This window comes from Gavia stellata, chromosome 14 (assembly GCF_030936135.1).
Source record: "Gavia stellata isolate bGavSte3 chromosome 14, bGavSte3.hap2, whole genome shotgun sequence".
In the NCBI taxonomy this organism is placed as follows: domain Eukaryota; kingdom Metazoa; phylum Chordata; class Aves; order Gaviiformes; family Gaviidae; genus Gavia; species Gavia stellata.
In genome coordinates, this window is record NC_082607.1 from 21,931,400 (window position 1) to 22,003,488 (window position 72,089).

Here is a 72,089-nt window from a genome sequence, read left to right on the forward strand (position 1 = left end):
CCGACGCGCCGGCACGGCAGGGGGGTTAGGCAGCCCACCCAGCGGGGAAAAGCCCCCCGCGGCAGCGCTCAAAGGACCTCCAGCCTCCCCAGTTCCTTTCCCGCTGGGCAGGAAGGACGTCGGGTTTCATAAAACCCGGGGAACAAGTTCTCAGCTTTGAAGTGGAGCAAAAGGCAGCTCCGACACCCCCTCGCCCAAGCACAGCCTGTCCTCTCTATTTATTGATTTTAACTCTGGCTTCTGACATTTAAACAGGATCCTACGTGGAGTCACGGCGCCGGGCTCCCCTCCGAGCATCTCCCGAGCACAGGCACATTCCCTGTAATTAGGCTGGGGACCTCATTGCCCAGCTCCAGAGCCTTGGTCTGAAACGTGGGGTGGGCTAGGACTTCGTCGGGAAAAGGTCACAGCTGCTTGCTGGTACGTGAAATAACTCATGTAAAGGAAGCGCTTGGCTTGGAAAAAATTCAGCTTGAGTTAGGGAGAGTTATAACCAGGTAAAGCCAAGTGCCAGGAGCCGACAGGAGCAGCCCCATGGGCTCCCATGAGATGCTGCCTCCCCCTGCCCTCCCGCTGCCTGCGTGCCGAGCCAGAGCCCTGCCCAGCCCGGCAGGATGGGGCCCAAAAGGAGCTAAAAATGCCCAGCTGCCCCGAAATTTCTTAGTAACAGAAACAACATGGAAAAGGCAGATTTCAGCCCCCTGCAGTCAATGGGCTCGGTTGCTCCCCCAGCTCAGGGCACAGGCGCGAAGTCCTCGCCCCATCAATTACGCAGGCGATGCTATTCCTGCCTCTGAGTATTTCAGTAGGAGCGGTGAAGGCTTCCTGGCTTTCCCTGGGCGCGGGACGGCGTTTGCAGGCAGCATCGCTGCAGGCCACGGCCACTGCAGGCACCGGGTTTGCCGGCAACCGGGGTCTCATCCCAACCTTTGGTCTGAGCCGTACGCACCTGGATTTTGGGTGCGTGGAGGTATTTTTCCCCCTCTGGGCATTGCGTTTTCTCCTTTGGCACCGCTGCCCAGGGCTGTGTCTCAGTAGGGGGGAATTTTCCCAGGGTAATTTCCAGGAGCGCGAACACCCAGCCGGAGCGGAGAGCCGCTAAATATACTGGGAACCTGGCTGCTCCGTCCTCTGGGCTGGGGTTTCAACCAGGAAGGACCTCTATTCCAAAAGGATCTCCCTCTGCCGTGGGGACTTTACCCCAGAGCTGTGCCGTGCCTCTCCCCGCAGCGATGCTGGATGTCGCTTGGCTGAGAAACATCGTCCCCGCAGGACTCCCATGGCTGAATTTATGACAGAAAGACACTTGGCAGAAGGAGTGAGAAAGTAGAAAGCTAGCAGTGGGGAAAGACCCTCCAAATACTTTAAAACTGCCAAATTTGAAGGGATTGGGGAGGTCTTGGTGGGAGTTCCTGGGAGCAGAGCAGCAGTTTCCCTGGCATGTGCCAAAGGATGATGTACGGCACGGACAGAACCATGATGATGGCATGGACAGAAGCAGGGTGCACAGCACGGGTCACAGAATCACAGAGTCATTAAGGTTGGAAAAGACCTGTAAGATCATCAAGTCCAACCACCAACCCAACCCCACCATGCCCACTAAACCATGTCCCGCAGTGCCACGTCCACACGTTCCTTGAACACCTCCAGTGATGGTGACTCCACCACCTCCCTGGGCAGCCTCTGCCAGTGCTCCACCGCTCTCTCAGGAAAGAAATTTTTCCTAATATCCAGCCTGAACATCCCCTGGCGCAACTTGAGGCCATTTCCTCTTGTCCTATCACTTGTCACTTGGGAGAAGAGACCAACACCCACCTCACCACAACCCCCTTTCAGGCAGTTGTAGAGAGCGATGAGGTCTCCCGTCATCCTCCTCTTCTCCAGACTGAACAACCCCAGCTCCCTCAGCCGCTCCTCATCAGACTGTGCTCCAGACCCCTCACCAGCTCCGTCGCCCTTCTCTGGACACGCTCCAGCACCTCAGTGTCCTTCTTGTAGTGAGGGGCCCAGAACTGAACACAGGATTCGAGGTACGGCCTCACCAGCGCCCCAGGGACACATCACCCCGTGCTCAGCCAGGACTGAGCTGCGGGTCCCGCACGCCACAGGGAGCCCTGGCACCGGTGCCGGCCGGCTGCCCACCGTGGACCCTGCCTCCCACTGCCGATGGAGAGCCGCGGGGGATTTACACTTCGCAGCGCGGAGACTGTTTGCATCCAATCTAGCTTTATTTACCACCTGGGCGTCCCCAAGCAGGGCAAGGGCGGCGGGACGGGTGGGGAGGATGAGACGTGGGACTGCACCTGCACCTTCCCATCCAGTTTTGAGCTATTTCCTTTTTTTTTATTATTTTTTTTCTCCTGAAAGGTCAGCTCACTTGTCAGAGCTAGAAGTCACGATCTTCTTCCCTGATATCAGTGTAATCATGTTTGATGAGTCACTTATTTAACGGGAAGAGGCTGCTGGTTGCTATAGGGATGGCAGCAGAGGGGAGAGGATCCCTTCATTACCCTAATCACTGCTTGTGATGGAGAAAACACAACCCCAAACAATTCCAGGCCGAACTCCCCTTCAGAGTAACTTTTCCACAGTTGGATGTGCCAGGCTCTTTCCCCAGCCATGGGGCTGCAGGGCTGCCTGGGCAGGACCCTGAGAGTGGGACAACCTCGAGTCTGGGGACATCACAGGGCTGGGAGGTGGAGGGGACGAGGGAGGGATACGGGTGACCGTGATGCTCGACGTCGGGCTTGGGTACCACGGGGAAACTGGGAGCTGCAGGGACTGCAATGGCTTTGGGGTGATGGAAGGAGACACCCATGAGCTCCCCGCCACTGGCTCGTTAAATACCCATCCCTCCTTAAGCTGTTTCTCTATATCCTAGAAAAAACTGTGGCTCCTGGGAATGCCAGGGCTGATCCCTCTGCAACGCGGCCAGTGCCCTGATTTGCAACGGTGAGACGCTGGCAGCACCGGGGGAGCTGCGGCTGTTTGTCACCTTTAGAAATGAGGCCACTGGGTCACCGAGGCCAGCCGCCGAGGTCGCCGGGACCCATCTCCTCCCGGCTCGGTGTTTGCCAGCCTTTCTCCCTGCTGGGTTTCATCGCTGTGGGGCATCCCTGTCCCGCAGTCGGACACCTCCCAGGGGCGCCCGCTCGGTCCCTCCACCCTTTCCATCACCTTCTTCTCTCTCGTGCCAGACTGGGGGATTTATTCCCCGATCCGGTCCCAGAGGAGGCTTCCGGCCACTTCGACAGGGGATGGGGGGGGGAATTCTGCCAGGTCCATCCCTGCAGAGCCCCACCACCATCAGTAACCCCCCAGCATCTGCACGATGCTCGGCAGAGGCGCCGCTCTCCCCCCGGGACACTCCCTGCTTTCCCAGCTCTTCATTAGGGAACCGCTAATTACCACCACAGTGTTCATCGATGCCGTTTCACCGCAACGCTCTCGTTTTGTGTAAACGGGCTATATTTAGCTCTGCTACTCCTGCCGGGGATGCAGCTTGCCCGCTCACACTTTTTCCCTCTGGATCAGGAGAATTTGGTGCCTCTTGACGGTGGGGAGGAGAGAGGGGAGAAACCTCCAGCCTTCAGCCGTGCTCTCCAAAAAGGTTCGTACTTGTTCTCTCCCGCAGGAGCGGGGTTTGACGAGCTCCTTAAGGGGCTCCCAGCAGCGCTGGGTTTCAGAAAGGAGTATCCTTTCCCCTTCACAAATCCCACCATGAAAAATAAAAGGTGGGAAAAATAAAAGGAGGATGGCACCGGGGGAGACCCGAACCTCCCGGGCACCAGCCCGCCTGTCACCTCTTTGGTGGGCAGCGCTCAAGGCGTTGCAGAAGAGCACATTTTTGGGTGCTCTGATGCCATGGTTGCGTCAACAGTGCTGGGGAAGGCTCTCTCCCACCGTCTCTGTGCTCTCCAAGCAGCTGTGGCCCCACCGAGCCCGACCCCGCAAGCTCCCCAAGAGTTTTGGGAGTTATTCATGCTGGCAACGCTGTGGCCTTGGAGGGGGAATTACCGGGCCACAGCCCCCTCTGCTCCATCGGCCGCTTGGCACAAGCCTTGTGGGTCCCACGGCTTTCCTCCATGCAAGAAAACCTCTAACACAACTGGAGCAGCTCCGGGAACGGGGACATTTCAGGGAGTGGCTGTCACTGGAGGAGATGCAATGGGGAAAAACCACATTTGGTAAAGCAATGGCCCCACAGGCGCAGCGATGCGGCTCTGCGCTTCGAGCACTCCAGCCCAGTCTGCCCAACCCATCTCACTCCCGGGTGCAATGCGGGAACCAGCGCAGGCACCCACATTTTGCTGTTGTCCTCGGAACGTTGGTCCATGGGGCTCTGGCTCCGGCTTTGGGCAGAGACCCCAAACCCTGCACAGCCGCTGCGGGGGCTTGCTGGGGCCCCCACCCTCACCGGGTCCCGCCGTGCCACTTCCCAAGCGGCAGCTCTCAGCATCTCTGTTTGTTTGCAAACAGGCTGATGGGGACGGCGGCATGTGCTGAGCTGCAGCATGACTCACGGGTGGCTCGGCGGCTCGGGGACCTGGTGATGCTGCTGGTGCGATACGGCTGCCAGCGTCTGGGAGCAGGGATGGATGCTGCTCCACTTCGTCCGAGGCTCAGCGGGGACCTGGGTCCGACCGTCCCTGCCCGCGATGCCCAGCCTGGGCACGACCGCCTCGCATGGGGGGACACCCATCCCACCGGCACCAAGTGATGGGGGTACGAGGGGCAAACCTGGGACATCCCCTTTGCTGGGGAGACACCCCATTCCTCCCACACTTGCTGCCTCTGACCCAGCAGATACAACCTGGAGGTATTAAGGAGGCAGGAAGAGACTCAGCCGGCGTCACAGCAGTGCAGCAGCCTGGAGCCCACGATTTATTTATTTCCAGGCACAGTTTACGCGGGTGAAAACTGCTGCAGAGATGACAGTGGAGAGCAAGGGCTGGGGGTGAGCTGCAGAGCCGCCTGCGGGCAGCAGCGCCGGGCACCCCGCAGCACCCAGCACCCAGTGCCGGCAGCCCCAGTGGGGTTTGTCCTCGTGAAACCCACACGGGTGGCCCCGTGCCGGAGCAGCTACCTGCTGTCCCAGCTGCAGAAACCAGCGTCAAGGTCATTTTTATGTTTTATGCGCTATATGTACCTTGGTGCTACACACAACCCCCTGCAACGTTTTCAGACGCCTCGGGGAGGAGGATGCAGGTGAATCCCCTTAACTCAGCCCAGTGCGGTCCCACTCCTGCATCCCTGCTCCTCCTCTGCAGACCCCGCTGTCCCCAGGGCCAGGGGCTGCTGTGGCTGAAACTGTGCCGCAGAGCCCCAAACTCTGTCTTTTGGGAAGGGATAGGCACTTCCCCGTCTGCTTGACGGGGTGTCTGTCCCCAGATCTGCCTCCTTGGGTGCCTGAGTCCCCCAAATCCTGCCCTGTTGGGTCCCTGTGTCCCAAATCCTGCCTCGTTGAGTCTCTGCCCCGCCAAATCGCACCTTGTCGAGTCCCAACCCCCCAGATCCTGCCTCAGCGAGTCCCTCACCCTCAAATCCTGCCCCACTGGGTCTCTGCACCCCACGGTCCATGACCCCAGAGGGGACAGCCATGGCCACATCCTCCTCTGTCCCTGTGGGGCAGGGGAGATGCTGGATGGCCACGCAACTAAATGATCATTAAAGCCCCGTGCATAATTAAATCTGATCCAAAATCCCTGAGTTTGGGATCATCTGTGGCCGGGTGGCTGTTGCAGCGAGGAAAAAAATCCCTCTGCTTTCCCCATCGGGTGTTTCTTGAGACACACAAGAGGCAAAATAGCTTCTTTAAATAGCCGAGCACAGGAGGCAGCTCGCAGAGGTGGAAGCAGGAGGCAGCCGCGCTCCCGCGGCTGGAGCTGCGGCTCTGAAGGTCGGCCCCGCACGCAGCCTGTGCCGGCTTCACGCCGGGACACCGCAGGCGAGCGAGCAGAGGGCTATTTTTAGCTGCTTGGCTTTTTAAGAAAACAAAACCCCATCCAGGAAAAACACCGCTGATACATTGGGAAAAATAAACCCAGCCCTGATCCCGGTCCTTGGGAGCAGCCCGTGCTCTCCGGGGAGCATCCCCGCATCCTCCTGCGCTCGCAGGTGCTGCGCTGGGGTTGGGGACCAGACCCCCAGCCCTGGCGCATTGCAAATTCAGAGAAATACGGGGGATTTAGCCCCAAGGCACAGAGTGTTTGGATTGCCTGTCTCTGTTTAACTGGAAACAGGGAGGTGAACGCTCTGACGAGGGTCAGAGCTGCTACTCGGTGCACAGTCCGGGTGCTAGATGGATGCTGCGGCATTACCTGGTGCCTCAGCCAAAACCCTGAGTGAGTGCAGAAGGGGAGGGGACGCGGATGGCAGTGAGCGTTTGTTTGCGGAGCAGCCGTGAAAGGTGGGGCCAAGGCTGCCCTGCGAACCCAGGACTCGGCAGGAGCCCCACCACGGCAGCCTGGCTCAGCCCTTTGGGGCTGTTTCGGATTTGGAGCCGTGCCTCGCAGGCTGGACACGCACCCGGCAGCTCGGGCACGTCCCCGTGCTGGTCTGGCAGCCACGGCAGAGGCACCCCAAGGCATCCCAAGGAGCCCTGTCCTCCCTGCCGCTGCATTTACACGACCAGACAAAACCAGGGGCATATATTTTCCCCCGAATTACAGTATTTTCATCCTCGAAACCTTTCAAGGCGAGTGTGACCCTGGCACCCATGGCAGCACATGGAGTGTGACACAGTCCGGTGCCAAGTCCTCACCTTCCCCGTGTCCTGCAGTGGGATGGGTGCTGGCCCCCGGCCCCTGCTGCCCAGCCACGGGGGACGGGAGGGAGCACCTTGGGAGAAACGTCCCCAAAACGGGGTGTTTTGGCTACCCCAGATGCCCCGGCAAGGGACAAAACCCCGGCAGGAGAGCAGGGCTGTGTCTCGGCAGTGCAACCCGCTCAGCAGGATAAATAAAAGCGAGTTAATACACAACAAGAGCCGGCTGGACATCCCCCAGCCAGACCATCCAGCTCATCCCTCCGTCTCCTGCTCCTGTCTCACCGGCAGCTCTGCAGAGGCTGCCGACGGCTTTTGTGAGAGCCCTGAGTGACGCTGCAGCGAGGGCAACAGGAGAAAAAGAAAATGCCCAGCTTCTCCCAGCACCCGAGGAAGAGGCGATGCCGCTTGAGCAGCGCCGGGGAAGGCAGGAGCTGACGGTGCTGACTCGGGGAGCGTTGGCTGCCGAGGGGGCGAGCGGCACTTTGGATCCATCAAAGATGTACAAGTCGAAGGAAAACCTTCCTAAACACTTCCTGCCAGGCTTGGTGGAAAATCAGGGTGGAAACGGATGGGATGAAACCCAAAGCAAGACGGCGTTAATCATCCCTAAACCTACAGCGGAGAGGTGGAGGAGGGGTCTGCGGGCCAGGAGAGCGGCTGCTCGGTGATTTTGGGGCATCCCAGCCACTTGCACGAGCGCTTGGAGGAGAACCGGCTCCCTCCCCGCAAGATTCGCCAGCCTGGCATGTTATTATTTTCAGTGCCGAGATATAATTAGTGCCACTTCTTCAGGAGCTGTCACTCACCGTCACGCAACATTTGCTTTTCTTAGGAATATGACTAACTGGCAAATGATTAAACACGCTCGGGGAAGGCGGAGGGGGAAGTGAATTATTTTTTTCCTCCCTGAGAAGAAAAAAACCAACCAACTTCAGGAGCCACTTTGCAGTCCCAAAGAGCGGAATAAACTTTGGCAGCGCTCGAGGAGGGATGCGTGAGCCACCCACCAGTCACGCCGGGCGGCCCGCGGCTCTTCCCAGCGCGAGGATGCTCGGAGCCACGGCCGGAGTGGCGGGAGACACCGGGATGCTCGTAACCACGGCTGCTCTGCAGGGGTGCGACCACAACAGAAAGTCCATCCACCTTCCTGCCAACCCCCTATTTTTCCCCTTCCCATTTCCCCCGTCGCTCGCACCTACAGACGGTGCGGCAGAGGATGCTCTCAGTTGCCCTCCCTCCCAGCAGAGCCCTCTTAACACAGCGGCTTTCTCGAAGCTCGTCTCCTCGCCAGCGTTGCTTCGAGGAAGGATGCCTCACCCGGGGACCGAAGGCAGCACCGCTCTAATTCCTACCCTTTAGCTGCAACCCGCGGCCCGTGCTGCAGCCGAAAGCCGAGCTGCGGCCTCCAGAAAGCCCGAAATTGGATCCTGCTCTTTCAGATGGGTTATTTCAGAGAGGTTTTATGTTTTGTTGGAAGTTATTTTTAGAAGAAGATAATGCAGTTGCCAGCTCTCACGGGAATCCTTCCGTCCCCGAGTCATTGCTGTCGAAGCACTTGGCTCAAACTGTAGAGGAACAGCGTGGAGAAACTGTTTTTCCCAAATCCAGTAACCTCCTCCTGTTGGGAGATGAATGGGAAACTTTGGCAAAACCAAAGCTTGGCCTTTCTGCAGGGTCTGAGGCTAAAGAAACTCAGAGGCCCCAAAAATTCAAACCTAGGTTTATCCTCAGTTTTATACCAGCCATGGGAAACCGAGCAAGTAAGGGTAACATCTCCATTCAACTCTTTGCATAACCGCACCTTAGGGCTATGTTGATGAAAATATTTCCGTTTGGCTCTGTCTGGTGGCTTCACGCAGCCTTTAATGCCCCTTCCTGGCCTGGAGACTTGCTCTCTGATCCCCACGTTTCGGGGGACACCCCGAGCGCCTGGCGGGAGGCTTTGAAGGGTGCCAGCGAGCGCCCTCGGCACAGGGGCACGGAGATGTCAGGGCCATTCCCCCATCCGCGTTGGCAGCAGGTACCAGCGTGGTTTGGCTCTTTCATGCTGAAGTGATGGTGAAGAATTTCAAAGGAATAAACTGGATTCTTTCCAAACTCGTGGCCTTTCGCTTGGAGAAATATTGTGACTCAAAATCTGAAAATGAACAGTTTAACATCAAAAAAAAAAAAAAAAAGAGAACTTGGAAAGGATTGGCAAGAATAACACTTTCTCCTCATGACCACCACGGGATGCAGTTCGCTGCGCCCTTGCCAGGGAGGAGCTGAGGGTTTGCTGGTGCGAGGGTGGAAGCAAAGGGACCCGGTGGAGTTTCGTAACAGAGCAAACTTTTGGCACTGATGTATTTTACTTCGGCTTGTCCAGGTGACAGGGAAGGGGGGCCTACAGGTGTGGCTCGGACTTGAAAAACACATGGCAACTTGATGGTGCCCCAATTACAGCCAGACATCCACCCACATGGGTTGCATCGCCCAGGGACCGTCCGTGACACAGAGACGTGCTGCTGAGATGAGACTTCCCACCTGCAACAGCCCCCCGAACACGCGGAGTCCCCCCGGCCTGCAAAGACACTGCTGCCGACCTGGTGCTTCCAAAATATTGAGCGTATTTCAAGTTGCCCATCTCTAAGAGAAAAAGGAACACCAGACTCAAATTGTAGGGAACGCAAACGAGTCAAGACAGGGAGATCTCGCAAGGTCCGAAATCTGGGCTGACACCGACGTGGGGCTCCTGGGCAAATACATCTTTCCTGCTGGCTTTGACCGGGGTCTATCACACAAAGACCTCGGAGATACCAACCCCCTGCTCCCAGCTGCCTCTGGGCACAGACGGCCCCGCACAGCAGAGCTTCCAGATGTGGTTTCCCCCTCCTTCAGGCCATCCCTTCCCTCCCACCGTTTCTTCACGGCACAGTCCCTGCTTTCTGCTTGATGGCGCTGCGGTGACTCGTTGCAGGAGATGCAGGCTGCTTCTCACGGAAGGAAACAAATGCACTGACAGGAGTGCTCATTAGGATAGCTGGAGTCACCATCACTGGAGGCGTTCAAAAGACGTGTAGATGTGGCACTGCGGGACGTGGTTTAGTGGGCATGGTGGGGTTGGGGTGATGGTTGGACTTGATGATTTTACAGGTCTTTTCCAACCTTAATGATTCTGTGATTCTGTGAAAAGCGCCTGCTATTTTCTTTTGTGTCTATACCTAGGGACAGACAGAAGAAATAGCTTCAGCTGCATTTGACCTTATCTTCACCCATGGCCATGGCGTGGTGGTCAGTAGCAGTTTGACGTTCACTCTAGCTGGCCAGCTGGAGCTCCTGTTAGCTTGTCCCTTCTAAGTCGAGGCCTTAAAGCCAAGAAAAAGTCTCTTTCCACCTCTATATTCCTCACATAATATACTTTGTTAAAGCAGCTACACTCCAGATAAAAACCCAACCTGAAAAGAAAATAAACTCTGGCTAGATCCGGGGAATTTCCCAACTCCAAATGCAGCGCTCAGCCCCGTCCTTGCCCTTCTCCCCTTCCTTTGCAGGCATTCTCTTGTACACTGCCTGTGACTTGGAAATCACCAGGGAAGACCCAGCTGGGACTATCTGAATTTTTTTACAGAAATTGCAGTGTAACCTGTGCCTCCACAGCACGCCCCGGCTTTGGTGCAGCTCCCTGAGGCTGGATCCAGGTGCAGATGACGTTTCTCAGCAGCGTGGCATCAAAGGCGTTTTGCCCTCAATAAATCTGGGCCAACGTATCTAGAGTAATACTTTGGGGGCTCTGATATTTTAAGGCCTCCATAAATCCTTTGCCCTTCAGGTCCAACTCCTTCTCTTGAGGTTTCTAAGCTACCCTCTATTTCAAGGCCCCTGTGCTTCATTCCCCGTCCAAGCTGACGCTGGCTCAGGGGTCCAGTCCCTTTCATGCCACATGGGTCTCAGAGAGCATCTGTTCCTACGCCCATCATCTCCCACGTCCCAGATCCACCTCCCCAGACAAACATACCCTGGCACGGCACGAGGTGCCCTGAGGAAGGGACAGGTTACTGACCACAGCTGCTGGAAACTCTTCGTTTTCATCCAGAATTGGCATGTTCTGCACCAAGGCAGCGCAGCAGCCTCATCGTCTCCCTGGCTGGAGGCCCCTGGCAGCTCACTCTTCATTCATCTCCTTTGGAAGGCAGCTAACACACCAGCATCTGAAGGGCATTCAGCAATTCTGCTGCTCCCTCCATCACCCCTTTCTTGCTGGGGACCACAGCAGGAAATGGGGCTGGCCATCTCTCACCTCCTAAATGTCATGGTCCACCTCTCCCAGAACCACACAATCACAGAATCACTAAGGTTGGAAAAGACCTGTAAGATCATCACATCCAACCACCAACCCAACCCCCCCATGCCCACTAAACCATGTCCCACAGTGCCACGTCCACACGTTCCTTGAACACCTCCAGTGATGGTGACTCCACCACCTCCCTGGGCAGCCTCTGCCAGTGCTTCACCACTCTCTCAGTAAAGACATTTTTCCTAATATCCAGCCTGAACCTCCCCAGGCGCAACTTGAGGCCATTTCCTCTTGTTCTATCGCTAGTTACATGGGAGAAGAGACCAACACCCACCTCTCTGCAACCTCCTTTCAGGCAGTTGTAGAGAGCGATGAGGTCTCCCCTCAGCCTCCTCTTCTCCAGACTTGGCTCAGCTGATCTTGTTACATGTTCTTTTCAAGAAAAAGCTTTGCAGGAGGTAACCAATTCTTCTACAACAAGGTCCTAAGGTCAGATTTTCATAATCTTATGCAGCTTTTAGTAGTTTCTGGACAAAAATCCAGAAGACGATACTGTTTCTGATAAAGATGAAGGAGGAAAACAATGAAGTACATTGCTGAAGTGCTGCTAACCGCTGCAGTGGTTTGTGTTTGTTATTTGTATTAAGGAGCTTTTAAAACAACTGACAACCGCTAACCGTGCTCATTGTTAGCACCCCAAACGACACGCTGCCCCCGCATAATTCGTCCTTTCTTCTCAGGGCTTTCTCTCTCCTGCCAGGTGCAGTGCAGAAACGTTGCACACTCTGCGGCGGGTTCATCCCCGTAACCGCCCGAGCAGGGAGGCAGGAGCTCGGGCTGCCCCGGGACCTGCGGCGACGCTCTGCAGTCCATGCCACCAGGTCTAACGCTGCTACAGACTGTTGTACACACAGCCTCTAGCAGCGAGATCCTCGCCCCGGCCCGGGGCTGCGTGGTTCTGCTTTGACGCCAAAGAAGTTTCCCACAGCCAGCACGCATCCTCCCCAAACGCGTGCTGCCACGAAGGCGAGTTAGTTAAAACCAGCAGCCAGATGGTAGAAAGGATCAAACCATTTTCCTTTGCAAAGCATCGTCTTCAGAAGAAAAGGCCAAGATGACCCTCACGCTGTCCCACCGATACCGCTTCAATTTTAACCTTACGTGCTCCGGACTGTCACTTACAGACTCCTAACCCCATGCGGCTGCTGCTTTCAGGAGCCAAGCAAAGCAGGCTGGCTGGGTAGGTGGAAGCAAATTCTGTAGCTAGACCTGATTTTGCAGGAGCGGGAAGGAAGCAGACAGAAGTAGCCCGAAGGTTAATTAGTGCAACAACAGCAAACGCTAGCAGGACTTTACATGTCGAGAATTAATTATGTTTCAGGGGATTGTTTGCTTTTGATGAATGCCGAGGACTACAATGGGAAGGTTTTACTTGTCTCAGGGGCCTTTGTTAGTCTATTTTCTTTCTTGTACCAATCAAATATGATTTGTTTTAAACATATCCTAAACTGAGCTGGCATGGTGACTTTAAAAGCTCCTGCTGGTAACTAGAACATGCCAAGCACAAACACTAATTCATAAACAACCTCTGTTTCTGAAGTCTTCAGGGCAGAGCCTCTCCACGAACAAACTGGAGGATCTGCCAAACTGGAACAGCCACACAGGCTGCATTTTGCTGCTGCTGCTGGTCAGCAGAGACAAATAACGACCGTGGGATGGTCTTCACCCTCACTCCAGCGCCAGGTTCTGGAGAAGACCTGAAGTGACAAGACCAGCTCCCAAATCCTAGTATCAATCCTGCCTTACTGGTACTCAAAGCTAAACCCACATTGCTTTCAGACGTTCTGATTTTGGTTGTTTGCCCTCAACAAAATTAGTTCTGGGTAATACTCTTTCTAAAGTGACTGAAAGTCACATTCACGTTCACTGCAGTTAAAATTAGCTCCGTTTATTTGTTGTCCTGCTGGGTCACACATTAGCAAGGACCAGACAGTATTCTGGATTTAAAATGTGTTTTTACAGAGCAGCTGTCATTTTCCAATCTCATTTGCTTCTATTGCGTCCTGACCTAGTCCCATGAACTCCTACTCACGGGAGCAGCCTTTGATCAAATTTTCCCCTTATAGAAGTGAACTCCACAGAAAGACACAGAAATGAAGACCTGTCCGGAAACAAACTTGAAAAGCTCCAAGCATATGGTACTATTTTTGCTTTTAAACATCTCCGTTCCAGATCAGTCAGATAATATTTGCAACAGTCTTATGGAGTCCGACAGCAAGGGATGAAAGAATCACAGAATCACTAAGGTTGGAAAAGACCTGTAAGATCATCAAGTCCAACCAAAGAGGGAGAAGGAAAAAGGAAATCACAGGGAAAGGCAACGGCAGAGCTACAGGAGATGATGAAGAGATTAAGGAATACCAGCAGTGGGATGGCTGTCAGGGGAAAAGGCCCTGGGTAACCTCTCCTCGGTTTACCAGCACATCAGTTATAATCTGCGACACCAAATTATTAATTTGTCTTGGTTTAAACTGCTCGTGCACGGGTTCTATGCATGCAAGTACAGCAGGGTCAGAATCCCCCAGCCAGCCAGCACGGAGGGAGAAGCTAAGGAGAGCCAGCACCTTAACCAATTACTTTTCTTTCTGCCTGGGACTGAAATTCAAGGAAAAGCATTTGGGCCATGTGCATTTGATCATACATGACCTTTATTGGAGACAGGTGGGGTCATTTATTATACAGAAGTAATATCACACCATTCTCTTCCAATTAATTCCTTTTAGTCTCCTTATAAATCTGTAGCAAAAGTGCACTTTTAACAGTTTTTAATCTATAGTATATATCTTTCAATATTATCTCTCAGTCAGGTATTTTATTTGTAAAAATGTATCGCCAGATATACAAAATACATGTCTAATGTACTACATTAATTTTTGTATTTACTGTTTAGATTATTTTTAACTCAGTGCTCTTTTTTTTTTTCATTTTTTGCAAGACTTAGTGATGACAGGCTTCTGGTAGCGCCACCACGAGAGGACTCACAGCTTGTGTGTGAACACGGGGAGAAGACTCTTAGCCAGGAACAATTTTCACACAATAGAAACAAGATGACAAGAACGTTTGCTTGAATATGTCTCTTAAAATGACAGTACTCTGTATAATAAAAAAGAATTAAAAAACCCAATGTCCATATTTTATCTTCTGGAAGAGGAGATGTGCCAGGAGAATGGAACCTGTACCCAGTTGGAATACAATGGCAATGATCACTTTGCATTTTGAAGACAGGAGTTAATCGCTAACATTACATTTCTGGTCATGATAAGAAGAAACAGATACATACAGCCACCACAAGAAACTGTTTGTGAAATGCTGTTTTCCTGAGGACAATATTTTGGTAAAATATTTTATATATCCTGTACAAGCCACAGAATTGCATAAGTTACATGTCCTCAAAAACAACAATCACTGGTGTACACCATGAATGGCTGTGCTGGGAACAACCACACAGAGGACAGCTCTTGTGTTACCTAACAAGATGAAGAAAGGAAAATACTCATTTCCACTGGTAGTTTAGAGCCAGCTGCGACAAGCTTTGGCACGGCAACAGGACTTTTCGAAAAGAAAATTACAGAAGATTTTCTGAGATTTCTTACAAACTTCCTTAAGTCTTTTCTTTCTAGTTATCCTTGAGATTATAATATATACACACGTAACGGATAATTACTTAATTTCAGTCTTCAAAAGACTAACAATTTCCCCTGTTAAGCAAGGCCTATAGAGGTAAAACAATCAGAAGCATTTTTCGGGGGGTGTTATGATTCCCAGATCGATGCAAACATTACCAGCAGATGATGAGGAACACTTAGCAAGGTAATGTCTGGGGTGGTTGGTGTGTTTTCCTTCTTACTTGTTCATTATCTTGAAGACTAAGAACAACTGGATTAGTTACATAAACAATGCTTCCCTTGGTTAACCCTTCACAATTAGTGCTGTTTCTGTGTATTAGCATAGATTCAAAATGCTAGTTGCATCAGTTTATCATGTATTGAATGAAATGTTGAACAGATCCTGTTTCAGAATGAGGGCACTTTTGGTTTACGCAACAGCTGTAACTTCAACCTTTCTACAGCAACTGGTTGCCAGACATATTCTTCAGAAGGTAACTGCTTTTCTGCTCCCCCTAAATCTGCAGCAACGTGGCTTTGAGTCAAAACTTCTGCTTCAAAAGAAAAAACACACAATAGACTAGGCTGAATGTGGACAACGTTCTACACCTTCTGCAGAAGAAACAGAACAGTAAAAATAAAACTATAAAAAGAAGCAGCGCTGTTAGTGTTATCTAAAACCAAGATAATGCATAATGGGGAAATTTACAATGCTGCAGAGAGAGTTTTTTGTCTGTTTTTTTTTATAAAAATTACAGACTTGACATTTCCAATATGTCTTAGCTTTGTACTGCTTCTCAAGTCTGAGTCACCAAAAATATCCAGCAACCAGCTGCTGTTCATATCCTAAAATATGCCTTCAGCTGACACTGAATATTGAAATCATTCTGCTAAAATACAGAAAAACGATGATGGCAGAAACCAAGGTATAGCCTCAGGCCAACATTAAATGGTAAAAATTCTACAATGCTACTTTTAAATCTCTTCTTCAGTTCATGAACAAATAAGCAGCCAGGTTTCAAGTAGAGGTAACACAGATTTTGGAAGATAGCACGTAAAAAAAAGCCCAGAAAGAAAACTGGAACAAAAGCTCTTCTTGTTACGGCAGTCAGCACTAATCCTCCACGAAATGGCAGGGAGAAACCTTTATCCGCCCCGCTGGATCTGTCCTGGTCCTACAGCAACAATGAGGAACTGCTTCTGCTGTCACAAATATGTTCCATTTGGACATATCTTGATCCCTTTTTTCTTTTATTTGTATTCATGTATCTTTTGTCTTAGTCTCTTGACTGGTAGAAGAGGATATATCCAGATTCTGAGTTTTTGGAAATGTCTGATGTTAACCCATAGAATTCTTCGATGGCCTGGGCATCAATTTTCTGAAAATTAATCAGAGTTATAATTAGCCTCAGTCAAAACACCACCCTAAGAATCCCTTTCCCAGACAAAGCATTATTTTCAGTTCTCGGGGGTGACGCTGGAAAGCCACGCAGTAGCAATACAACAATATTTCAGTGTCATTGAATCCAACCAAATACAACAAAACATTTTTTCCACTTATTACCTTATTCACTATTGAAAAAAAAGGAAATCAAGACAAAATAATAAACCTCTCGGAGAAGGTGCACTCTTAAGCTGGACTATAAACAAAAAGGGATCCATGAAATTGTATCCTTAAAAGAGTACATGTCATTTTTATATTTGCTTTCTCATTCAGACTGGTGTTACCTTTCCTGACTCCAGGTTTGTAATGTCAACAGAAAAAAAAAAAAAAAAAAGCAAGTCACTCATCAGCAAAGAAGATTTTTGTACAGTTGGGAGTACATAAGGACCGTCTTGAGCAGACTTAACATTCAGCTAAAATAACTCCAGATTTTAAAGTTCTTGTGGCCCTCTTATGTAGGGAAGTCCTCCAAGTGCTACTGGTAATTATACCATGAAATCTGTGGATCTCATCTGATTATGATCTTCTGGTCTTATGAGATCTTTCTTTCCTTAGGATTTGCTGGTACAATGCCTACTGGAATATTATCACAAGGTTTGTGTTTTAAGAGAAATAAATTATTTGCCATATTTATAGGATTAAATGGTCTGCTTATATTTGAAGTTGTGAACTATGTGCAGAAAAGCAGGTTTTCATTTTACACTCCAACCAGCAAGGCCTGCAGGGCATTTTTAAAGGGCTTTTAAAGATGCAAGTTCTACAGTCTTGATCCCGCTCCTGAGAACGATTGGCTTCACATTACCGAATTTGATTCTGCAGTCAGCGGAGAGCAAGCACAGAGACCAAAATACTGCAATAAAATACTCCCAATGACTTGTGTTACTCAGCACTCCGCTGTGTTTCAGTATTTTAAAATACCTTTAGGACTCTGGATCCACAGAGATGAGAGGCTGAAGTAGCCTGAATTTTTGTCGTGGAGGACCAAAAGGAGACTAGCCTAAAGTTTCCCTTTATTCCCCAAGGAATAAAGTTGAGGAAGCAAAGGAATGTTCAGAATACAAGAAGCTCTGGCTTGAACACCTGCTTTGATCGTGAGAGGGAGACCAATTTGTGCTTACTTTCTAAAAGAAAAGGGACCATGCTATGACTCCATCAAGGAGCCTCCTCAGCTACAGAATCCCTCTGGCAGTGTGCTAAATCGTTGCTCACTGAACAGGCATGAGCATCACCAGCAAACACAAAAGCATTGGTTTCTCTAAGTGGCACTGCCAAACCACCTGCAAGTTCAGGCCATCCTTTTCCCAGCCTTTTTGAAGCACAAGAAACACAGACATAGTCAGTAAGTTTCCAGAAGATTCATCAACTGCAGAACAGAGCTGCAGAAATTCTCCCTTGAAGAGTTTTGTTAAACACTTTCTGTTTTTTTAAAAAAAAAAATAGGGCGGGGGGGGGAAACCCCGAACAGATGCTTTGTCTTTCTCTCTTCTCCATTCAAGGACTTCAGAGCTGAAATACTGTACTGAGGGCTTTTGCATTTTCACACAATTTATTAACATAATGTCTACTACAAACTGTTAGATACACATTTTAACAGAAAAATAGCAAAAGAACATTCTTCAGCCCTTGTAATATATTTAGCAGACAACTCAAACACGGTTTATTTTAAGTGCCAACTAACTTGCCATGCAATCAAGTTTATTTCCACTACTCATTTTGAATGCAACTCAAACATTTGATATAGATTAATTCATCCTACAGATATTTTTAGTTTTATCACAGCAAAACCGACTTCCTTTTTTAATTCCACTATCCACAGAAAACACAGTGGAACTGGAAGAGGATATATAGACTCTATTCTTCCCATCCTAGTTGACCACATATATTGTGGACAGCGAGGTTTTAGCCAGTTGCAGCTTTACAGTAACAACCAGTTGATGATTTCACAACTGCTTTTAGGATTCTGCAGCCTCACTTGGCATTAAGATGAGTTTTCCTGTTAACCGAGCTTAAATATCCTTTGCTCATTTCCAGACATCTATTCTGGTTCCCCAAACCAAATCCTTTTCCTGCAGACCATTCATAACATTCAACTGAATGTTGCAAATCTCTGAACAAATATTTAAGCGAAGATATACAATCGTTCTCCCCCTTCTCGCAATTTGGAGAACTCCCTGGATGGACACTTTTCCCTCTCTGTTTCAGATAAACATTGTCACTGTGATGTATCACTTAGCTGCTCTAATGACAACATGTCAAATTAGCCAGAGATCATTTAGCCATGTTTCTCAATTAATTTTGCTTGGCGCAGTATCCCATTTGGACTGATTTGCCTCCTGGATTTGATGCAGTTGCTTTTCAGATGCAATGTAGTATGTTTGATTATCATCTATCTTCAATTTAATTGAAAGTTGGCCTTCCAACCAAATCCAAATAGATAAATAAATATGACTTCACCACTTCTGACATTTAGTGGGTAATAAGGATAAACTACTTCCTATTGACAGTTCAGAGCTATTAATTCATATCACTTGCCAAAAATGCAACAAAGCTTTTTAGCTGTATTTAAGGGGAAAAAGCTTTCTCCTGTGTTCTCTTTCAGTTGCAATATCTGTATACAAGTACATGGGCTTTGGATTCATCTTCTGAAGTCCGCTAACACCTGTTTTGTTATGTAGCCAGTACACACCTAGAATGTTAAGTCTCCAAAGCTTAGAAAAAAAAGATTAAAAAAATCATCTTCCATGTTCTTAGAGTCTCTGAAGAGCAGAAGACTCCTGCGGTTAGCCCTAAAACCAGAAACTTAAGCAGAACTCACGCTTTAGGGGATTTGGGGTTTTTTTGCCATTCCGTTTTTGAGGACGACCTCTGTAATGTCATATATAGCAATGTATTTCCTGTGCTGTCACCTTAAGGCCAATCACAAACAGTTTGAAAATAGTACTTGGTCAAGTTCAGAGTAGATTATTTAAATCTCTTTAGGCAGCAGACGGAACTGACAAAGGCAGTTGTGGCTTTACTTCACTTTTTCAGCGCATAGCCTACAGCACTAGTAAGGAACTAATTCTCAAGAGCTGATGACTAAGCAGGAAGAGAGAGAACAGATGAGTAAAACTGCAACTACTTCTTCCAGCAGCCTGTAGCATCAGCAGAGGAAGAGCAGTCGCCACTATCCTGTTCTCCTCGATCACCTAATCGCCAGAAATTCAAGTGAGTTCTAGAAGGTCAAGGAAAGAGAAAGGGTGGTGCTTCCTAGACAGAGGGAGGTGAAATGAAATCTTCATGTTCATCACACACTTAGAAGGCAGGAGCAACTACAATGGCTGGTCAGCGAAGAGATCCTCTGGGATAAATCCAGCAGGAATCCTTATGCTATACTCTTCAAAGCAGGCCAAGGAACAACTGTTCATCAGAAAGGGCCAACGATCTCCAGTGACTCATGTGCAAAAATCTCCTGTGCAATTTTTCATCCCCTCCACCGGCAGGAAAAAACAAAGCCTAAATTTCACAGAAAACAAGCAACATGTGCAAATGCCAGCCAGGGAGAGTCTTTTAGCAGGAAAAGAAATCTTAAACTTCCAGATCCACAGATGGGGTAGAGGTAGTGCTACAGTATGGGGCTACACTGCTAATCCTAATCAAGACACTGAAAACTCAAAGAACCATGGAAAACACAAAAAGTAGAAATTTTAGATCAAAGAGCTTTATTTTTACAGCATTTTAGATAAACCCTGTAAAAGAAGATGAACTTAAAAAAAGCAAGCCATGATTAAAGTTAGAAAAGCAACTTAAAGGAAAAAAAAAAGGCATCCCTCAGGAGAGAGGAACTACATTCTAGCTTACTTGTGACAGCTCCTTGAATTTATTGTCCAATAACAGACAGCGCAGATTTAAAAGCTATGTTTTGGCACATCTATGAAACTGTCAACAGTGTTTGCGGATAAAAAGAAATTCTTTTTTGACCTAAAAGCTAAGATACAACATAAAAGTGACTGATAGAAAACAAATATAGAACAACAAGATGGTGATTTTACATCTACTTTCAAAATGTGAAGTTTATCTCCTGGATGGAAAAGACAGTGAATACTTGCATTTAAAAATACTGAAGTGAACACTATTTCCACTAATTTCCAAAATTAGCTGACACAATTACATGCTTTGGCCATGACAGAAACAGAGGAAAATAACCCTCAAAATATAGTAGAGGGTTAAAGGGAGAAAGGCAACTGTTCATAGTCATACAAGCTATCCAAATCACCAGGAAGTCACCCCTGATGCTCAAAGCTAAGCAATGATTTAAAAAAAAAAAAAAAAATGGAGGTTGTACTACATCATTTTTGTATCAACACAAGCAAGGATTTTGCTGCACCTATTTAGACACTTCGCATCAGACCTTAACCTTGATCACGAGATCTCAGAGGCAAACAGTACAATTCCATCTTTACAAAAAGCAGTTCTACTGTGGTATTTGTTCTACTGTTTGATATTTGCTTAATAATTATGTGAAATACATGGATATATAAATATTTTGGATATTAGTCTTTACAGATATGTTAGGAGAAAAGTTAAAGAAAAATTTGCTTGAGCAGACTGTTTAAACATTATGGCCAATAGCCCAAATATCTTTGTATACCCTCAGGACCTTACTACAGCCTCCCAAAGTCTTTTTTTACAGTTTTTCTACACTTCAATTTGTTGGGGAAAACTGCCTACCAAAAAAAGGTTAGAAGTTCTTAAATGCAGCAATGAAATGCAACTAGCACAAAGCAAGTTAGCAACAAAAAGGAGCCCCAAAGGTGGGCTGAAATAAGAGCATTTCAGATCTTGAATAAGACAATTGTGGTATTTCAGCCTGAACAGGCGCACACCACCCCACGTCTGAGGTGTCAATACAGCCCTCGTGTTGGTTTGCTCTTCTCCATGCTACTTCTATAACAAAGATGCACAAAACCACTGAAGTTTACTTTCGAATCGTCCAGAATTATTCTGTGCACATGTTTTGCTGAAATATTTCCCCAGGTGCAAAAGCTAATCCCAGACATAAAAACAGAGCTGGAGAGTGATGCTGTCTACACTTGTTTTCACCATGTAAAAGTGTACCTACCTCTACAATGTCATCATCAAACAGCAACCAAAAGCCATGGCTCTTCACAATGGTGATATAATGTCCACGATTTGGACCACTGCCAGAAAAAAGGATTGAAGACTTATTACTCTCGTGCCTACAAAGGCAGGACCCCTGCTCTCCCACATGATTCCAGTTATTACTGGCAGAGTTAGACTTCCCGGCTTTTAATGTTGTCTAGTACCACTCATAATATTGTTTAGGTTCTTAGACTTTGCCTAATTGCTTGAATTAAAATTTCTGCCTTTGCTACTTGCAAATACAATACAATCAAAATACACAATTTCATAAATATTTCAGAGAGTCATTCATATATTTCAAAAAACAAAATTAAAAGCCAGTTATTTCAATCACTGTTTTATTGCATTCATCACTGCTGAGTATTTTGACTACTGTTCAAAAATTTTAACAGCTATCTCTCTGAAATATTTTATTTGCACGGGAGATTTTTTTTCATTCTTAGTGCAGTTTAGCCTATGGCTGACTGCAGACAGGCTTTCTGCGACTGCTGTTCCCAATTTTCCGGTGGCAGTTTCCAGTCCGATTCTGTCACCTATATCCTGAATGCTTACCTTGAAGGGATGGGACAACAAAATGACCTAACTCAAAGGGAGCTGGATCCGCAGAGTAAAGGCAGGCAGACTGCCCTGAAAAGGTAGCGGTTTGGGGTAATAAACTATGTGGATGGAAAACTACGAGCTATCAATCTACTAACCTCAAATTCTGAGAACAGCCCAGGGACACAGTGCGGAAAAAAAAAATAATATATATATTCTATACCCCCTCCCCGCCCTGCTTTACTTTTATTTAGGATCTACATAAGGCTTTTAAACAACCTCTACTCTTACCAGCTTTAGGCAAAAGAAAGTACTTCTCTAGTCCTTCCAGAATTATTGATATTTGTGAATAGATTACCCGTCATAGAATGAAACTTCATTTAGAGCAACTAAATGAAAAGTAAAACTACAAGGGCAAAATATTTAAAACAAGTTCTGAGAACTCAAAAAAATTAGAAAATGTAGATTATCTTAAGCCTTTGGTAAGTTCCTAGTAAGAAGGACTTACTAGTCACAGGACTCCTAAGAGCCCCATATAAGACAACAATTTTGAGAAGAAAAAGCAAAGCCTTTTAATACATCTGAATTATTAATGACCGCTGTTAAAACACATAAGTGTAGTTACAGGTATAGCAAATTAAGAATCCACAGAAGAAAATGCATAGGATGAGATCTTAAAATTATAAAAATAAATTAAAAAATAGTACAACTGTACCACAACAGAAATCACCTAGAATTATATGTAGTTTATTGATACTAAATCTATGCAATATTAGTGTGTTGATTATATTGCCTTTCTCCTCACAAAGATGTTTCAAAACATTTGTGTGCTGTAATAACTTCTTACTTTAAAACCCACACTTCCAGAAGGCAGTTACAAATATTGTTTTGCCTTCCACGACTGCTCTTTCCCCTAGAAGTGCCTAAAATTTTTTTCCTCTTTGCTTTTAAAACCAGAATTAAAACCACTACAACTAATAAAGTGAATAAGGCTATTTTAAAAAATCAGCAGTACACTGCTTATTCCACGTGGTGGCACCAGCTTCTAAAAAAAACTTCAATGGTTTAGCAAGTAGCAACGCGAGAACTCTAACTTAATTGTATTTTAGTAAGTGTTTTTCCAAGATTTGTTTTTATTTCATTTAGCTTTCCTGGAAAGTAGGTTTGGAGGTGCAAGGGTTTTTTTGTTATTGTTTTTGGTTTTTTTAAAGACTGCTCTTACTTTGCTACAGCTCAAAGAAACAACTTGTCTGAATTGCTACCATATTTGAAAGCTGATAAAAGAGCAAATCTTGGACCGTGTACTCAGAAAGCAAAATTTAAATCAGTAAAAAAGTAGTAAGAAAAGACCAAAACACTTTTTTTTTTAAATACTTTCAGAGAAGTAGCTCTGACGCTGCTTAGCATGCTCCCATATTGTCAGCCACTGCACTGTTGTAAAATGGCATATAGATGACAGACTCCTTTTAAATCCTAAGAAAAGGCATTTAAGGTCCAGAAAGCACAAACCCAACATACCTGCCACAGTGAACAACTACAGCCACGAGGTCATACATTCTGTCAGGATTTGTAGCGTCTCCTGAAGTGTTAAAGAGCCGGAGCTCCAAGGGAAAGACTACACGGTAGGACAGTTTGGTGTATCGATGCAGCTGGTCCATGTACTTGAACCTTTTTAAGTGCAGAGCTAGAATCATGGGCAACTTTTTCACTCTCATTCTGAACCACAAAAATATGTTAAACAAAGAACAACGTATTAGCAGATCACCTAAAACAAAGCTTTGTTCAAGAACAGTTTCAATATGAAGAAGCTTCTTGAAAGGCGTCTAAAACGTTGAAGATTTTCAAAAGGCTGCTTTTCTCCTGTATATTCCAGCAAAAATAGGCAATATTTGCTCTGAAAGATTAGCTACACAACTGACAACTGAATGCAGGACAACTGTCTATGTTGAAAACATTAATTTTTCATCACATCAATGGGAAGAAAGAGATGGAATATATCTATCTGTATTGCTGCTCTGGCTGTGACCAAGTATGAGTCGAGAAATAAGATTTTTGTATACAGTATTCATAGTGAAAGCAGATGGGATGGTTTTCAGTGGCTTTAAGCTGATTAATGCTAACTGGGGAAAATGTGAATGTCTGGAAGCAGCAGATATAAGCTCTTCTGGAAAGAACACAAAATTAATCTCTTCATTTCTCTCTGATAAGGTTGTCACAAAGTTACTTGGTCTCTCCACTTTTCCTTACTCCCTTCCCCACCAAACACAGACCGAAACAGTCTTATGTTTTCTTTTTACTGAATTCACAAGGTGTATTTTTCCAACAGCTGCCCATTTTAGGAGAACAGTTACATTAGCCTGAATATTTGAACCTTACCTCTTCTGTGCTTCCTGTTTACTGCGGCACTGCTCACAATAGTATTTATATTCACTGCATAGAGTTTCAGTATTACTAAACCCTCTGTGGAAATGAAAGAGAAGTCAGATAAGCAGGGATATTCAGCCAGACCATCCAGTTAAAAGTCACCACTAATAATGCTGAAAAATCCCAAAAGAAATTCCTCTTATTCATATTGCTCATACCTCCCAAACACATTTTAGGTGTATTTGACCCAGTCTTGGGATGTAGCATCAGTGTTCAGCTGGAAAAATCTGGAAATTACACCCTCAAGTATTAACTGCATACTTTCTGGGCAGGAGTCAAACACGATAGGTAATAAACAGCAATACGGTGATTGTGTTTTGTTTCCAGAGGTAGCCACTCCATGTTTTCTTTGGTGGCAGACATTAAACATTAAGCCATTAGCCATTGACTAGCCAAAGTCTGGATTATCTTTCAACTCCTAGCAATTATACATCCATTATCAGCTATTAAAAAGCCAGATGCTATATGCAGTTTGCAGTATCCTAGCAGCTGATAAGCCTTGGATCTAGCAGTCAAATACACGGAGCAAATTTTTATCAGCAAAAAACACCAACCCTGACCACAAACTTCAAGGCCAGACGACTGAAATGCAGTAACAATATTAAAATAAACAAGAATTTATTATGAAACCAAATATACCATGTTTAGTTTTGATAAAACCTGATTATATGATGTAACAAATTAAAATCCCTATAAAAGAAAGTGAAACTCAATCTTACATACCGCTAAGAAATCATCGTACTCATTAACCACTAAAAAACACTAAGAAACTAGCAGCTTCGAAAAGCCACAATAAAGAGAAAATGAACAGCACTCTGAACAGAACGTATTTTACTGTAAGTCAAAGCCTACAACTGTTGCACAAGAGAGCAACTCAGCTAGGCTCTTTCCTTCTGACCAAAGGCAGGTTTTTTTTTCCATTCACAACTATTTTCATTTACCTTAAACAGTGTGTAATTGATGTATTTTGTTCCACATCAACCGATAGATCCAGAAAGTCCTCATCTTTGCTACTAACCTTGAAAAAAATAAGAAGACATATTTCATAACAGTTTAGAACCGGTAGATTTCTTTTAACCATTTCTGGAACAGTGCAATGGCCTCGTTGCAAGTAGAGACCTTAGTGATAAAAATTAAATATACACACACACACAGAGGCCCTTTCTTGAGGTAAGCTAAAACTGAAGAAATATTCTGATGTGTTGTTACAATCCAGAGAGGAATGTTAAAAAAAAAAAAGCCCAAACCCAAAAAAAACCCCAAACCCAAAAACCTTTCTTGCAAAATCTCTCTCCCCCTTGAGACTTCAAGACACATCGCCTTACTTCACTTGCAAAACCAATTTTTTAACCACTCAGAGCTCTCAGAGCTGGAGAAGCTTTAACCATATTCCACTCTGCTTTGTAGACTGATACACCTTTCTTCTGCATTTCAGAGTTTAACAGTAAGTAGTCATAGGAAACGCAGAAACGGGCAGATAGGTTTTCAATTAAATAGGTTAGCAGTCAGGAAAACCATCCTTCCATTTGTGGAACAGTCACATCTAATTTCAAAATTGAGACAGAATCTTATTAATGTAATTTTTAGAGCTTCTATTCACCATATAGCCATAATTTTGGATTTAAAATACCAAAACCAGTCATTCCAATTGTAATCACTTCTCTCTTTTTCTCTCCCCATCTGGGTTTTCATTTTTCTTAGAAATATTGAATCAGACATAGCACACAGCTAACTACAAATTCCTGGTCTGAAGGTGGTGAGGTTGTTCTAATTCTATGCTTTGTGGCACTTCTTTTGCTCTCAAACAGAGTGGCTATGGACCAGCACCTAGAAGCACAGACTTCCAGTTCGAGAAATTCAGTTAAACCCAGAGTTAAATAAATAGCGAGCAACTCTCATGTAGAAACACAACATAAACTATCAATCACTGACACAGGAAATAACACGAAGACAAAAAGGCAGCTTATATCAGCCAGGTGCAGACTGCCTCGATGGAAACAGGGAGGAGGAACAGAAAAAACACTATGCTTTTTCTGAGAAACATACCTTAATGAGTATTGGTTTGAACATAGAGGTGATACAGTCATAAAATAGGCTATGCTCCATATTTTAATAGAGAGAGTGCAATTTCATCTATCCTAATAAATGAAAAAGTGTGCTTAGTATTAGGGAAAATGATCCAGAACCTGTGAAAAATCTAAGAGGTTTTGTTTTGTTTTAAACGTACAGCCTCACAGTTAAGACATCTGGTTTCATTGGTTAGTGTTCCTTGGAAGATTTCATGGACCCACGTCAGATCGGTCTTGTCTCCTTCTTCACTCTCAATGCTGCCATTCTGGAGTTTGCCATTCTGTTTCTCCTGCTTTTTCTCTTCTTGTAGTAAGTCAGCAATAGTGTTAAGTAGGTAGTTTAGGAATTCGTGTGCATCCTGCTGCATATAATTATCAAATAATTCTGGAAAGAAAGAGATCAAGGAGAATGAAAAAATACAGATACTTCATAACATCAAATTACTATGCTTTTAGTAATCAGTGCGCACCCTTCCCCCTTCTCTACCCTGTTATACAATTGTGGGTTACGCTGTTAAGAGTCTTTGAAGAATTGTACTTTGTTGTTCTTGCAACGAATGTTAGGTTACCCTCACCTATTCCTCAGGTTGCAAGAAACAGGCAGATGAAAAATAACTTAAAGGAAACTTAGTTTGGGCATTTCTTGGAACTGAAGAAAACCATGATTGGTTTCTAGGGGGTTTTTTTGTTGATTTTTTTTTTCTTTGGGGAGGGAGAGAAATAAAGAAATTCAGATGTGTTGCCTTCGGCCATTAGTTCATTAAGTCCAGCATAAAGGGGCAAAAATCCCCTACTGTAAGTTTGTTATCTTTTCAAGTTCAAGCAGAGATGATAAATCAACATACAGAACTCCTCCTCACAAAGCAGCCCTGGGAAATAACCACTAATTCTCATTATAAAGAATTTGTCCTGCCACAAATGTAAGAAAGCAGGCTAAGGGTGGTTAAGTCTTCTTGGAAACTTTAATTTTGACCAACTCCGTGAGGTCTGTTTAGCCCATGACAATTTCTAGCAACGACCCAAAGTGTGCTGACTTGCAGCAGACCTCCACAGAACACGATGCCAACGTGGAATAACTGGAGTACCGAGACTTGTGTGCATGCTCTGTACTTGGTCTAAGCAAGTACAGAAACAAAGATATCTAGATAATCCTCTTATGACACAGCACAGCTCTGACATAATCTCTGTTCCTATGCTACAGAGGTGGTGAAATTCACACCACAAACAGGAGTTCAAAAATCTTCCAGAAATCTGTTAAAACTTGACAATTTGGACTCACTTAAAAAGGAAGTTGTGGTTATGTTTTATATGCTTAAATCTCCAATGCTTAAATCTGCATAAGAATTTCATTTATTCATTTACCATTTTCTTTCCTCAATCGGGAAATAAATTTCTTGGGTGGGATGACTCCCACCTTCTTCTTTTGCGTAGCAATACTGTTGAAGAGATCAGAGAGGCATGTCAGGAGGCTTTCCTTCTTTCGAGGCTGCACTTTGTATGCCAAAACTTTTTCCCGAAATGGACGACAAAAATAAAGTGCCTGTAAGACTGAGTTGCAGTAGCAGGTATTGCCGAACTGGTTAAAACAGAACAAAAGGAAAACAAATGTTTTCATATTAGGTCTGTTAAAAAGTAGTAACAGAAAGAGGTTGCTCATTAAGACTGTCACATACTGAAAATGGAAAAGTCGTTTGTCAAGAGTTCATTTATTGGGGAAATACTAGTAGGCATGGTGTAAAAGACTCATCCTTGTACCATCACAGCTGATAACAGCACGAAAAGGAAGAGAAGACGACAGTCACAGTGATCCTGGGCACACAAATAAACCAAAGCAGGAAACCACTGACAAAATAAAAAATCTAATGAAGGGCTCATCACAAAATCAAAACTTCTGGAGACGCAGCACACCACTAATCCTGATCGGGGAGATCCTGCTGATACTGGTGTGGAGGGGTGCCAATGACACAGCAAAACAGAGGGACAAGAAAAGAGAAAAAGGAAGAGGCAGCATCTGTCAGCATCACTGCGTCTCAACTGTATTATAGCAACAGGAGCTCAATGCATGAATTCATGTTAGATCTGCCTGTGTCAGATAAACAAAGTACTTTTTAGAGATAGGTAGCAAGGTATACATTAAGTATTTCCTGTTTATAATGAGATATTATGAGAAGTACATGATGCAGGCAAATTCAAAGAGCAGCTGGTTTACATCTGCCGTATCTGAAGGCAGTGTCATTTCAGAGAAAGGAAGACAGCAATAACAACTTCCAGAGGCAGTGTTCCACATTGCTTAACAAGAAGAAACACTCAGACTACTGAGATATTAGCATATCACCCACAAGAAATACACCATGGTTTTTGGAGTTGTTTCTCTGCAATTTATTGTACAACTGTATTGTACAATGCTGTTGCTTCAAAAAAGTGAAACAAATTCTGTGTTTGCCAGTCCCCAGATATTCTGGTAATGAGATTCCGCATCTCAAGAGCACTGAGAGCAAAATATTTTAACTAAACAAAATGATCGTACAAATCTGACCACAGAACACACACTATTTTGTTAAGTGGTACTCGGAGAATACGGCCACTACTGTTCACCAAAATTTGGTGTGGTTACTGTACCCGAATGATTTCAAATTAATAATCAGTTTGCTGACTGAAACAGAAAATTAACAGTTTAATTCATACAGCTAAACAGGTTACAGCGTTATAGTTACATTAACATTAATTTATACCACATGCAAACAACGCGGAACAACAGTTAAAACTTACTGACATGAGGGAAACAAATATGCAAGCTGAGCAAACATGTGAACTAGGATGGAACCTAACTCATATCCTTGTTAGTGACCTAAGAAAACAAATAAGCATCATGCTAACTATATTTGCATACAAGACAAAATAGGCAAGAGAACCACCAAAAGTTTGATTAAATATTATTGTTTTCAGATAAGGTATTAATACATTTGTCTATAATAATCCCAGAAAATTAAGAGACAGAAGAAACTAGAAATTAGCCGTCTAAAAAAAAAAAATGGAAGGTCATGGTGCATCTTAAGTCAAAAAAGTTTTACAAAACAAGTAAAGAGATTTCAGGACTGTATTCATGGAGAAATCATGTCCAAAAGCATGAAGTCAACTGGTTATACATGTCCTGCTTTGATGCTACCCACACAAAGAGAAATCATTAGAACCAAACTAAATGGAAGAGTTAAAGGACTTAAAGAATTAAAATTCCATCCAAATAGCTTTAAAAATTCCTGACAGTAAGATGCAAGATGCTTTGCAGCAGTCAAAATTATGTGGTGAAAAATTCACTTTATGGCATGCTTAAGGTTTTAAAAATGTCCTTCTAAATAGTATTTCAACTCTCTTTGTTTTCTACCATCTTTACATAAAGTAACGTGGAAGAACTTTTATTCCTGAAATCAGTATCTTGCACGTTAGCATTCTAGGTATTTTACCACATGCCAAGCACTTTACGAAAAGACCATGCGATGCATTTTATCTCACCAATTCTGACTTTTTTCCATGTTAGAACAAAATCCTTCCAACTTAGAGCAATTCAGGGCCTTGGGAAACTTCTGAATATCTCAATTATTGATCTACACTTCTCTGTATTAGAGAGAGTTCTCCACAAATAAACAGCATTACATAGCAGTACCACACTTTCAAACTGCAATCGGTTCGCGTTTAGAAGTACAAAGTAGTCAGATCTTTCCAATCATGACCTTAACTTTGCTAGAAATTTTGCCTGGGGAAAAATAAAAAGAGGGCTCTAACCATTTGTCTTCGACAGAACCCCAAAAAACCAGGTTGACAAAGCAGCTCTCAATGGGCTGATGAATATTTCCAAACCTGGAGCTACATGCACAGATCAAATACACAAATAGTGTATAAAGTCTAATGTGACCTAAACCACAAAGGAAACACAGGTACAAACACGTAGGTTTCAAAATCTTTTTGTCATGGTTTCTCTAGTATAAATATTTTAAATAGATGCCAAAACATAGGGGTTTTTTTGCTTAAAACTGACTGTATTTAGTCAACATTACCTAACTTCATACGAACTTGCAAAATTTTACATTTACAATGTAAAAATAAAGTCTGAAGGCTTATTTTAAGATAGAAGCTTTTTAAAATAAAAACTGAGATGAAATTCTAGAATGAAAACGTTGTTCCATCCCTCTTGCACTTCAGTTCAACATTACACGTAATCTATTTTAACAGGCTGTCCAAAGGAGCAGTCAGACCCTTCTCCCATACACTCTGCAGTGGTTTTAGCAGTAGTTTGACTGTAGGCAAGCTGGTTCAGCTCACTGATCTAAAGAAAAAATAACTATTTAAGAAAAAAAATTGAAGTCTCCATTGTCCACAGGTTCAACACCTGGTTCTATTTACTTGCAGTGCAACCACACATTTAACTAGTATTGATGCTGAAGCTGCGAAACTGCCCTCTTTAAAGTGCTCCAATTACCTTCAAATAATTAAAAACTAGAAATAACTTAGGAAAAAGCTCTGCAGAACAACAGCATGAAAATGATCATCCTAAAGAAATTGGTGGCAAGGAATAAAGCACAACAGTATTAGTCATATTTTGTCCTTCAGAACAGAGAATGGATGTGGTTATAATAATTCTGGTTATTTTTAGAATGCTATTTTTCTCCTTCACACTATTCATCGCTCTGCTATTGCTGTTACAATTGGAGATGCCTTCCATTTTAAGGAATATAACTCAATGTGTTTACATAGTTTGGTGTCTGAGAACACAAACTGCTAGAAACCCACACAGAAGTCAATTAAATGAGTTTCTAACGAGCCGCAACAAACACTTTAGTAGCTACGTTAACCTTATTTGGTGTTGTCAAAAGATAGATCATCTTTCAGTTTTCAACAAAATGTACCTAGATGACCAGTAAACAGAAGCACACTTATGTTTCTAGTGAGTTTTGCCAAAATTGTATTTTCACACCACAAATATGATGCCACAGAACCACTGCTTCTATTAACCAACTTCCTATATTCATTGGTAAAAGATATCACAGGCGCAGCAGCTGCCTTTCTCCTCCAGAAGCACTGGCGAGATCAACGTCAATGCTCCATTCTCTCCGTAGTTAATTTAGGTAGACAATTCTTATTGCCCAACAGATCCCAGTCAAGTCAGATCTATACAAACTGACAGACACAAAAAATACATCTTTTTAGAAGAATTCACTGTCACACAAGGCTGTCAAAAAATAAAAAAAGGAGTATTACTACATGTAAGAAAATTATCAGCCAAGTCAATGTCATTTACCTCCTGGCTATATCCTCGCATAGAACTTCCACCAATCCCACGAGTAATATGTTTTTAGAAAAGTAACACATTTTCATTTTAAAACCTCAAGGCTCCCATACACTGGGAGCTCTGTGTAAAATCAAATCTCTCTTCTCTAGAAGAGCATATGAACAATGTACAGACTTTATTAAGGTCCTTTCACGCTAAATATTAAAATCATATAATTAGAAACGTACCTGAGTAGGAAGGTTTCTCTCAAAGACTTCATAATAAATATACTTATTTTTCTGTATTTAAAGTGGAATTTGTATCTTGGTTAATAACAAGGCATAGCACCATATTGCAGGATGTGGTGTCTATGCAGAGTCCCAATTTAAGTCGGAAGTGCTCACAGATAAAGTTCTAACAGAGAATCCTGTTAAATTCAAAATTAGGATATGAATTAAAAAACAGCATTTCAACCATAAAAAATTCACTTACATTGACCAAGCCAAAATAATGCTCATTCACAGGGAACTGTTCAGGACCAATCTCTTTCTCCAAAGCAGAGGCATTGGCGCCCTACAAAGAAACAGTATGCTTATGTTAGAGAAAAAAAACTTCCTAAAACAAATCCAACAGAATTCATACTACTCCTATAAAAACAAAGAAACTAAGAAAATAAATTACTTCCATTGAGAATTAGCATCTCATGTTTCCTATGTTCTTGAAAATGAAATCAGTATGATGCTTTATTATTATAAAAGGTATCACAGTTTCACTTAAAAACTCAACTTCATCAGCCAGAATTAAAGCTATCAGATCTAACAGAAGGGTTTTTTTGCATTTGAATTTATTTGAAAGTTAAAAACAAGAAATTTGTTCTCACTTAAGACTTCAGGTTAGTCACAGTGACCTAGAAACACCAATTTACATTTAGCCAAGAATGCGTTGTAAAAATAAAGAAACTTGTAACACACAGAGAACTTCTAAATCTAGAGGACAGAAACCATATGGGCTACAAACCCCATGAAAGAAAAAAACGTCTTTTTGTGATGTGGACTGCACAAAAGGTTTGATGTGGCTGTTTATTATTTGCATCTCAAAGAATTCTTGAAAAAAATCTTGCCTTCACTGACACATTAGAAATGCTATAATTTTCTAACTGTATTTCAGGAAAGTACTATGGACAAGTGGAGCATGATTACAAAAAACCAAAAAGACTGGAAAGAAGAATTTTATCAGACATTCCTCAAACTCAGATCACCAATAAGTACTTTGGCTTTGCTACCCTTAATTTAAGGACCATGTATTAAGCTTACAATGCATTTTGATACATCCTTGAGTCTTCAGCAATATAATGAGGCCAGAACTTGCTATTTTAGATACAGCTGAAAAAAAAAAACACTACGCATCCATATGGTCTTACTTGTCACATAGAACAAGAACTAAAACATACCAACAGTTTAGTTTCAATTTTAACTTTGCCCACTTCAAATTCAAAGTGGTTTATGCAGCTCTTTCCATTTTTTTCCCTTTTTTTAAAATCCACCAATGCCTTATAGCTGAGCTCCCATTTGAGATTTGGTACCTTCCCTCATACTGCTCCATCTTGTTCTCTAGCGTTTCTTGCTGATCCTCCAACAGTCCTTAGCTGCATCTGTGCTGTTATCTAAGGAGTTACCATCATTCAATGCAGAATCCAAGCACTTTGGATTCTTCTGGTTTAAATATCTAAGTCACTCCACCTAAAACCTTCTGCAAACAGTAAACAGAAATCCTTCCGCACAGGTGAGCCATCTTAAAACACCTTGGAAAAGCACTAAACAAACAAAAATTACAGTCCAGCAAAATTCAATTCATCTATTTCCCTGAAGCTAGTAAAGTTTTTTTAATTGCTGAGCAAATATTTCAATCATTTCCATTAGCATCCTGCTATTAACATAAACCACAGATAAGTAGAAGCTGTATAGACAGATCCATCTAGGTTGTCTTTAACAAAGAAATAACTAAAAATTTTCCAAGAAACAGGAAAGAAACCAAGAAATAATTTAGTTTAACAGGAGGAATGGAAACTCTGTAGTTGGATCTCCCACATCAGATTTACAGTGAATTACACATATCAAAAAAGACAAAATGAGGAAGGCTCAAAATTGGGTACTATAAAATACACAAAAACATTCACTAGGCGCTGACAGATTTACAAGCAAGACTCTTCACAAGCAGCAATTACACAGAAATTTTTGAGGCATCAGTGCCAGTTCAAGCAGCTCCTCTCATTTGTTTCCCTACATCCATTCCCTGCTTCCAAGTACCTCTTTTTCCCTCCACTCTCTCCCCCCAAAAAACCCAAACCAAACCTAGACATAAGAATAGCCATCTGCAAGGAAGAACTGCCAATACAGCTCTTTCTAAATGCTACTTCAGCTCTTCACTGACATTGTCCTGACCAACACTCTGACTTCGGGCAATAGCATAATAGGAGATTATAACCCACGTGCTATGTAAATGCACAAGAAGAGGTGATGCTGGTCTTGAAACATTTTCAGTCTTGAAATCAGAAATGACTGCTAAGTGAGGTTCCTTTACTCTTACATTCTGCATGTTTTGAGATGAAGGAAGGGGTATGTGTAAAATCTGCAAGCCTGTGAAGTTCAGTTTAAACTTCTCTGAACTGCCTTCTCACCTCCTCCATGATCTCTGTATTAGAGGAACAAACAACTAAAGCAGGTACCACAACTTACAGAACTAGTGAAACTAGACAACCCAAATACTCCAGTCTGTAAAGCAACATATGGAATAAAAATCTGAACAAAGAAACAAAAGCGTAAGAATTGTGATTTTTAACAAAATTATGCTACGAAGAATTTAATAACCCACCATAAACCAGTATTGCGACTCAACTAAACCACCAACCCATATTCCACGTGTATCCACCCATTTAATCTAACAGGTTACATGTGCCTTTTTTTTTTTTTTCCAAGTGCTTCCTTTTATCCACTGCCCAAACTTTGTAAATTTGGGTAGGTAACTGCAGGGGCAGATTAAAAATTAATGTTTCCTTAATAAATTAAATGCTAAAGTTAGTCAATCAGCCACAGAAGCTAAATTAACCTACCATTTAGTTGCAACGTTTCTGAAGTTTCTTGTCAGAGAACATTTTAAATTAGCATACCGAAATCATGAAAACCAAAATAGGACTCAAAGTAATCGTGGGAGGAATCAAAATCACAAACTAGCCATGAGTAGTTCTGACAATGCCAACTTGCAAATTAAATAATAAGTAACATACTGAAGAGGCTCTAGAAAATGCACATGCCTAGCATACCGTGATAAAATAACTACACTGCAAACAGTATAGAGTGATTTATCATGGGAGTCAATGCCCAGGAGAGCTACGCTACACAAGGCAACAAGTGCGTAGGGAAAAAAGCACTTCATGGTGACAGCACAAATTGGCCTTGGTCATGTTTCAGGATGGAAATACATGACACGTTTGTGAGTAAGGCTGCATAACTGGAGTCAACATTCAGCTACTCACAATACGTGATCTTTGCAACTGAATTTGCAAATAGCAAATTAACCAACTGGAGACCAAATCTAGTGCAGCATGAACCTTGTCTTGCTGTAATGAAGCCTAATAAGCAGCTTTGTTTTCAGACTGATAGGTGTTATACACATTTTCCCACCCCCACTAAAAGATTTTTCCATCTGGATAAATACTTCTGCCTCAGATCACATAAATATTTGCTCATAAGAAACAACACACACTTCATAATTTTGGAAACACAGAAGTCACATTTCTCATCTAGAAACAAAATCTAACCAAAGTGGCAAGTGTCCAAACTATGAAAATTTATATTTGATTATTTGGGAATCAAGAGAGACGCATCTCTTCTGGGGTGCCACAGACAAACCATTCTGTATCTTACAGTACTTTACACATCTAAAACCGTAAGAAAAGCAATACTGTTTTGTTAAACTATGACACACATTGTGGGAGCAATAAAAAATGACAAGGAAAAAAATCACTAATACATACCAATTGAGTTTGTTTGGTGTATAAAAGCTAAGCAAATAATGTACACTAAAATACAGCTAAATATAAAGCTTAATGCATGGGATTAGAATTGACTTCTCATTGCTAGGGCAAGACAAATAAATACATCTGATAAAAACCCCAGAAGTACATCCTTGAGACTTCTAGGAGGTCCAAGGAAATGCTCTCAAGGAACTGCTCTGCTACTCCAGTTCAGGAAGAGATGATAAAACTTTCTGTACACAGCTCTGTGAGCAGGAACAAAAGACAAATTTATACAGTCAACACATAATTACCCGACGAGGAAAACATCCCCCTACTTTACCTAAAGTGGTAATACTGTTTTACTTATATAATTAGACTCTTGGAGAGATGCGGATTTAACATTTCCATATTGGTGGGGGAGGTGACAACTAAAGTTTCAGCAACTTGTAATCAGGATTTGTAATTTTCTAGAAATTACTGTGACTTAAAACGTTGTCTCAGAGGCTGGTTGCACTTTTCAAGAGCTCCCCTATTCTGTTCACACCCCCACTAGCAGAACTGACTTTGAATCTAGAGAGCGAGCAAGCTTAGCTCAGTGGGTTTCCACAGTTCCGGCACTACTAGTCAAATAGAAAAATGGAAAGCTGCCCGGCCCATCTGAACTATCACCATTTTAGCAGTTCAGAACAACAGATAAAGCTAACAATGGCCAAGATGACCCCAACAGACCAACAATAAAGTATTTTCTGTCCTAGCTGCAGTAATTTTACTTTATGCATATCAGCTAATTAAAAAAGGGGCCTATCCAAGAACATTTGTGCTCACTGATTTCCTTAAGAAAAGACAAAGAACACCCTTAAAAACAAATTCCGTATACTGAATTTTGAAGTATCAAACAAAAGCACAGGATATTCTTAATATTCAAGTTTTCCTCCATTTTTCATGCCAACTCAGTGAGGACATCACACCAACATTAGATACCTATGAGATACAGGGAAGATTGGATAAATACTCGTTTTACTCAATCCTAGGAACACCAAAAGGTTTCTAAGGCAGGTTTTGCTGAGTTTGGTAAAGCAAAAAGGGATGGTAAAGTAAAAAGGGATGTGAAAAGACCAGTTTCAAAAACTCTCACCTGAGGTAGCTGTCTAAGCAAGTCATCACAGATGAAGTGATCCCACAGTACAGCTGCAATTTTAACTGAATAACCCATCAAAACCAGAATAGAGACCTATCAAGTCTTCTAACTTGTAAGCTGTGAGTCCTTTTTGTTCAGCAGAAAAGTCTCAAAGATTTACTTGCAGCTCAATACACCATGCAAGTGGAAAAAATAGTAGCAGACTTCTATTTCTTAGGCCAGATTACACTGCTAACTTACTGCATCATCAAAACGAGATAAGAAAGAAGTATGCTTAGGCATTATGGTCTCTTAAAAGCTCTACAAACAGTTTGTGATGATTCCTGCAAAGAAAATTAGTATTTTGCCTGGTCTAGATTTAACTGGTTTCAGAAACTGGAAATGTGTCAATGCCTTCCAGGGACTTAAATACTTCTATGCCCTTAAACTTATTTGAATTTGTAATTATTCCTATCGGCTTATAGATTGCATCACTTACCTGACAAGAAGCGTAAGAAGAAATTATTGTTGGAAGATGAAGAAAAGTTATCGCTTTTCTATCCATTATACATAAGTAGCTTTATGGTAGAAATTATAATAAGGCCCAGAGCTGAAGAGTTGTTCTGAAGCTATCGACGAACAGAAGAACAGCTGGGAGTGATTAGTAACAACTACATAGCTCAGAACATGAACTACGGTCAACTGATGAGAGAAATCCACATGTCCGGCATCCACACGGTTCTTGCTTCAAGTTATAACTTTTTCCCTTTTCAGTTCTATGAATTTTACTAAGTTTCAGTGATATCCTGATCCCCTGCAAAACTTGGCTGAGAATAAGTGGACTATTATTACAGACTAACCAACCTTACCAGTCAATTTTTTTTTATCCTGAACTAACACTTTCACACTTCGAAGGACTTCACACTTCCAATTATAAATGTCTACTTTTTGCTGCTATGAAGGTAACTTTGCAGACGTGGGAATGGTTATAAAAGCAATGTCGTACTATCTTGATAAGCATGCAAGCAGACCTTATGAGCATGAAGCAGCTGCTGCCCCAGCTTCAGTAAGAAAAGGATCAAAATTAGCACAACACTGGGTCAGTATCCTTGCTGTTATTCAGAGCTCTTGTCAAAAATAATCAGGTCAAAGCTCTACTGCTGCTTGAGCAAACAGGGAGCAGAGAGGCACTGAAGCTATAAAATAAGGGGAAAAAACCCCACAAAGCAGACGATGGGAAAGGGTTACGAGTGGGAAGATCCCACTGTCCTCTTTGCAACAGCCTTGAGATTTGGCGAGGGGAAGCAGAGTAGTTTATGGCATTTACCGTTGCCAAGCTGCATTTCTAGCAAGGATTAAGACAGCACACAAGGAGGGCTCAAGCAGCTGTCCTGCACGTTTTGGAGGGTGCTGGTTTCACATCTGCTTTGACTGAATGGTGGAGTGTCACACGTTAGCACAATGCACTAGCTACTAGCAACTGGGTGTGTTTTCTAAACTGTGGAGGTGGATGTCTAGGATTTATGGGGTAGGCTGGGAGAGAAAAGGAAGTACACTAAGAAAACAAGAAGAAACTATGGTGAAAGAAGAGGGATAGTAAGTGAAGATACAAAAAAAATAACCATTAAAATAGTTATTAAAGGTGGCTACAGTGCAAGCAGCATTTCTGACGTGTTCTAATTATACAGTGTCTTTGAAATTATGGAGGAAAATCCATGCAACAGCAGACTGTCAATGGGTTTATAACCATTCTATAACCCTTCATTACTAGCTCAACATAATGGGACAAAATACTAAAGATTTGTCTGGTTTCTTAGAAAGACACGGAAATTCAGAGATACCTAAACAGACAGTACACTTGTCAAACAAATGCTAGCAATGATGAAGCAGTTGCTTCAAGTAGAAGAAAAGGAAGTAACTAGAACTGAAGTCCTCCTCATATTTTCAAAACATACAACCACAAACTTGCAGTTTGTTTCTTTTTTTAATACTTTTTAATGATCCTGATACTTTTAATGATCCTGACAAAATCTAGAAGAAGTCTGAGTAAGTCATTATTGTGCTTATTTTGGGGTGCTCCCCCATTTTAGATGTTCCATTTACAGTTCATTTGTAGACAGCAGGAGATTTTCAGAAGAGAACTCTTAAAATCTGTATGTGTATGTGTTACTGCTCCTGAAGTTCCAGAAAAACGCCTATCTGTACATTGTATAATATTTAAACTGTAGTTTCCTATGCTTGCCTATATACTTCAGCTGCTTTAGCCCCATCTAAAATACACACAAGACTAATCTCGCATTACTCAGGTTACTTTTAACAAGCTAGAGGGAATCAATTAATTTAACACACTCTCCACACAGTCCATGGAAATCTGAAAATACAGCCTTTCTTCAAGGACAAATTACTATTTTTTTAGCTCAGTGCAAAATACTAATTTCCACACTATATGCTTCTTTAAACAAGCCTTATATCCTTCTCCTACTGCAATTAATATCATTCCGTTCAAATGAAGCATTGCAACTTAGGCTATCTCTAAACTTTTATTACAGCTGCATGCACACTCAGAAGCTGCATAGCATGGTTGGTATAACAGCCTGTTGAAATAAAAATCCCTTATGATATACTAGCTTGGGCTCAATACCATACTAACTTAACTCAGCTTTTGGACTGGAACCAGCTCGTTCCCACTGAGTGCACAGCATGAACCTGCCTGCAAAAGACATTTCCCTTAAAGAAAGGCAAAAACAGGAAAGATATCTAGGAGATACTTCAATGTCCAGAACGTATCCGGTACACAAGTCTTGCTGAAGTTTCTAATTATTCATTTGACTCTTTCTTTTTAACAAATTAGAGTAGGATAAGACGTAGCATTTGAAAAAAGCTGGGAAGTAGTTTTCAAGTTGGGCAGAAAGGCTCCAAGGGACACCATCATGCTGCCCTCAAGATTAGAAACGCTCGTTAAATATACTGCATGACTGAAGAGTGATTTTTAAAGAGTGAACAAACGAACGAAAACAAAACAACAAAAAAGGGGAAAAAAAGAACAAGTCGGCCAAGCCAGAGCTACTTAAAACCTTTCAGGAAAGAAATCTGCATGAGATGATGTATTTCATAAAGTCCGCCTGCGCTTACTTTGCTGTATTAGCCACGATAATAGTTCCAGCTTTAGGACTACTAAAATTACCATGCGGGGGAGTGCAGAAAGGAGCAGAACTGGGTTTATATTTCTGAAAAAGTTTACAGAAGATACTGTCATGATTTTCTAACCACAGAATTAGATGTTGCTTCCCCATCTTTTAAAACTCCTTGGTTGCATAGCACTGAAGTCAGATAAAAAGAGTTGTCAGCTCAGCTATCGCTCACTATGATTTACGTTTTGAAATTATCCCTTTTCATGCATCCAGGAAGGCTGCCATTCTAGGCATAACAAATTATAGTAAATTGAACTTTGGATTCCAGCACTTAGCATGCTTCTGCAGGCAAAACAAACTGATAATCTTGAAAGGAGCAGGTATAACAGTGTCACAGACTTTCCAAGACTCCACGCTTCCAAATACTACAGAATTTTCTTGATCTGCACAGTCGTTCAGTGCACAGACAACAGGCTGGCTTTGCCCGCTCTTCCACAGGGAGTAAAGAGCACTCTGGCTACTGCCAATATCATGGAAACCACAGTGAAATTAGAAAATGCAGTATTTCAAAATAAGTTTACTACTATGAAGCGTTTAAATCCTGAAGTCTTAATTAGAGTGTTTTTAAATAAATTAATACAGAATGCTTTGTAAACTGTTTCACGTAAATGTTTATTCAATTAGGAGCTGGTCTTGCAAGGTCCACAGGATCCATGCCTCTCTTACAAAGGTAGAGCAAGTCATATACACTTCTGAAATTCTGTAATTTTATGCTCTTTAAAATCAGATAGTAAAGCTAGGCTCCAGTAAAAAGAACATATGGAAAAGATGCTGCATTAAGGGTAGGAAGTACCAAAACTACTGCTTAGAGTCTCAACCTTTGTAACGTGGTATTGTAAGTAACCTATTTCCCCCTTCTTAGAAGTGTTCAGAGGAACACCGAAGTGTTCACACACAGGTCATCCACCTGAGAAGAGCTCCGCAAGAGTTCTCCTGACCTTGGGTTTCTCTCAAATAACCTACAGAATCACAGAATCATTAAGGTTGGAAAAGACCTGTAAGATCATTGAGTCCAACCACCAACCCAACCCCACCATGCCCACTAAACCACGTCCCGCAATGCCACGTCCACACGTTCCTTGAACACCTCCAGTGATGGTGACTCCACCACCTCCCTGGGCAGCCTCTGCCAGTGTCTGACAACCCTTTCAGTGAAGAAATTTTTCCTAATATCCAGCCTAAACCTCCCCTGGCGCAACTTGAGGCCGTTTCCTCTTGTCCTGTCGTTTGTCACTTGGGACAAGAGACCAACACCCACCTCCCCACAACCCCCTTTCAGGCAGTTGTAGAGAGCGATGAGGTCTCCCCTCAGCCTCCTCTTCTCCAGACTGAACAACCCCAGCTCCCTCAGCCACTCCTCATCAGACTTGTGCTCCAGACCACTCACCAGCTCCGTCGCCCTTCTCAACACAATGTGTGTGTGTGCCCTAGTAACACACAAAGGAGTAGATGTCTTGCTAGTACAGCTCTCAGATATTTTACAGCTTTTTGGCCCTCTAAAAGAACAAACAGATCTACAGGTGTACTCAAGGCCCAGTTTTTACCAGTATTGTTCTTTTGTGAGTTGGTAATAAGATTTTATCACGTCCTTCACACATCAAACAGTGGAGGAACAATACTGTAAAAAGTGAGGAAGTGGATGCTGATGGAAGGCAAAACATAACACTGCCGATTTATGAATATCTTGTAACTTCAGACATTACACATGTACAGGTTAAAGAGGCACAGAGGTATGGCAGTAAAATTCAGACACAGGACCCATCAATGGATCTGAATGACTATATATTCACAACTTGGTGCACTAGAGGTTAAGTGGATAAATCACTAGGAAAGGAGCTGAAAATACAAAACATGACATAAGAAACAAAACATAATCATCTACATGCAGCCCTTTATTTTGGCAACAAGTCTAGGAATCTCCCAAATTGACATCTGTAGGAGCAAATACTGAAAGCCATTTATTTTTTAATAGAAACAAGATACTAAGTGATGTGCATATAAATACATATGACTTCAATGTATTAAAAGCATTCACTCTAAATTCTGATTAAAGAACAAACCAAGGAAGATTCAGTAATATAGAGCACCGCTTGAACTATCGACACTCCGCTATTTTAACATCTTTTCCCAGCTATTCATACCCCATTTTTAAATTGTAACAGCTCTGTAGTAGACATCCTCTAGCATAATGAATATCTCGTTTCAACTAATGAACCATATATTGCCCATAGTTTCCTCATTACTCCATGGCACAACACAGTCAGGATCTCTCACTTTCCCAGGGACAGTTAAGTCATGAAATCTTGAAGTTTATAGACAATCTGGGATCAAAACAGACACCAGAAACACTCGTCCATGCAGTAGTTCAGGAATCCTGTAAAATCCTAAAAATCATTCAAAGGAAACCTGTGTACTCTCCACCCAAGCTGGTTGTTAGCTGCAGGCTGGCTGGCTGCTTTGCATAGGCTCACATCTCCAAACTGCTCCAAGTCCAAAATCTGAAGAATGCATCAATAACTACCCATCACACACACAGTATTAAACCAGAGTACAAATGGCACGCGGAAAAAACTTGCATGAAGCGAAGCGACCTACTAACTGGTTTGCAAAGGGTTACACACTTTTTTCCCTCCCCTAAAACAAAGCAGGTTATTCTCAAGCTGGGTTTTAAGTACAAAGATGAATATTTGTTTCTTTTAGCTTAACAAGTCAATCAAGAAGCAGAGCACTGCTGGAAACAGAAATCTGCTTAGCTAGCTCTACTTTTATCCTCCTGTCTTTCCACTTCCTCAGTGATACCTTCCCAGCCATAAATGTTATTTCACTGATAAAGCTAAAACAAAGTTCTACAAATATAGGTGAAACAGCAGTAAGGCAAACATTACACATCAGTGACATGACTGCTCGAACTGAATAGTGTAAATTATTCAGGCAGCAAATGGAAATGTATTACTTACAAATGATTCAGTCATCTCTTCTCTAGCACTGAAGTTAATAATTATATCCATGCTGTACTGATTCAGAGGAGTAGCATAAGACTACCACCAATTTGTATACTGGATTTGAGTTCTTCAGGCATGTCTTACTGGTTTAGCAAACAATTAGACATGAATCTAGGGGAAGTGTCCCTAATTAGCCTACCAGAAACACCAATGTTTCTGCTAACAGCTTACTACAGATTTTTCACAAAATTAGCAGTCAGAGAGAAAAAGATCCGACCTATGTTCCACACCTTGATCCACTCTAGTGTTGTTTTGCTTCTCCGATGACAACGAAAAAAAAGCTATTGTCAATGCAACACCCCCACCCCCCCCCCAATTCCTGACTCAAAAACTCAGTTCTACAACCGACTGCCTCAGCCCCCTGGAGCGCAGCAGGCATATTCTGGATTAGATGATGCAGTCAGACCCATGGAAATTCAGCCCCCCCTGCTCTCTCTCCTGAGTCAAGAGAGGATTCGCATCCGTCCATGACCGTGCGTATGCCACAGAACTACAGAAGTACCATTTTTATGTATTTTTGAAACAGGAGCTATGCATTTTTCATGAAGGGTAACGAAATGCCTCAATAGTGCTTTCTATTTCGCTCTCCCAGCTAATTTTGCAGTTGCTTGCAAAAAGAAAACAAAAACTCCTAGAGTCCACGGTAAAGATAAGGGCTGGGAAACAAAATTAAGTCCAAGGGACACAGCAGAGAACCAGAGCTCTAGTTGGTAGCTCTTGGCTACGGATGTGTCTTGCCATATGGTGTCAGCAGCCTTACCAAGCTATGAATCATATTCAAATGAAGAAGTATTTTCCTATGAGTTTCCAATCTTTGCAACGCTATAGTTGCCACATGAATGTTACGCAATTGCTGAAAAAGGGACACTGCTCACATCAAGGAAATGCAACGATCATGAGGCATGGCAGAGCTGATCCACACTACAAAAACTTGGAAGTTGTTTTAGGGAGGGGGATGTAATTAAAGTTATAATTACATTACTGTCTACTAATGAGTTCGGGCATTTAATTTAATTTTTAAAGAGATATTGCAGAAGAGTGGAGTGTCTGAGACAAAAAGTCAGAAACACCAGTCCCTGTGACGCTGACTGACTGAGAGGTCTGAGAATATCATAAACCTGTGTTACAGTTTTCCAGCCTGAAGCACAGATAATGACTGGAAGTGCTGGTAAAAACTGCGTATTTTAGTAAAAAAAATGTAAAGTACTGTACAATCACTACATATTAGCATAATCCTGAAGAAAGTAGTTTCCCCAAGGGACTTTGTTAATGTAATTAAATGTTTTTTACATAGAAAGCTTAGGTTTTTCATATTCGCATTAAGACTGATGCTGAAAAATTCCATAGCATTTGATTAAACAGCTATACAAGAAACTTGGAAGCAAGTTTCATACAACTATTTAGTGTTAGCAGCACTGCTCAAGATTTTCTGCAGGGAAATGAAACAGCAAGTTCTCCACTTGAAACAAAAACAGTAAGGAGAACCTGCTTCCCCAAAGCTACAACACTGAAAAGTCTCCTCTTGAAAATAACCACAGTACTTCAGAAGGGACATTAGTAGGCTACAAGTATCTGCTTAGCTTTCATCTATCATCCCAACCAAAATCAAGGTAAGCGCAGGAGCAAAAACGAATCCAAGATTGAGTACGTATAGCCAAAGTCTTTAAAAACAAATCACAAACACCGGAATGGCTGCATTTAGGTTTGGCTACATACTTACAGGAAAATGCCTTGCCTTACATTTGCCCTCTTAATCTGAGGCTCAGTCAGCTGATCTCAGGAATGCATCCAAAATATTATATGGGATTGAGTCAATCACGCGCCTCTGGGGTGCGGAACTCCACAACGAAGTCATGATTCAGCCACCTTTCATGACCTTAATTTCACCTGTGTTTGTGATGGGCAATTAAAAATATAAATTATGTTGAAAAAAAATCTAACGAGATTAGTGAAGTATGAAGTTCTGGGAAGCTGCAATACCAAAAACTTTAAGATCAGATATCTATTGCACAAATTAAAAAAGAAAAAAAAAAATTAATCTCTCTTGTTAAGAGTATTACTGTGAAACTCCAAACACTCAGCTTTGTACAGTACCACTGTGGTTCAGTTCAATTGGATCTCAAGTTAATCAAAACCAGTAGTCAGTACCTACGTGGAGAAGAATCAGAAAAACCCTGCAGCCTTTACACACACATGAAATCAGTCTCAGCAAGTATGCAAGAGCCCCTTTTGACACTGCAGCTGACTCTCTGGGTTGCTACTGTTTTGAATGAGATCTAAAACTGAAGCTTGACCACTCAGAGCAATTAAGATGCGGGCCTATGAAAAACAAAATACTAAAATGGAATACCCTCAGCCTGATTCTAAGTTGGATTTTGGCAATTCAAACCCCTGCTATAGTTTATACTGATTAAACCCCGTACAGTAGGAATCTTTAGTGAAATGTTTCGATGGTGTATCATTAACAAGATGCAATATTTTATTATGAGTCAGCTATGTTTTAGTGCTAGACAAACCACTTGCTGGCCTCTATTTACGCAGCAATGTAACTTCATTAGAAATTCTGCATAATCATGCAATTATCAGTCTCCCTCTCGCTAGATTTTCATTGGCAATATGGATGATACCCTGTTATATGCATTCATGTGAAATGATTACAGAGCTTTTATAAACTTGTGTAACAACCTTTAAATTGACCTTAGTTAGCACAACAAATGACTGCGATCTAAGCCAGAAAAAGAATTAACGTTCAATAATTTGCTCAGTTCCTCCCTGAAAGAAAGCACCCACATGCCCCAGCCGTATTTCTGCGAACAGGCCGCAGCTGACACATCCAGCAGACACCAGCGAGTTCTCATTCCCGCAGAGAGCTCCCTGCTCCCCCGGCCACCTTTCCCAACCGGGATTAGGGCCTAATTACTCCAAAACCGTCACACCGGCGGCCCTGAGCAGCCAGGCTGGCACTCCCCGCTCAGCCTGGCTCCAGCTACTACCACTTCTCCTGCCCCCTCCCTGGCACAGCCCTTCCCGCAGCGGACCCCCGGCGCCTCACCCGGCTCCCAGCGCCGCCGCGGCCCCATGCGAGGCCGCCCCGCTCCCGGCTGCGGCCCGGCCGTGCCCTCCCGGGGGGGGGTGCGGGCAGCGGGGCGCCCCGCCACCTCCCACAGACACCCCCCGACCCGGACAGGCGGCGGTGCCTCCCATAAATCCTGTTTTTTAACGGCTTTCACTAATTCCTATCGCGCCTGGCCGCGGCGCGGCCCTCCTCAGCCCCTCAGCGCGGGGCCGGGGCCGCTCCCGCCGCCGGGGCCGGCAGCGGGGCCCCTCGCCGGCCGCCCCCCGGGGCCCGGCACGGCGGCGCCCGGCTGGCCGCGGCTCTCACCATGGTACAGATGGAGGCGAGTCTCCGGACCGTCATCAGTATTTCCATCCGCCCGACGCGGCCCCGCGCCCCGCGGCCGCCCCCGCTGCCGCCGGCGCCATGTTGGGACGCAGCCGCCCAACTGACAGCGGCAGCCGGAGCCGCAGGTGGCGCAACGGCCAAATGGGGCCGTGCGCCGGCGGTGCGGCGCCCAAACGGCGCCGGCTGCGCCCCGCGCCGCGCCCCGCGGGGTCCCCCCGCCTTTCCGTCCCCCTCCCCGCAGCCCGCCCCCGTCCCCGCTCTTCCCTCCTCGTCCCCGCACAGTCGGACCGGCGAGTCCCCCTCGCTCCCGGCGAGGCCTCCCTCAGGGCCGCGGCAGGGCTGGGCTGCGGCTTCCCCCTCTGCCGAAACGGGGCCGTGGGCGCCCTGGGCCGTGCGGCTGCGGGGATGGCGGGGGGCGAGACGTGCCTCGGTGTCCCCCGGCCCAGGGAGGTGGCTGGGGCCCGGTGGGATGGGCGCTGCACGTGTCACCGGTGAAACTGGAGAAAGGTGCCATCCCCACAGGGATGGTGCTGGGGAGCTGGGGGTCGTCGCCAAGCCCCCCCAGCAAGGGATACCGCAGCCAGCCCGGAGCACCGAAACGCTTCGAAGGTGATTGCTGAAACTCTGCGTTTCCCGAGACTCTCTTCAGTGGCTGCGAGCACCCGCAAACGGGTTTTTACCACGATGCCCGGTGCGATGATGGAGTCAGACACCGGTTTTGCACCACGTAATCCTTTGCCATTCTGTACCACGCGTCCCCGTTCCAGCAAAATCACAAAAAGGGCTCTTTCAGAGCACAGCGCTACGAATGACAACAGTGTCTATTGTAAACCCAAGAGGAAAAGGAGTGAAAAATGTTGCCGAGTCGCCACACAACACTTCACGCAGTGCATACCAAAAGCAAATACGTATCAGAGGAAAACATCCCTCGTGAAGCCAGGGGTGGGTAGAAATGTTTGTCATCCGGCTGATTAAGATCTACAGAATTGTGTCAAACCTGGAATGAGCCTGGCTCATATTTCATATTAACTATAAATCGAGCGCTGTTGAAAAGCGCTGATGAAGGTGGCTGGAAGCCCTCTGTTTATGCTGTGCGTGAAGCACACCGTCGGCGGTGATAGGGCTGTTTCCACACACCACTCCTTACTCCAGCCCTGACCTTGTGGGAATATCTGCGGGGAAGGAAGGACGGTTCAGTTTCCAAAGCACAAACTTTTTTATGAGGCCAAGATGTTTCCATTCTATTTGAGTTGCTCGCCTGCAGCGATGTTCTCTTATACACATTGTACTTTCCACGTCATCTACTACAGGCTCCCGAGGGAGAGTATTCTGCAACCTAAAAAAAAAAAATCCTTACAAAATATGCTAGAAGTGAAAAAGGACACGTGCTCTTTACAGGGTTTCCATGAACGGCAATGCAACAAAATTAGGGACAGGAAATACAGAAATAGTGGAATCTGTACAGTGTTTAACCGAATTGAACTATGTATTTAAATGATCGCCTCCTTTACATCCCAAAATAGAAACAAATATGATCTACCACGGCTGTCGCAATAGCATCTGAGGACATTTCCTTCCCCTTTGGCCTCAGGATCAGAACAACTTTGTGCTGGGTACAAACATGATGCTAAAATGGCAGTCTTGTCCCCAAACAACATCTTCTGAGGTTACTGCTGAACCACATGGCCGAATTTTTAACACATTTTACCCATGATCAGGCTCCGCACAAGGGCCCAAGCACACAGAGAAAGGCTGGTTCCTCGTGCACATTGCACTCCGTTCTGTTCCTTTCTTACCTCCTGCAAAGATGCATTTTATTTGCCTTTCCCAACTATGAGGGTATTTAGTTACTAGGAGCAAAAAGGTGGTTAAAACACTACTTTTGTTCAGTGCAGTGTGAGAACTGGCCTTTGGGCCCCAAGTTTGCAACAAAGAACAAAGACGGTCAGACAAAGCTGCAAAGATCAATCCGTTGTTGTCTGAAATACACTCAGGAGCGGGGGACATGTACACGAGCCGCCAGCTACGGGTTTTATCACAGCATCTGCATTTAGCATTTCTGCTCAGAAATGAGCCGTACTTCTCCAGCCATGTCACCATAATGTCACTATACTGTGCAAAAACATCTGCCATGTACTGCAGGCAAATGTAACTTTTAGAAGAAGACTTTTGGAAGAAAGATCACTTTTGCTGGCGTTAGGCAGAAGGGGAAAGAGTGACAACAGTCGCCATTTCCCCAACATGCTGGGATCTTAGCAAGATCGCTCTGGCTCTGCTCATCTGTTACTCCTTTTGTAAAATGTATGAGGAATAATTATATCCAGTTTTAAAAGCAATTTGACATCCTCCTATGAAAAGCACTATGGTAATGGCAAATATTTTTATTTTTAGAATGCTTCATCTCTGAAGATGTGTAGGAGTGCCAACAACAATAAAAATAGAAAATCTTATAAAAACCATAGCCAAGAGCAACATAGACCAATAAATAAATCTGTAAAAAATCTGGTGTGGAAACAACATAATCTCCGTGCAGCATGCAATGGCACATATCTGTGCATGGAGCAACCCAAGGAGTGGTTAGTGAAATCTCCAGAATCATCCAAATGTTTTCAAAGTTGCTCTGAGTTTTGCAAACATTCTCCCTCTAATTTAAGCTATTGTTTTTCCAAGAGAATTTGAATTTAAAACATGGTTTTCTTAGCTAAATATAAGTCCATTGTGCACAAACAATGAAAATCTCTTTTAAAAACAACTCTTATTCTACATGCCAAGGGTTATACAATCTCAAATAGTGTGAATCCTTCTGCATGGTTTCACTCAGTGAAAAGACTATTCTGACAATCTAGAAAATGAGATAAGGATGAGATTTGAAAACCCCTGGCTTTGATTCTCTATCTTACCCAAATTCTTTCAGAATTAAGAGCCTAAAAGTTATTATTTGGGGGGAGGGAAGATTGAGAATAAATTTAAAACTTTTGGAGAATATGCTGCCTTTTTATTATTACTAAAACCATTCTCTCTGGATGGAGATTTCTGCACGCAGTGGAAACAAGCTTTGGTGAGAAGCCCAAGAAGCCTGGGCTAGTGCATAAGAAATTTAGGTTGAACCATATTAGCAAAGGAAATAGTAATCGCTTGGCCTGCTTCCAAGATGCAGTCTAAAACTGCTTTCACATTTGTTTTAAGCAACCAGAAGCCATCACAGCTGCCAAAAGAAGCAGTTCAACATTTCCTCCACCACTGCTCTTTCATTCCTGCCCCCACGCATCTCCTCTCTTGTGTCAGCACCAGCATCCGTACAAGCACATGGTAAACAGCTTTTCCAGTCTCCTCATGCAGCAGCTGCTCTGTGCCTGTGATCACTTTTGGTGCCCTGCTCTGTGCCTCTGCCGACCCCGCGATGTTTTTGAGATGCGGAGAACTGCACGCCGCACTGGCCATGGGGATGCTCTGAGGGTTTATGTAAGCAGCTAAATGCTACCCCGTGTCTCCTTCTCCATTCCCCTCCTGACGATACCCAACATTTTGTTGGCTTTTTTTGGTGCTGTTACACACTGAGCTGATGAGTGTGAACTGCCAGTGATGACTCCAAGGTCTTTTTCCTAATTTGTGAGTGCCACGTCCAAGTTCAGCATCATTTAAGCATAGTTTATATTCTTTTTCTCTACATGCGTTACCTTACTTTTATCTAGGCTAAAGCTCATCCACGGACTTTATGTGCACTCATTCGCCTTTCTGAGATCCTTCTGGAGTTCCTCAGCACTGGGACAACATTTGGTTACCCAAAAAGACTTCAACTTTTGTTTCTGTTGATTGTGTTGCCTCTTTTTTGGAGCAAGCCAGCAGATATGTATTCTTCTAGAAATGTCTTTGCTCATACAGAATATTCTCCATGACCTTGCTTAACTTACCTGGCTTTTTTTCCTGGACTGAAACTCTTCTGGCCACCTAGAAGCTGATAGATATATTACCGTTTATTTTTATAGGAGGACTATTGTGATGAAGACTTTTATATTACTCACTAACATATGCTTTTAATAGCAAATGGTAACAAAGGTTCCAACATCCTACACTTAGAGAGGCGGACAGTTACATACTACTGCTGGGTAATCCCAAAATTTATAATGTGTCCAGCTCAATAACACATTTCAAAGTGCCCTGTTAATTGACCACAAGATTTTGAGCATTTTCCTATTCCTCCTCTCATTTTGCCTGTTCTTACAAAACTTATGTGAAATTAAAGCACCCTGGTAATGAAATTTCCTGGAAAAGATTTTTCAGCATTTGGGTGTTTGCAAAAATCTGGAAGCAAATTTACACTGTAAGATTTGAAAACCATTCACATAGGAGCCATGTCCCAAAAGACACATGATCTAGCGGCTCCCTCCCAGTACCATGAGCTGGGTAGCCCTCCAGACATTTTGTCCACCTCTTCATCAGCTGACTGTCATTATCGTCAAAGCAGTAACACTTGGTGCTTACACAGCAACTCTGCACAAATACTGCTTCAGAAGTAGTTTTTAGAGGGGAAACAGAGCCTCGGAAAAGTGACACATCCATAAATCTTCTGAATCTTATGCTTATTTCACTGGACTGCTGTGCACCAAAGCTGGATTTTTCTAAAGCCAGTTCACACTCAGCACGTCCTCTGTGATGCTGGTGTGGAAATCGGAATGACAACCTGGCCCCCAGCGCTTTGGGAAGGGGTAGTAGTCTAGAGGCCTGGCCTGATTTCCCATCCTCTTGTGCTAGCTTGCAACCATACCCCTGGCCTCTAAAACCTGTTGGGGAGAAACCATGTGTGTGCTGTGATTGAAAGTGGCGTGAAAGCAGGTGGGCAGGAAAAGTCTTTTTGGTGGCTGCAGCCTCTACGTAATGAACCATGCCTACCTTCTGCCTGCTAGGAGCGTACAGAAGACTGGGAAAATCTGCATCCCTAGGTCTCCGTGATCTGTGGGTGGATTAACTGCGGTGCCACTTTCCGGTAATATCCATGTCTCCCACACAGCGTGACAGAGCACACGTCTCAAAAGTATGCTGCCTGCACCAGGCTCGCCTCTTCCCACTGCTGTCTAAAGCTGCTCCTGCCCCTTGCAGATCTCTTTTGAGAAGTTTTTCGAAGATGAATGCTCTAACTGTATTTTCTGTAGTTTAATTTACATCTGGTTTATATTATTTGCAGTTTTGCTTTATCTGGGTCATTCCCTCTCCACTGCTCTTCCCTTTTTCTTCCCTTCCCATTATCCTTGATAACTGAGAGTTGATTGTAGCTAGTGTACGGTTACATGCTGTCATCCCTACAGACCTTGCAGCCGCCAGCTGTCTTAAAACTGCCCTGGGTTTTCCTATAGAAGTCATTCTTTCTTCATTCTCCCTGTCTGGCTCACCCCACTGAAGGATATCAAGTCCTTCCTCAGCCTTCCCAAGTCCGTTGCCAGCCCTAAATTCACTTTTCTGTGAACTGTTTTCTTTTCTCCACTGTTTGGAGAAACTGCAGTGTCCCAACCCAATGTTAACCCACATTCCAGTGGGCCATTAAGACTAACAACACGTATAAACCAGCAGATCAAATGTATCCTGGAGGATACATATGTGAGCTGGTATTTTGGAATAACCCACAGCTGCCTGAAAACTGGGGGGGGGGGGGGGGGGGGGGGGGGAGATGGGTTTGTTTTCCTGAAGAGGAGTGTCCCATCAGCTTTGGCACTCCGAAGGGGCCCAACTGCAGGACACAATAGGACAGGGAGAACAACAGAGCACAGAGTTGGAGCCAATTGAAAATGCAAAGAAACTAGACAGGCAGAACGGGATTATTCAAAGTGGAATTAGAGCAGAGCATGGGGGTGACTGTATCTTGCTGAAAACGCTACCGTGATGACTTAAACCAGAAGAATCTCGTTTTAGCAAAGAGCCAAGGGACAGCACATAAAACAGGCAGCAGGGAGATAAAGCAGCGAGCAGGCGAGGGAGCGTGGTTGATGGAGGCACACGCTTGGTGCCCGGCTGGAGGAATGTCCTGGTTTCACTCGTGATTGGCTGGGGAATGGAGGAGTCAGTTTTCACGGGGGCTGATCAAAAAGTTCCCTTTTGCTTTCCAAAGTTGCTGTCTGAGCAGAGGCATCGGGAAGAGGAGGCCAGTCGCTCTAACATTCCTCAGGAAAGCTACTTAAATGAAATGAGAAGGCTTCTCTATCCAAGGATATACAGCCAAGAACAGACGCCGAGAAGCTGTTTTCCTTCTTTTCTCCCACAACTCCTACTGGAGTTGAACAGCTCTCACTTCTGGCATGCGTCTCATCTCTCAGGATACTATGTCACAGTATTCTACTAACTTTCTCTTGCTCCCCATACCAGAGTATCCTGTGTTAGACTGCGTGCCCAACAAAATCATCAAGCTGGTGGTACTGGGTGGCAGTAGCGTTGGCAAGACAGGTAAGTCCACAGGTGTAGTTCTGTGCTTTTTCTTGCTGCTGCACTTACCAGCTAATTTGCAGCTCAGATAGACCCAAGGCTGTGAAAACTCTTAACGGTTGCAGCGTAAACATTTTAAGTTACTTTTTTCTTTTTTTATTGAAAATGCACTGAATAATTTGTGAGGCAGATTTGCTGTAGGTCTGTGTGAGCAGCCAACGTGAGGTGGTAGTTAAGAGGAGAAGGCACTGCGTTGGGAGCTCTGTACTCACAAATGGTTCTACCTGGTCTTGTGCAAATTATTTAACCGTGTCTAAATTTCAACACCCCAAGAACGGGACTAGTGGTTTTTATTCTCCTGTTGTAAATGTTTTATGCTCTGCAGACGAATAACAGCGTACAAGATGTGTCTTCCTGTATTATTCTCCAAAGGAAAGCAGAAGAAAAGAGGGTAAAGCGAGCATTATTGCTTTTGAATATACGGCTCATGATTTCAGAAATTATTAACGCCAGTTCTGTTTTACTACATCTGAGGTTCCATAGGACTCAGTAAAATGTTTGATTGTTTTGGATTTGAAGCAGCCACATTTTCATATTATTTTTAAGTAGTTTGTTGAAAATAGCTGCACAGTCAATTTCATTTAAGGGGACTAAAGAGGTGACCCAGTATCCACTGTGAGAAAAATGATGATTTTAAATGAAATCTATGACAGAGTTGTTTGCAGAATAAACCCTTTTATTTAGCTATTAACAAAGTGGTTTTGCAAATGATTAGGAATCTGGTGAGATTAAAGCACTACAGTAATATAAGTTACTGTTGCTATGACAGGATTTTAAGTGTTATAAAGTGATCAAGAAAAAGCAAAATGTTCTAATCCAACAGTGTAGGAAAGCACCACAGGTTAAGGTGAATAGGAAGGCCCAGGGCGCTGCAGCATAATCCATGTGTGCAGAGCACATGCAGTTCGTTTGCTGGATGTGATTAGATATCAGTAATGGGTTTCATGAGAGGACTGAGGGTTTTTAAGGCTGGGAAGAACCATTACATCCATCAGCCTCACTTCTTATATGACACAGAGGTCTTAATGTGGTATTTGGATTAGTTTCAGTTTACTGGCTTTTTACTCTTTTTCTAAATTATTTCAAACCAAAGGTCAGATTGTTATACCTGCAATCACAACAAACCAACCTCCGTATCCTACCCTGAATAGCCACACTGAATCTAAGGGGTAGTTTCCAATACAAGTTGCAAAAAACTCTGCATTGGGTATCACAGTCCGGCCCAGATCTTTTTCTGTGAGTGTTGAGAGAGGCATTTGCAGAATAATATGTGAACAATTCAAGGATTAACTTGGTTTCATATTATAGTAACTCTTCCAGTAAGATATTACATCTGTTCTGCAAAGATTGATTTTGGTTCACATTAAAGACCCATATTTTTTTCATTGTTTTACAGCCCTGGTTGTGCGTTTTCTCACAAAGAGATTTATTGGAGACTATGAAGCCAATACTGGTGAGTCTGCTTTCTACTGCAGTACTGCAGATAGCTTGAAAAGAAATCTACTCTATTTTGCGACTGGTGCATATTACAGGAAAGCCAAGCAGTGTTAGATGTCCATAAGGTGCATATTTTCAGTTAATAGCCTCAAGCTATGAAAGCAATAAATCAAAGGCTCATTATTTATGATCCTTTTAGCTATTTTTTTCCCAACTTGATGGAAAAGGATCAGAGTAAAAGCTTTGCTTGGGGACATACCTATACTAAAATGCAGACACAAGGAACAACTTCCATATCGACTAAGCCGCGGAAACCCAACGCTGCTCTCTCTGCAACCCCAGGGAAGCCAGAGGAATTCCAAAGTGCGTAAAAGTCTGTTCAGAACTTTTCCTGTGTACTCTCTTTTTTCAGTGGCTTTTATAGCAAGGGATACTTCCAAATTGAAGTCTTCTTTCCATAAGATAAGCAAAGTGACCATGCAAACTGCTTCTACTGCATTTCTTGTTTAATCCTGACATCTCAGAGGATGTGTTCATGTAAAGTGTTTAATTCACAGCCTCTGTTCCAAGAAAGTGCCAACTGTATTGGCCAGTGTTGTAGAAAGGATCTATGTACATCGTGCTCATACCTACTAGCACATCCCACACGTAGGCCAACCCACAGTTTTTGGGTGAAGGAGGACAGGATTCAAAGCAGTGATTGCTTCACTTTGGAGATGCGTGCTGAATTTAGAATGATGAGTTAGGAAGGGAGGTGGCAGTACAAGACACCTTTGATCTCTGCCTGTCTGATGAAATACAATCGGAAAGCTCCTCCTTACAGCTTGCTCTCACTGACCCTAAGTAACCTTGATGGCTGGCTGCACTATTTCTCTTTCTTTTCCTTCATCTCTTCTATGGGAGACTGTATATCAAGTTAGACTTCTGAGCTTTGCAATGAATTGCTGCCAGAGACATTGCTGAAAACCACATGCTTTTCTCATTAAGCCACCAGCTCAACAGCCATGCTGTAGAAGAAACAAATATGCCAGAAATAAGAAACAGGTGGCAGTGTATTTGTGATCATTCAACCATGCTTCTCCTTCAGCTGGGTATAAGGCAGAGCACAGTCAGTGACTGGAAGTACCTGCTCTTTTTTCTGCTGTGCATTACAGAGTAGGAATAATATGTTGTCTGGTCTTAGTTCAGGGGTGCAGTATCTTCCCATAAAACAGTACCATCTTTTCAGCTTAAAAAAAAAAAAGAATCCCAGAAGGGCTCTATGACCTCATGGAGTCAGTATGAAAACATAATATGGTAACGCTGGATTCAGATAAAGCAAACTTTGCTATACTAAATTTCCTTATATTGTAAATGTTTCTGTAAGCTCAGACTCTTTTCCACTGGAATAAACCCACCTTTTTCCTTGAACCAAAGATGATTTTCAGAAGTGATGGCATTATTGTCACTAACTGACCTCCCTGTTCGTCTGAATTCCTTCCTCTCCAATAGGTGGGATTTCTCTACGTTTGAGATGAAGTACATTGTTTTAGATGCAGCAGTGATAATTGTATTTGGACAAGACTGAAAGGCTGTACACAACAGCTGTGGATATAGCATTTCTCCACTTGTATTAAGTTCTAAAGAAAAATGATGATGGCATCAATCTCTGAAGCTGTTCTTATCACAACCACAGATAGTTCATAAGATCAAAACTTAAGTTTTCATTGTCACTTAACCCACACTCCAGTAACAAAATAAAGTTCAATCCCAGAATACTGATTGTCTTATTAGAGCTGGATCAGTCCTAGATGTTTTGAACTAGCACTTGGCCCTGAATACGTGTCATTCAGATTAACCAGAAGTCAGATTCTAAGTGTCCAGTCTTTGGGGATTTCAACCAAACTCTGACTGCTAAGGTCACACAAATCCCAAAGAGCATCTGGGTGTTTTGTATACAGTCACTTACTCTGTGTCCAAAACTAGAATACTTTCTTTTTTTAAAAACTTTCAGAGAAATACAATAGGAAACAGTTCACTCCTTTTACAGACAACACCTGGATATCTTGGTTTGAGATTAAAAATATATGCAGTCCACATTTTAAAAAGTCAACAATATGGATTGAAAACCTGAATGGGATTTATATGCCCACTTTGACTATTTGATTCAATACGAAGTGCCACCTTTCCCAGATACCATCCTAGGTATACATTCAGAACATCTGACCACATAGCAAATACAAAACCACTTTACTAAAGTAAACAGCCCCACAACCACTCTGATGCCATTCACTTTTTTATAAGCAGCTACATATCATAAGCCTCAAAAATCTGGATTTCAGCAGTTCCATTTTGCCTTTATGTGCTCTTTCTCCTTTGTTACAGTCACTGACACTAATGATCTTTCTTTTCCACCAGGTGCTTTGTATTCAAGAAAGTTCACCATAGATGGGGAACAGATCTCTCTACAGGTGCAGGATACTCCCTTTGTTTCATTGGAGGTAAAGCGTCTGCTCAGTGCATCGTACTTTAAAGCACAGTTACTGTCTCTTGTTTGTTGCCAGCACTTCCATCTGTAAGTAACTCCACTTAGCTGAAATATACCTGGGCTCAAACCCAAATGAAGACTAACGGGGGTACCTTAAACCCTGCCATAATGAGCCCTTGAAGAGGTTAAATCAGGCTCCTCTAAGAGTAAGTCAGAATGAAAACAAAATATTTCAAACACATTACTGCATCCCAAGCCTAAATAGCAGTAAAATAGTGTCTGCCTCACTCCTGCCAACTCCTTGGTTGTTTTATTTCCTGTCAGATGGTTTCTGTCCCTGCATGGCAGAAAACTCACCTGCCTAGAGGTCCAGCTGGCTCAGCTTAGACCTTTCTACACACCCAGAATCTTTCTTCTCTAGAAAGAGGTTTCTTGCCAAGGGGACAGGCCTCACAGCAGTTGTCACTTCCAACTAGGGTACTTTGCAGTGGTTTCCTTATTTTTATTTTTTTTTTATTTTATTCATTCCTTATTTTTAAGGTAACAAATTTTCTACACCCCTCTTTCCATCAGTGTTTTAGATATTCTAGATTTAATATTTGACTAGAAACCTGTTTCTAGAAATATTTTTCCAAGCAGGATCTAAGATTAAAATGTCTTTTTTTTCCAAGATCTGCTTCACATGCAGAACAAGAGGATGAAAATAGGGTCAAAGCAGCAGGAAATGTAATGAAATTTGTTTGTACATCAGTGGTAGAAATCTCATGAAAGTAATAATTCCTATATGATAGCTGAGATTTCATGATAAATTTAGGTATCCTCTTGTCACCATCAAACCTAAACTTCTAGGTTTGGCCTTAACCTCAGGCTAAGCTCAGACTTGGCCCAATATATATCTGGATGGGAACACCACCTTCTCTCATCCTCTTTCAGGCTAGCCCTGGACAGCTTTATAAACCTTGTTTTGTCTGCATGGACCCACGTGTGCATGGGTTCATTTCTGTGCTGTAGAGCTGTTCCATCCTGAGCTTACAGAACAGGATAAGCAAAGCTCCCGCAGCCTCAATTTCCATTTCCATTTTCTCTGATGACTGGAAGTAGATTTAAGCAGAAATCTTTGGCAAAGTTTCACACTCTCTGCTGCTGCTGGGGGTGCGGAGAGCAGTGGAGAGGACCCCTCATTTACTCGGGACACTAAAAAGCAAACAAAAGCTGCTCTGGAAGTTCTCCAAATATTCAAGTGGGACTTAATAGTACAAAGGCCCTATGCCAGCTTGCTTAGAGAGGACCTGCAAAGAGAAGCTGTTGGTGGTGATTAAGCACAATTGGGACTGCCTGATAAACGCTTTACAAAGGGATTCCCCTCTCTGTTCTATCCCATGGAGAAGGGAGGGAGTGAAAGAATTTAATTCCTGCTTTCACACCAGATATGTTTATTTTCCAGTTTCCCTGTTTTAATTAAGACTGTGCCCTAAAGTTCTGTGACTGTAGCCAGAGCTCCACAAAACTTAGTAATGCCAACAGCTGAGGTTTCTTAGTCAGAAACGATTTTAATTTAGTTAGGAAGGAGTTTCATTTTCTTTGTCCCAGTCAAAGGTCTGCACTGTTTCAAGAGTTCCCACAGACACGCTTATCTTAGCCTGTATCTCTGTTTGCATCAAATGATGCATCTGCAATCATTTGAAGGGACTGTTCCTGAACAGGATTTGTTAAGACTGAGAATACGTTGGATTTTCTGTTAAAATCCTTAAGGAAGAGAGTTTCTTGCACTCTGCAGGCTGAGTGCAGTGTTTCAGGAGGAAGTCATGTGGAATCACTCAGGATTCTAGCCCCACCGGAAATGTTAATGTTTAAGAGAGAAACAGAAGCAAATAGATAACTGGTTTTGTTAGATGATTCATTGCTGCTTGGTCTATACATGGCAAATGACTGTGTGTTTCAAAATTCATTCTGGAGCAGAGATTTCCATTTAAAAAGTAACCCATTAGCCTTTGATTTTCCTGAATAAAGCATTCCGTTGGGGATTATCCATCCATCTCACTACTGGGTGGGCCTAGCTGGGGTAACCGAGAATTTCTGCTCATTAGGGCTCCCTGAATATACGCCTTCTCCAAAAACATTTTCAAACGCTTGCCAGAGCAATTAGTTCTTTTTCCCCATGAAAGGAGTTTGCTGGTGAAAAGAGGCTAGCAGGACATGAAGGGTGGCTAATTATCTACAGATTGGATACAACCCAGACACCCAGTGCAAATTGCCCTTCTTCCCACAGTCTGCCCTGTCCTGGCTTGAGTTCACTCTCATTAACCTTTTAAACAAGGCTGCTAGTGAGGATCCCTCTGATTCCATGTGCAACTCTCTTGGGTTTTGGGGTTTGAGAGATTTGGGGAGGGAGAGGAGTGATAAGACCATCTGTTAAACAATTTCACTGCTAGCGTTACTGTGAGCAAGGGCAAAGAAGTACTACGTATGATGAGGCAGTGTCTCTGTGGGCAATATTGAAATATTTACAAAGGGCAGTTAGTTAGCAGAACTCCTGCTGAAAGCTGTAAGCCTAATTTATACTCTGACCCTTCAGAAATTTTGCCTCCTTCTTCTCACAGAAGAGCCTTGTTGGTAGTCCTTTTTTTTACTGTCTGATCTACCATAAAAGAACTGACCAGTTTTACTGATTCTTTTCCATCTCTGCTTCCTGAAGTTAGGCTTTATAATTCATATTTAGGTGTCTAAATAAAAGTGATCTGTTTTGGGAGATTGCTGAGCACGCGCGAATTCTGTTAAAAAGAATGTGAATGGCAGACATATATTCTATAGATAAATAGATAATGGAACATATGTTCTAATAGTCTTACTGGAGTTGATGAAGATTTCTTGAATAGAATTTAGCAATAATAATAAAAGTTTGGGCTCTGTATTCATCATGTTGAACTCCCCCTAAAATACACAAAAGCCTCTAATTCCTACTAACTTCATCCAGATCTGAATACTGAATATGCTTAGTGCCTTGTTGGATGTGAAAGAAATTACCAAGTTCCAGAAAGCCTGTAATATTGACAGGAATGTCAGTTCTTACAAACCAAGCATACTGGCAATTACTGCACCAGTAATTTCCCTATCTGGTTGGGTTACACGCCAGCATGGATACCAAAGAGTAGAGGATTAGCTGAAGATATCTTAATCTTGAAAAGTGAGCTGATCTCTTTTCAAGCCCCACAGTACTGTATTCAGTTTTATATTCCCAATGCTAGCGATTGTTATGGCTGTCTGAGTAGGAGTGGTGACGGACTGAACAAACGTGTGACCAGCAAAACAGTAATATAAACCCGTTGCTGCTCTACAAATGAGCAATGAGATTTCACCTCATTTTCAGTTCCAGTACTTAGTTATTTGTAACAAATTGCTTGTTCAAAATAACTTTGCCTTTGACTACCTGGAGACCTACACGTCAGAAAAACCTGTCAGGCTTCCCGAAACAGTGGAAGAGAACCCCCATCCATGGAGACATTGAATACAGAATTGGAAAAAGACCTAAAAAAACACCTTGGGGGACAACCATTCACTTGGAGTAGTGTGATTAGCCTGCTGAATTTTATAATGAATGCTCTTACTGTGCCCATCACAATTTTACCCACAATAAAAGCACAGGTTTCTGTCACGCTGGTTTAGTACAATAGAATACAGAGCAAACTTTTTGATGTCAATATTTTGGCTGTTCTCTTATTTTCAGCCAAATTGCGGTGACCCCTCTCCACTCCACATTACTGCTTACCTATAATATGTTACTGACGCAGTGGAAATTTCTCCCGTCCCTGGTACGTTCCTCATCAGTCAGAGAGGTTTCTGCCTGTACATTGAGAAACAGCCACACATTAAAACAAAGCTCTGAGTAGCTAACAGTGCTGTCTGACTGTTTATTCTGTCTGCTCCCTATTCTCAGTTTTCTAATCTCACACCTCTTGGTTTTGACGGCAGGATGACACTGACAGCATATGCTGCCAAGAGCAGATAAACCGTTCAATCTACTGGGCAGATGGCTTCGTTTTTGTTTACTCCATCACAGACTATGAGAGCTACCGAGTCATCCGTCCCCTACACCAGCACATCCGCAAGATTCACCCGAATGCTAACATTCCCCTGCTTCTGATGGCGAACAAAGGAGACCTCCTGCGAGCCAGGCAGGTGTCCTCCAAAGAAGGACTCCAGCTGGCCAGTGAACTAGGAGGTACTTACTATGAAGTCTCAGCCCGGGAGAACTGTGAGGGAGTGCATGAAGCCTTCCAGCAGCTTTGCCAGGAGGTCAGCAGGATGATTGGGAGCTGCAATGGAGAGAAACGAAGAGGCCTCCACCTTGTCCGACCCAAGTCTCCAAATATGCAGGACTTAAAGAGACGTCTGAAACAGGCTCTGACTTCCAAAGGGAAATCTGCCACTACGCTTTGATGTAGCAGACAGAAATTGTTTTCCACAGCCCTCAAAAAGAGGCAAGAAAATAAGCTGGTAATAAGAGGCATCGCTGAAATGCAGCAATCAGGTTGTGTGAGAGGCTCTTTCATTTTGTCTTTACATCTTCGTTAAAAATCCCGTGCTCATTCAGCAAAGGAACTTACAGAATTTGCTCTTCGGGGCAAGAATTTAGAAACTGTGATTTTAAAAAAAGATTGTCCCAAATTATTTCCTTTTTGAAAGGGACACAGTCAAGTAGTTTAGGCTTAAAATGTGGCTATTATTAATAAAAATAATTAAATTCTACTTTTAGGAGAAGTGACTTCTCTTGGGGATGGTTGCATTCCCAAACATAGGCAATAAGCTACAGCAAGACGTGAGGAGAGTGATGTGAGCTATACTAAGCAAGCAAAGTTTACCAGATTTGCTTAGTCACAAGACTGGAAAATAAAGGCAAAAAGTAAATGAAGAGCATAAATAGTGAAAAGTAGTAATTGAAAGCTTTTAAATTGCAGTTTAGAAAGTGTTTGTAGCAACTTGGGGAGAGATTTGTTCATATGCAAGCTTTAGCCTTACAGTGTCTCTTTAAAGGAAGATTTTAAAAAAATCACTATTTTTTCAGGTTATTTTTCTTTAAACGCATATTAACTGTTTCTGAAAGTGATTATATGGGCAAAATACATACTTGTAGCAGCATTTCTTAGGCAGTTTCTCAATGGCATACTTCTCATTTTTCTGTAGGTTTCCTATATGGCAATGAGAGAGGGACAAATAGAGCAGTGTGGTTTAAAACCTGCAAAAGAACAAATGGTATTAATCAAGAGCAAGGAGGTGACCTAAAACTATTTAACTTTTTTTTTTTCCAAACCAGTTAGATTTCAAGTTCAAGATGCTGTTTTAAAGAAACAAGGCCTTCACATAAAGTATATTTAATTCATCAGGTCTTTTTTTTTAAAGAAGAAAAGTTCTTATGATGCCTGAAATTTCTGGCTTTGGGAATTCATCATTTTGTTACTTGCCTTAAGAACAGCCTTTACTCAATACCTCACAATGCATCCAAATCACCACTCTATCAATACATATTTCACTGGCAGCATCTCACTGCGTTGTGTCTCAGCACGTATAAAGGGATTTGAAACTGTATCCTGTGAGCTGGCCCATTTTATGGTAGCAATAACAACAACATGAAGCATCCATCATTCTATTCTCAATGAGAGTGGAAGGAAAATGGGTTGGACCATGTAAAAGTCATGATGCAGCAATCTTTTCTTTAAACAGACCATATGAGCAATTCACAGGACCATGAAATGAAGTAGAGCTCAATGATTTACACTCAGGAACACAGAAGGGAAAACTGTAGTTTGATGGATATAGAAAAATACTCCCAGCTGCAGTTCAGCTGGAAATACTGAGCTAAATCAACCTTTCACTCATTATGAGCAGCAAAAATGTAAATTGAGTCTGATGAGTATTTATATAGCTGAGGGCTTGAAAATGTATTTTATATTTTTCTTGTCCCTATATTAGACAACTCTAGTCATGATTTTCCTTATCACTTAGATTTGCTCTATCTACAGCTCACTTTCTGTTTTATTTATTGTTTTCCACAGCTGGTCATCTGAGAATGTCTTGTGTTCTGATTAATTTAAAATTCTTTTATTCACACAAAAGAACTGCACCTTTTTTTTTTTAGAATTACTTTCAAGTGGTAGTAGGAGGGGAAAAGGAAAGTTAGATCATCCAAACAGGGACTCAAACAGTATCAGAGGATTTCTACTTTAGCTTATGGTTAATTAACAATTTGATGTTTGAGCAATGTCATTATTCATTGCAGGCACTTTGGTATGGAGTTTATTAGCATGGGATGTCGATATTTTAAATAACTAATAGCATAGCTCAAATATTGAATCTAAAGATTCAATAAGATGAAATAGAGCAAACAGTTTGCGAGAGACACACAAACTGAAAATTGTTTACATTGGAAAAATTATCACCAATTTTGAATAGCAAGCAAATATTTTACCATCCCAGTACTGTATAACACGGGCTAAATTTGCTGAAGACAATTTGCTGACCACATTTGTTTTCGTAAGAGCCTAAGAGAATTAGGTGCTCTAGCTTGTTAAATTTGTTTGTAACTTACTCTTTCAGCTCTAATCCTTTCTTATTTGGGAAGAAAGTTCAAAAAATTTCAAACCAGTCAATGTTTTATTTTCGATAGTGATTAATAAAACCATGCAAGGTCTTTCCTGAGTAGCGTATAAAATGACTCCTTTACATCTCACGTCTTTAAATGTTCCTTGTTTATACTAGACTAAAAATACATTTTTTTTTCCCTTCTTATAACCTAATACACCCTGCTTTGGAAGTACACACAAGTATTCCTACATTTGTACTCCCACGTAAGTAAGTATTCCCACATTCCTGCAGCACTGGTGGGGAAAAAAAAGTCTACATTTTAGCTAAGGCCAAACAGTATTGAAACATTTAAGTCTTCTCCTAAATACTAACATGTGGCAAACATTTATTCTGCTACAGAAACTTGAGTATAGTATTTCCTTTGTTCATTGACCAGCAATACAAATCCTGTAATAGCTTTGATACTGGTTTTAAGCCAGGACATGCCATCTACAGAAGACAATAGAGCTCAGCATTTTTATTAGCAGTGCAGTACTTAAGCACCAGAACACACCACTGTGCCACTGAAGCTAAGCAAGGCTGAGGAAGGAGAACGGTAGCATGAAAAGCGGGGAGAAGAGAATGCTATAGAATTAAGTGCCTAAAAATAATAATGTAAAATATCAAAGATTAGTCATGTAAAACCTGATCCTGATTTAGAATCTTCAGGCTGCCAGGGAAAAACATGTATTCTACTAAAGGTTTAAAATTAAGCCTCTAGAGAGAAGGTACTTGACATAAAGTCAAGGGAGGAAAGGAAAAAAAGATGTGAGAGTGGGGTGGGTTTTTTTATAGTAAGGCAAATTTTCTTCTCAGTTATATTGGTTAAGTCCAGATTAACTCCATTGGAAGTAATACCAACAGCACCAAGCTGTAGAATTCACTTTTTTTTTCCATCCCTCTTCATTCTCCTGAGCAGTTTAAATCTTGTGCACCATCTGGTTTTCAAGATGGTTTACAGCTGGGTTTGCTTGGGCACAAAGCAGTTGAGTGATTTGCCCCAAGGTTACACAGCTGAGCAAGTACTTGAGACGAACTCAAAACCTATGTCCTTTGTAATTAATTCCCAACTCTTCACAACAACTACCAGACCATACCACCTCCCTCAAGGTATGCACAAAGCACAGTGAGTTGTATTACACATGAATGTAATTAAAAGTTGGAAAAAGTTACTTAAATTACAAGCTATGTTAGGAACTGACTGAGCAAAGTATTACTGACATGCTGGCACCACGCACAATTATAGTAATATCAAGAGTAGCTTGTGAGTTATTGAAGATATTTGTAAATGGTTATTTTCTGCAGTATTTCTGTCAGTTGCATTTCTCACACATTTCCAGTGGTTCCCTGTGGAAATACAGTGTGACTTAGGAGATGGGAAAATCAGGCTCCATTTTTAACTTTTCCTGTGACTTGCTTGATGATCTTGGCCAGATCTCTTAATCGAAGTTACTGTGTCCATAAGTAAGAGGAAAAATATTGACACACCTTTGCCATGCACTTTGGCATCCACAGGAGAAAATCACCAATGAGAAATAAAGGAATTGCCAGCATTTGCAGTAGGGATGGCTTAAATCTTAACACCTGAATTCAGATCTTGATTCCAGATTCCTTAAACTCAGAGTTGTTTGGATCCCACATTTACGCTTGAAACATAGGAACAAAATGGAAAATTCCGATCTTGATTTCAAGGAACAGCTCAGAAAGAAATATTTGTAACCAGGGTACCTGGCTACTCACAGGATTTATGTCAGGTGTACAAACGAAGGGGAAAGAGTAACTTTCTGAGACATTGAAAGAAACTGGGTCTGTACCAGAAAACAGTTGTCTAATTGTTTTACAGGGCCAACTGGAACGCTGCCAGCTTATTGTTACCGCTGGATTTCCCTCTGCCCACTGGCAAGCTAGAAGGCTTTGGGTCAAAATCACACTGACTCTGCTAGAGCTGTAGCTATGTTTGCAGAGCCAGCACATGACCCTCAAGCAGCAGAACATAATGACGTATTTGGAGCTAGCACAGGAAAGCCATGCAATTAAAAGTTAAAAAATATCCAGTTTCACTCTGAAAATCTCAAAAGCAGGGACAATGGTGCTAGAAACAACGAACCAATCTATCACCTCTGGAGACAAAGCAAGACTCTTCTTTTGATAATTTTTTACCCCTCTTCTCACTGGCTCTGCCCTTCCTTGTCCCTCTCCATTCCTGCCTTTGTTCTTGTTTAATTTAGCAAGCAAAAACTTCTGCAATTGTTCTTCCTTAGGCTTAGAAATATATCTTTTTGCTGTTTAGTTAAAAATTTATTTCCAAATATTTTAACTCCAAACATGTTTTTAGGTTTATAGCAAAAGAAGAGTGTCTACTTAGCCTTTTGACCATATATACCTAAAGCATTTTAAAGCACATCTAGATGAAGTCAGTACAACCCTGTATTTAGACAAACTTTTGAATTCATGCCATTTCTCCCTGAGTGCTCGTACTGGCTTAGCCCAATATTTCCTTCCCTTGTTTTGTGCTTACAACGTTGAGCTCATTGAAGTTGCGTAGTCATTGCTTACTTAAACCTGTTCAGTTCTTGTAAAGTTTTGCTGCTCTTCTCTGAAATCTCTTCAGTTTAATCAGGCAAGTTCTATTCTCTAAGCAGCTGTGCAAGCGGTAGATGAGCTCAGAACAGCTGGTGATTTTCTGCTCTGTCAGTTTTTTGCCCATTATTGAAGATTTTGGAATAAACAGGAGCATGGAGAGCGATGCAGCAAACCCAGTTCTAGTCTCCCTTCATCTGTCAACCTCCTTTGGTGACAATAATTTTATCCATCACGAAGTGGACAAAGTTTATCCTAAATGATAGTGTTTCAGCACAGATTCCTACAGATGGAAAAAACACCAAATATGAAGCAGAGAGATGAGATTATAGGCTCTGTAAACCCTAGGATCCAATTCATTCAGGAGCTGTCATACCAATCTTCTTTTCTTTAGAAGATACATTTTTTACATTTTCCTTTTTATCCAAATGGGTTTCAAGACACAGCCTCTGGATCTCGTCACACAGACACTTACCGTCTCCTCTGTAGCAGGTCAAGGGGAAGCTGCACATTTTCTAAATCTGATGGGTGAAAGTATGCATGCCTTGTGCTGTTATTATGGATGATTGTGGAGACTGTTCCTAAGGATAATGTTTTTCTTCTTTCTGGGCAATAATGCAGAACTCTAGCAATCAGTAACTGGTCATTTTGAAAAGATATTAGTTTTGTTTGCTGAATCTGGAGACACACTGTACCTTCTCTGCTGGTTAGAAAGCTCACCAGATAAGCAGAGGTTGGGCTTTTCTGATGTAGCCTTTGAACTCTCACAAAGAGAGTTGAATTATGTCACTTTTTGACTGTGATCCAGGTTTCCAGATGCTTGCAGGAGCCACCACTCTTCACAGTATTCTGCATTGTGTTTCGCTTCAAAAGACTCAGTATTTTCATATGCCACAATGAAAAAGCAAAACAACTTTGGAATACCACACTGAAGTGCAACAGCCTATTCTCTTGCCTCCCTATTTTTGATGAAGATCATGGATGTCTGAGCTGGTTTTACATTTGTTGGGGACTAGAACTCATACTTACGCTCTATAAACAAAGGTGTTTATAATTTCAAATGAACAAGATTCTTCATTATTTAACTAGCAGAACAGGGTATACTGTCGTACACCTCAGCAGTTCTGTGACTGTCAGTAAAGAGCAGTGGGACAGGGGAATGAAAGAGAGGCATGAAATCTTTAAATTATGCTCCTGTGTGCATTTGATTTTCAGAGAGACTGACTCTCCCTCAAGCACTGGGAAAGATAATAGGCTGGTGGCAGTGCTGAATATAGAGAAAGCTGTAATGGCAATTCTGTGCTCCAATCCCTCCATTTGGGGATGGTCCAGGAGGTCAACATTTGTGAGAAGAACCTCCCAAGTGCACAAAAAGGGATTACTGGGAAACCGTGTGTTCTCTGAGGCAGAACCAAAATGACATTTCTGTGAACTACACACACCTGGAGGTGCTCTGCTGAAATGGAAAACCAGAATCCAGGCCTTGGAGGGCTGTTAGCATTTCCCATCTACATCCTTTCAGAGCAGTGGTGAAAACGCCACGTCTTCGTCACATTCCAGCCCACGTGGTGACATTATGTCTATGTCAAAGTCACTTCATCTCCTAAAGGACTACAGTAGTATTGCTGGTCTCAGTGTAGATACTGGTACAGCTCCAGCAATGAATGGAAGGTTTGAGTTGCAATTCTTATCCACCCTTTTAACTGCCAAGACCACCTATGAAGTCCAGAGTCCAAGAGCTAGTACCAAATACCAAATATATCTGACTAGCGTTCATCAGTCTGTGCTGGAGAGCAGTAACTGGCTCTCAGGAGAGCCACAATCTGCCAAAAGAGCAGCTTTTAAAACCCAGAATACATATTTGTGTCAGGACTGTGAAATGATACATTTTATATGTAAGTGCTATTCTGCTAGCATTATTTATTAGGCAGCTTTAAAGAAAGCAAGAAGTTTTGTTTCTAAATCCCGAGTGCTAATCATTGAGATTCCTCATTTTATCTATTTTTGTATTTTTAATTTTAGCCATTTGTACTTATGAACCTCGCACTGCGGAATGAGGCGAAACAAATAGAGCCAAAGTTTCATCTCTTTGTATGTTGGGCAATGCACATTTTCCCCACACTGCAAATACGTCTCAACACTGGAAGAACCAAGAATCATAAACAGGGCTGAGAGAACACGTTCAGTTTGCAAAGCCCAGACACCCCTCAGCCCCTGTGCTGTGGCTACTGCTAAGAGCCACTGGTAAGACAAGAATATACATCTAAAAAACTTCAGTGCTCACCACCTATTTACGCATGGTTTGCAAGGAGCTTTAAAACCGAGGCTTCACAGGATGAGGGGAGAAGGCTGTCAAAGGGTTAAATGTTTCCTGCCTTTAATCTAGAATCACGTAATGTGGAATGAATGTTTCAGCTCAAAATGTTTCCTCACTCTGACAGTTTCATGGTGTGAGGTCAAAGTGTGGGAGAGATGGGGAGAAAAGAGGGGGAGCATGGAGTTGTGAGCTAGTAAACCCAGAGAAAGACACAGACACCCAGAGAAATAAAAGGATGGTTTCTCAAGCAGCTTCGACCCAGCTGGAAGGGCTGTGCTGGAGCCATAGGCAAAGTGTGTATGACTTTAAGGACTTCCTGCTCTGGGCTGCCTTTGCTTCTCCCATGTGTGCGTGCTTCTGCTCTGGGCACAGTTCCCACGCTACATTGCAAAATGCGCCTTGAGTTTCTCACAGTATCTCTGCCCAGACACAAACTGCAGCTTCAGTCCTTCCTGCACCCTGCAAATTCAGGAGGTGGGACTCCTTTGGGGGGTACTAATTGCTATTTTTATTTTTCCTGCCTGTGTGGATCTTTTCCTATGCTACCAGACCCGGTTTGTACACCAATGGGCTCTACCCATTGCGGCAAACTTCAATTTACAAACTCATCAGATTTCAAATTAATTTGATTTTTTGGACCAACCTGATCTTAGATCACTTCTTACACAAAGAGGGACTGGTCTAGGTTGATTTCATTTGCAGGCCTTCCTACAAGGACAATGTAATCACTCATTCATGACTATCAGGATGTCAAAATGTATCTCTAGAGATCAGTGCATCACATGTCTGTCTGTTTCCCTTCTAGTTTCCACCTCCCCTGCCGTGGGCAAAAGTTTCCATTTGGGGAATTTTTACTTATCTAATTTCTTGCCAATTAACATAAACTTCTAATCACTGATACAGGGATTGAGGAAAAAAAGAAAAACAATTACACAAACACTTACGTAAACACGTTGCATTACCTCTCCCCCTTAAGCCAAACACAACAGCCTCAACCTCCCTGTTTTCACCCTGGGTTACACTCAGTCCACCCCAATTCCTTGCTTCTCTTTCTTAAATATGTCTGAGCAAGGGCGTCACGTGCTCCTTCGGCGGGCTGATGTTTTGGCATGCAATGGGGTGTTGCATGGGTGTCAGAGCTGCTAGTGACAGGCACATGGCACTTCATGATCATCTCCCCCATGGGTCACCTCTGCAGCCCCTGGCATCCACTAACTGGGCACTTACACATCAATGCAGTAAACCCTACAACTTGTGCCCAATACGCTCCTCCCAAGTAGGAAAGATAAGGAACCCCCCCACCCAAATGATGGCAGTAACACAAAGAGATTTGGTAGATCCGCCTACTGCTGAGAATAGTAAATTCTGCATCTTCCCACCAAATGATAACAAACGTCTGAAGGGAATCTGCTGACAAATCCTCTTGCTCAACACCACTCGCCCCTAAGCTGCATGAAGACAACAAGCTCCTTTCATGGCAGGAAATCCTCAGGCCAGTTTGTCACCAGGATTCGGAAAGATTTAAATAACAGAGCTGCTAACAGTAGATTTTGACTGGTGAATGATACAGCCAGAAAAGCTGGTCAGCAAGCATTTCTGTGGGCTGGTAGGTACCAATACTATTTTAAGGCTCTTGGGCAAACGTAGGTTCTAATGCTTTCAGGATAAAGATGCAGGCTCCTCCAAGGAGGAGGACTCTAGAGCTCTTTTTAGGAGTTCTACATGAAAACAATTTCTTATGATTTAGGAAAAGGTCGAACTTCTGCCCACAGCTCCAAACATTTTATTTCTAAAATGGGCCACATGAAAATTCCCTGGGTCAGACCGACCAGTTTTCAGCATACAGTTTCAGCCTTCGAACTGAACTGAAAGATCCTAATTTAAGTCTCTTCTTTAATGCTACTCTGTGTATTTTTGAATGTCCTTTGTGAGACACTAGTAGTTCCTCTAGTCCCTTATCTTCATACTCCCTGTCTCTCGGGCATGTTTTCCTGCTAATGCAAGACGTAATGTAACCTAAGGGACCAAGAACACTACAGGGTGTTGCTCAGGTTGTCCCACCCCTATGCTTCGGTTCCCATAAAATTAAAATGATACTTCCTTCCTTTGTAAAGTGTTTTGAGATCTATTGATTAAAACTTCTGTGTGTAAGCCAGGTGTCATACTGTTTTCAATATTCTAATGCTGCACCCTTGTGTGGAGAAGAGCTGATGGTTTGTTATTAATAGAGCAGGAAGTGGGGATTAAACTTTGCTCTCTAATCACAAACAAAAGCTACAAGAGCTCTGTAGCTTCTGGGTGAACCTAGGAATGAACAACTGTTTCTAAGGAAAGTGAATCCCAGAAGTAGAAACCCAGACTGATGTCTCACAGGGAGCTGAATTAAAACAAGGTCAGGCTTGGCAGCCTGCCTCCTCTTCACCTTGTGAATATTCTTCAAGGGACGGATCTGGAACATAACTGTTTTGACACAGGGTTTCCTGTTGCAAATGCTCTGTGCAGGCTCCACATCAAGCAGCTGGGATTTTTTTTTATATGTGCCTAAGCCACATTTTGAAGTGGTGTAAATTGCCATAGCACCATGAGAGTCTTGCAGATCAAAAGAAATCCAGCTGTCAGTTTTTATTAGCTGAGGATTCAACCCAGCCTAAAAATCACCCACAGCAAAAAGCATTTCTGAGGCTAGGAAGGTAGTTCACATATGCAGGCAAAGTAGGACAGCCATCTTTACAAAGCCCAGGTTACCTCTGCATTTGCAGAGAGAGCTTTGCAGAGGTAGCCTTTGTGTCTACTGGTTGTCTCCATTAAGTCACACGGAAAAAGTTTTGAGAGTTGTCTAAACAAAAGCTCTGCATGTTTAGTGGCTCTCTGTTTTGCTTTAAACTCCTCATGCGTGTTTTGCATTCACTTTCCAGGAATAGCCCAGTGAGATTCATCCTGGCACAAGAGTTCCTAGTGATTAGGATTGATGTCTTTAGGATATCAATTACCCCGTTGTGCAGCATCAGGCTACTATGATGCATGTGGGAATCCTGATCCACCTGTGGGCTACTGGACTATCACAAAACAAATATGATATTACAGCAACAACCAAACAGATTATTTATAGATGTACCAGTACCTTCTAGCACGGTACAGAATGTTGTGAGCTACCATGGGCCATGCCGGTACATCCAGATAGCACAGCAACTGCCTCTACAGCCATACCAGACCCAGACCTGAAAGCAGCATAGCTCTGTTAGCACAAAGCTGCATTCTAGCTAATAATCCCTGCTTAACTGCAAAAATGTAACACTATGCTAACACAGCCCTGCTGCTTCCAGTTTTGGAGCTGGTTTGGTCGCTGCCCCACACTCTATTGTGTGATTTGGGCATGCCCTTAGAGTTATACAGCTGGGTATTTGTTCTGGAAATGCTCGTACGCTCACCCACTCGGCACAGAAACAATACAATGTGATTTTTTTCGAAGTGGTCATAATTAACAATGCACAACCCATGTAATCATACAGCACTGCTCAACATCATCGGAGAAATACACAGAAAAAGAATTACCTCCCCACTGCTTTTGAATAGCACAAAAAAGTAAATAATCTTACCACAAGAATTCAGTGAGCAAAACAAAGCCTAAATTCATCAGCAGTATCATCTCCCTGCCTTTAAAGTTCAAGCAGTGTTTAATAAATGCTCTATGGTATGAGAAGCCTTTACAATTGCTGCACATTTACTGTGCTATGAATTGGAGGTGTGACAGACACCGTGTTCTGTAAACATCTAAGCTCACCAGAGCATGTTCATTTATTGTAACATCAGTGGTAGCAGTAGCTATGCCACTGCGGTGCGTGCCCAGAAATCCAGGTCTAAGAAAGAGCTATCACATAAAAATAA

The 72,089-nt window shown here is 42.9% G+C and overlaps 2 protein-coding genes across 3 annotated transcripts; one reads left to right on the forward strand and one right to left on the reverse strand.

Annotated features, from left to right (window-relative positions):
• Window positions 1–13,738: 13,738 nt before the first annotated feature.
• On the reverse strand, window positions 13,739–46,338 carry LOC104256742 (ubiquitin carboxyl-terminal hydrolase 12). Of its 2 annotated transcripts, XM_059824273.1 has the most exons (9): window positions 46,294–46,338; window positions 32,079–32,159; window positions 27,686–27,899; window positions 26,482–26,708; window positions 25,196–25,272; window positions 24,207–24,290; window positions 23,349–23,546; window positions 21,253–21,331; window positions 13,739–16,086 (listed from the first exon to the last, which is right to left on the reverse strand). In XM_059824273.1, exons 1-9 carry the CDS (start codon window positions 46,327–46,329, stop codon window positions 15,985–15,987), a joined length of 1,098 nt encoding a protein of 365 aa, XP_059680256.1. In that variant the 5' UTR covers window positions 46,330–46,338; the 3' UTR covers window positions 13,739–15,984. The 2 variants fall into 2 exon arrangements, with proteins under 2 accessions (XP_059680256.1, XP_059680257.1); XM_059824274.1 differs by lacking the exon at window positions 46,294–46,338 and having other exon boundaries at window positions 27,686–27,759; window positions 32,079–32,130.
• A 6,263-nt stretch (window positions 46,339–52,601) lies between these two features.
• LOC104261509 (ras-like protein family member 11A-like) lies at window positions 52,602–61,401 on the forward strand. Its single transcript, XM_009817560.2, has 4 exons — window positions 52,602–52,746; window positions 54,182–54,238; window positions 56,620–56,702; window positions 60,659–61,401. The coding sequence occupies exons 1-4, from the start codon at window positions 52,602–52,604 to the stop codon at window positions 61,124–61,126; spliced, it is 753 nt and encodes a 250-aa protein (XP_009815862.1). The 3' UTR covers window positions 61,127–61,401.
• Window positions 61,402–72,089: the final 10,688 nt, after the last annotated feature.

Coding starts and splice junctions, on each gene's coding strand:
- LOC104256742 (XM_059824273.1), bottom strand. CDS start 46,329: ATGACGGTCCGGAGACTCGCCTCCATCTGTACCATG. Junction 26,709..27,685: donor CCGATTGAGGAAAGAAAATG/GTAAATGAATAA, acceptor CTTTCTTTCCAG/AATTATTTGATAATTATATG. Junction 25,273..26,481: donor GATGTCTTAACTGTGAGGCT/GTACGTTTAAAA, acceptor ATTTTTTTCAAG/GTTAGTAGCAAAGATGAGGA.
- LOC104261509 (XM_009817560.2), top strand. CDS start 52,602: ATGCGTCTCATCTCTCAGGATACTATGTCACAGTATTCTACTAACTTT. Junction 52,747..54,181: donor CAGTAGCGTTGGCAAGACAG/GTAAGTCCACAG, acceptor ATTGTTTTACAG/CCCTGGTTGTGCGTTTTCTC. Junction 54,239..56,619: donor AGACTATGAAGCCAATACTG/GTGAGTCTGCTT, acceptor CTTTTCCACCAG/GTGCTTTGTATTCAAGAAAG.